Genomic DNA, 69,516 nt, shown 5'->3' with positions numbered 1-69,516 from the left:
GGTCCTCGACTAGACGCTCGGCCGACTGTCAGGCAGATACAGAGATCTCCATATATGGGCATAACTTGGACGCAGTCAGACAGATATCTCCATATATGGGCATACATGGACACAGTCAAACAGATGGTCAACACGGGTCCTATGACAACAGGTATAATGGGGATTGCATTAAAGGGCGGGGCATTCATTCTCTATTTACATCGTTCCCGAGTTGGCCAGGTCGCCGACTAGACGCTCGGCCGCCCGAAATCATAATTTGTGTAAAACATGGGTTAAACAACACATATATAAATGGAGGTATAATATAAGAGTAGACACTAGAGGGTGTCTCTGTACTGTACATCATCACTGTTGTGTTTTGGTCTGTTATTTTGGTTGCCATTGTTAAGACTCTTAATAATTTCTATTTCATAATTTCAATATTATTACTTATTGCGACCGTAGGTCGCACCTTACTATCAAAACCACCACAAAGTGTAAGTCAGTCCCTCCGTCTGTCTGTCACACCTCACACGTCACACTTTTTCCCTGCTTATATCTCCGCAACCGTTGCCCCGATCCATGACAAATTTTGCACACACGTTCCTTGGCTGCCAAACTACAACCTCCAAGGACCCCCGGAGCTCCAGGGACCCCCAGGTCCCTGGGGGACCCCCAGATGTAAAAAATGACCAAATGCGCAAACATGACCAAATGACCACCCCAACGGGGCTGCTCATGGGGAATTCCCGGGGACCACCGACTCCTGGTGCTCCAGAACGGATGCAAAAGTGGTGGCGCCCCTAGTGGAGGACCCCCTACACTGCAGCTCACATAAAATGCCGTAACTCCGGCTAGGAGCGACCGGGACAGCCGGGGCCGGTACCTATTCGTCCGCCTTGACGGCGCGGAGACCCCACCCCTCATTTCTCACATGGCCCTCTTCTAGCGCCACCATGAGGCCGATTCTTGCAAAACACATTTTTGGACACTGCTCCTACAATTTTCGCCCTAAAATCACGCAAATCGGTACACAGTATGTCTACACTCATCCCATCAACATGAATCTGTCCCATATAGCGCCACCTCCAGGCCGATTTTTAAAAACACATTTTTGGACACTGCTCCTACAGATTTTGCCCTAAAATCACGAAAATCACTACACAGTATGTCTACACTCATGTCATCAACATGGATCAGGAAGATTTTGGCAAAACACATTTTTGCCCTATTTGTGGAGATAAGTGACCTACGGTCGCTTATCTCCCGATTAGGGAGCCTTACTGGTCTTAAGAGTGAAGTATGATTATTGGCATGATACATGTACAGCAAGGTGAAAACATGGATAAAGATCACATAAAACAACTACCACATTGATTCAACTTAACCAATTTACTGCTTTTAAACTTTGTACATACACAATATTTCTTCATTTAAATGGTTCTAATAACAGTTCAATAGAGCAACTAGTAATAATAGTGATATATACTCACGGAGAACACAGAGACAGATGTGACCCATCCTGTCCAGTGATGAACGACTTCTGAAGAACCTTTCTACTTCCTACTTGTACTGAACTGATACTGCAGAGAGAGAGAGAGAGAGAGAGAGAGAGAGAGAGTGGTCACAGTGTTGTGGTTATCTAGGCCTATAGGCTGTTGTCAAGGAAGTTATTGGGCAAAACAATGTTGTTTTAGGGCGGATTCACACTGCAATCCGTTTGATTAGAACTGATTCTGAAAACGGTTGCTGGTTCACGCTGGCCAGCATTCACATTGGCAGACCTTCTGGCCTCCCTGGAGATCACTAGCACTATACAGCCCGGTCCTATAGGTGGCGGTATGCACATAGTGTCATCAACTATGCGACATTGCTGATGGTGGTCGCCAATAAATTCAGGCACGAAAGCTGGTGTAACAATTCAATGACAGCGACAACAACCACAGCGCAGTGTGGTTACCAGTGTTGCGGTCTTGGGTCGAGCGACGTTCCCTGATCTACAAGCTCACAATGCCTCGCATCCGCGACGCTTTGTGAGCTTGTAGATCTGCTATTTTCCAGGGGCAGAAACGTGCAGAATGATGAGCCAGTAATAAACGTGCAGAATGATGAGCGAGTATCTGTGTCAGACCTCAGACGTCCAGCGTAGCACACGTTATTATTTTTATTATTTAATATATATAATCAACGTAGCCTACAATTGAAACGCTTTCACAAGCCACAGTGTGGCTTAATATTCACATTAATGGCACGTCAAGCAGGCATAGCAGTGCCAAGGAATCTATAACATCGAAACAAAAGTCAGGGATATAGGTTATTTTCGGTTTGTTTTCATGGTTTAACTTGTAGGCTAGTGCTTTCTCTTTCTGCTTTTCTTTCCCGACGGGCGACAGCAGGAGTATAGCTGCTACGCATCATGCACACGCATGCATGCACGCACGCACCAATCTCTTTCCCCCCCGCTGTAAATCTGATCCTAGAGCAGCATTATCATCTCACAGTTACAGCCATACTTCATGTCGCTGCCTCGCGGCTAATAACGGACCTGAATCTGATCCTAGGTCAGCCTAAACAGCACAGCAGTGACAGCACACAACTACACGCATTGATTGATTGATTGCTTGCTTTACGGTTTGCATAAAAAGCAAAAAGTACACACACGTCTCACACACACAGTACGGGTCCTCTCGGGTTAAACACATGATGATTACAGACCCGTGTTCCGAATGTTTTAACGGAGCGGTGGTTCTGGCCGTTCCGTCTCACTTTCACCCTGCCCTGCGCTCAGTGCGCTGGTGCGAGACAATAAATAACTGTTCGCCAATTGTTACTTCTCTCAATTGGAAGTACATGACACCAGTCCAGCGCACCGCAGTAGTAGGCTAACTGGTGATATAAAAAAATAATTTTAGAAGACAGCCCTACAAGCAAGCAATCTCTCTGTGAGACGAAGTCGCTGATCCCATGGCCATGTCGACAACTGTTACCCAGTGTTTATTTGTGCCGACGCCTGACTCGTCGACATTATATGAGGTCACGTTCAACATCAATACCGGTTTTGAGGACGGTTGCTTCACACTGCTGCTCACCGGTCTCGAGGTCGCACAATGCAGTCTCGAGACTACCTCTTGAGGTGGTTTCGAGGCTATCCGTTTCTAAGGAAAACCGCAAGCTTCACACTGTCAAAACCGGTCTAAACATCTGCCAAGTAGCCTCGAGACCGGTCCCAAGACCGCAGTGTGAATCCGCCCTTAGGTGATTAGGTGATGGAGGTTGGCTGTGTCTTTCAATGCAGTGACAGCAGTGTAGATGTGTACAAAGTTCCTCTTGCATACAGCAGGGGTAGGCAACCTTAGGCAGGGTGCCAACATTGGCAAAGAGGAGGGTAATCACTGGCACACTGATTAGATAGGGGAATTTTGATTTAAAATGAAATATAAATCCACACCTATAGTTTAAAACTATGTTTTCAATATTCAGTAAGTTGTTCCATAGAGCAGTGGTTCTTAAACGTTTTCATATCAAGGACCCCCATTAGGCCCTGCATGAATCCCCATCCGAATGGGGTCCTTCCATTAGATAACAAACCTATTAGTAATAAAAATAGCGAATCAACAAGCTCAAAACTCATCGCACTGTGACGTGGTGTGTAACTGTAAATCGGCTATTTTCAAATGTTCAATGTATAAACGGTTAAAGTGGTTGAACAGACTTTTATGCAATATTAACACATTTAGCTGGGGACTCCCTGGAACCCTCTGAAGGACCCCTGGGGGTCCCCGAACCCCACTTTGAGAAACACTGACAGAGTATATTGAGGCATGCCGTGTCCCCGTGTGTGTGACAAGCCCTGCCCACCAGTAAAAATCACACCCGTGTGAACTGAGCGGTGGTCCCCCCCCCCCCTCCCCCCTGTGTGTGTGTGTGTGTGTGTGTGTGTGCGTGTGTGTGTGTGTGTGTGCCTGGTCTGGCCTGGCCTGAACAACAGCGCCCCTCCCTTAACATGTGTGGTCAGAAAAGGTTACTGCAGGCTACAGACAGACAGACAGACAGACAGACAGACAGACACGGAGACAGACATACCCACACACACGGCCACGTATAGGAGCGTTGTGACCACCGCTCAAAAAGTAACTGGTGGTTCTGCTTCTTCTTTTTTCTTTCTTCATTTTCATCAGAACAGCCTGGGAGGACGTGTGGTTGGATGTGCTTCCTGTTGTGGTTTGTTCTGACAGGCCTTGTGTTGCTACACTGTTGTGTAGAAGACACGTCTAAAATATTAATAAGATTTATATCTGATACATTATTGCATTGTAATATTTTTGCTGTGATCAATATTAGAATGTAGTCAAAATGTTTGTAAAGTCAAATCCAGAGTAATATTGTACACAGTACACACACACACACACACACACACACACACACACACACACACACACACACACACACACACACACACACACACACACACACACACACACACACACACACACACACACACACACACACACTTACAGTATGTAAGTTACAATGTGTTTGAAGTGTGTATGTAAGTTACAATGTGTATGAAGTGTGTATGTGTGTTACAATGTGTATGAAGTGTGTATGTGTGTTACAATGTGTATGAAGTGTGTATGTGTGTTACAATGTGTATGAAGTACAGTATGTATCATTAAGCTTGAAGCTCTACTTTGGTCAAGGTTTCATCCTGATTCCACTACCATTCACTTCCTCTTAGAGATGATGAGGCTCTGAAAGAGAGGCTGATGATGATGTCATCGTCTAGCTTCCATTATAAAAAGGAAAGCTAAAGTTGTCATAAAGTATAGAACATGTGAACATAATGTGTATCATTCTATGTTAGCCAGTAGCAAATGTGACAGTCTGTACCCTGTCCAGTGGTTTGGAGACAGACAGTTAGACAGACTTGCGTGCGTGTGTGTGTGTGTGTGTGTGTGTGTGCCTGTGCGTGTGTCAAGTCAACTACAGAAATGAATAGAATTCAGTCTTGGAGTCATCTTTTATTTAGATGTTTTTATTAATAGTAAAAGGCAGAATAAAACTGAATCATTTCCATTAAAAAAAATTGATAAAGATGCTCATAAATAGCTGAATAAATGTAAATGCTACAAGGCAATATTCAAAATGGAATGTGAAAAAGTAAGCATAAAAAAATCCCCCCCCCCCCCTCTCTCTCTCTACTCTATGTGCTTATCAAACATAGATTATAATGTATTTACAACTATACAAAGAAAAGTAATAAAAATATATATACTGAATATAGAATGGAATCAAATGCATCGCCTACAGAAAGGCAATTGTACATAACCAGTCTTACGCTGAGTGAGTTATAGGCTACTATTATTATTTCTTTGCCAACAACAATATCAGAAATGTTTGAGAGATAAACTGCCGCTACATATACAATATCCTCCTCTACAGCATCAATCTGGCATTTCTCCTGTTAACAACCCTGACAAATACTGTTCAAATACTGTTGACGTCTCATGGGCCAATATCCATTATACCACCAGTTCTCTCTGTCATATTAGGTAGGCCTACCAAGACAATATATACATTGCATTTACACTGACAAGAACAGAATAGCCTAAAATACAGCTGTCATTTCTCCTCTACATTCAAGAGTTGTGTGTGACCAGTTTATGCCGGTACAGTGAGTGTAACTAATATCAGTGTGTTTAACCAATGGAAATAGGACAAACAATATACGTAGATGCTGGTTCTATGTTGTGATTGGTCAGGGCATTATCCATATTGCAATGTGAGTTATTGTTCTATAATGAAGGGCTGACATTCCCAATCCAAAATATTCAAATGCATGTGTGGGAAAGACAAAATGTCAGAGCCTTTAACACTGTTACATTGATTTAAATGAGATCCAGTGTGTAGGACTCATAATATCAGTGTGGATAAAAACACAACTCTGCTTCTTCCATGTTGTCTTGTCTTCACCATGTTCTACTGACATCTTCATCATCATCCTGGAACAAAACAACATCACCAAAACGTAAACCCAGATACACTGACTGTCATTCAATAAGAAAGAAAGAAAGAAAGAAAGAAAGAAAGAAAGAAAGAAAGAAAGAAAGAAAGAGCTCTCTGGAGCTGCTGATTCAGTGAATGGAAAACAGTTACACAGAAAATGTTAACAGACATTATAAGTAGTGTATTAGAATTCACAGTATGTTGGGTCCTTATCTTATAACATGAACCATAGAAATCTGTCTGCCTGCCGGTCACATCTGGTTCTACAACACAACACACAAGTCAGAGCAATATTTATGTAAGACCAGTCTACAACTTTTAGTTGATTACAAATACAAAAAGAGGCTTATACAGTAAATAGCCTACAAATGTACGAATGTTGCATCATACAAAGTGTGAAGGATGACCAATCGACCAAGCTAAACAGAGCAGTGATGGGGCCCACTGTGAGCTGTGTTGAAATCAACCACAGGACTACATAACATCCACCTAGAATGCAGCTTGTTTGCTCACCATTCTTTTCCTTGCCCATATATTTGAGTTCAAGCCGTGAATATGTGGCATCATTGGACTCAGCTGCAGGCTCATCTGAAAAACAGAACCACAGACATCCATACATTAAAATCATCTGCACCTGATTAATCTACCGGTATATCATTCTGCACAATCTATAAGCTCTCTTTTAAAATAAACATTTTAAATAAGCATAGCCTACTATCAAGTGCATTTTCAAATGCTTTAAAGACTTTGATTGCTTAAAGGAGGACTTCACCACTTTTCAACCTATCTTCATATAATTGGTCCTCACTAAAAAATAGCTTTTTTTTTTTTTTCTCAGAGGAGGGCTGTAGGCAGGTCAGAAACCCATCGTCTTGTGACATCATCGATTGGGAATCCAAGCTAATAGAAACTGCAGGCTTTCTATTCCTGAAAAGTTGCAATGTTAAAGTGGAAGCCATTGTTCTCACGATAATAAAAATCTAAACATTTTTTTCAAAAATATTGATTAATTCATTTTTTGGGAAAAATGATGATGTCACAAGACGATGGATTCTGAACTTCCCGCAGCTCTCCTAGGAGACTTGGACCGAGTAGAAAAAAATTGCACTATTTTATTATGAACATTAGTGAGGACCTATTATATGAAGATAGGTTGAAAAGTGGTGAAGTCCTCCTTTAAAGATGGATTGGAATGGCACGCAAAAAAAGCTAAATATGGCTGTATGTTTGGCTAATGTTGTTGATGATCTCACGGCGCGTCTCCACTGTACTTCACCATACTTTACTGTACAGTACTGTCTGTCGGTCGGCCTGTCTCCCCTTGCCCCTTGAAAACCAGGAAGTCACCTGACATGAAAATGTCTTTTATTACTAAATATGTGTAAAATTATATTACCTCTAAAATATCTTAGTTTTAGTAACAATGTTCATGTCAAGTAGTTAGTTTGGCTTATTTGTTGAAAAGATAAAAATCACTAAGGTGGTGGGTGGATAAGCACCCCCGCTGCTGGGCGGTTGAAGGCTGGATCAAGCCAGGGAGGAGGGAGCTAAAGACGGATACATTTGGTGGTGGTGCTCGCTGACCGTGGCAAATGCGGCGCGGTGCTCTCATAGCGATTTAGATAATTATACTGAATAAGCATAAAAAATTAAAAAAAAGTTCACGTGAACGATATAACTAAGATACTCAATAGGGTACATATATTTTATATGCGCAGAATTACAATTAACCCTTAAGTTCTGTTCAGATTCACTACACCTTTGTTCTGTTCGGGTCATTTTGACCCGGGGGATATTTGGTTTAAAAAAAACAACACTAATTTAAATTTTAACTTAACAAATCATCATGATACATTGACTTTGACTCAATACCAAACAATTCATATGATATATATGGTAAATGTTTGCATTTCTGCTTTGCTATATCACATTAAACACTGAAAGAGCTAGGCGTTTTTTACTGATTTAGCTCAAATTCATGTAAAAAAACTACTTTATTTAATACCTGGCAATATTGCTCATGCTTATAGGAAAAAAATTAAATCAGACAATGTTTTTATGAACTTTTTTTTTTTTTTTTCCAACATGCCCATTAATTGAATACTTGTGGTTCAAGAACAGGAATGGGGCTTCGGAAGGGGGGTGTTAGAAGTGGGGGTGACTGTGTGTCTGTGTTTTGGATTAATACTGTGTATTTCTGTGCATCTGTGCTTCCGGGTCAAAATGACCCGAACAGCACTTAAGGTTCAAAAAATATGAGAGGGGTGTAGCATGGGTGTAGTGCAAAAATATTTTTTTTACATGTTCATCTCAGAAGAATCTTTAAGGCCAGTGAGTTTCAGGTGGAAATATTTAACTTCTACCTTTTTTTTCCAAATGAAAATGTAAACCGGGTCAAAATGACCCGAACAGAACTTAAGGGTTAAAATACATTTTATGTTGAGGCTATTTCCTCAATTTCCTGGTCAGTGCAAGTCAGTGAGAGGTGCTGCTCTCTCTCTCTCTCTCTGTTCTCTGCCTGTTTCAGAGCTGTTACAGAGAGACCACATGACCTACCAGGCCTGGAATTTTGTCATTTTAGGGGCAAGGCCACTGAAATAGATAAATGATGGAATTTACAATCTGATCCATGCTCCGCCCTGCAGCAATCATAGTCACTGGATTTCACTCCATGAAATTCCTGCCCTGTGACCTACTGTATCTTAATTTTCGGGGCGTGACATGACACCTTTAATAGATGATAGTTCCACCTTCTGGTAGACTTGATCAATTCACTTCATGTGGATTTATGTTTATCTAGTTACCTTTACACACATACTCTGTTAGGGAGGCACAGCTGTTCTACTGTATGCTTCATATAATGGACAGTGTGATTTACTATCAAAACCTCCACAAAGTGTAAGTAGTGTAAGTAGTGTAAGTAGTGTCAGTCCCTCTGTCTGTCACACCTCACACGTCACACTCTTGCCCTGCTCATATCTCCGCAACCGTTGCCCCGATCCATGCCAAATTTTGCACACACGTTCCTTGCCTGCCAAACTACAACCTCCAAGGACCCCCGGAGCTCCAGGGACCCCCAGGTCCCTGGGGGACCCCCAGATGTAAAAAATGACCAAATGTGCAAAAATGACCAAATGACCACGCCAACGGGGCTGCTCACGGGGAATTCCCGGGGACCACCGACTCCTGCTGCTCCAGAACGGATGCAAAAGTGGTGGCGCCCCCAGTGGAGGACCCCCTCCACTGCAGCTCACATAAAATGCCGTAACTCCTACAGATTTTGCCCTAAAATCACGAAAATCACTACACAGCATGTCTACTCTCATGTCATCAACATGGATCAGGAAGATTTAGGAAAAACACATTTTTGCCCTATTTGTGGAGATAAGCGACCTACGGTCGCTTATCTCCCGATTAGGGAGTCTTACTGGTAGTTAATAGACCTATCATGTTCATAGACTGACACTCTGCAGACTCTCACTCATGTGTATGAATGACAACATTAAATCCCATTCATACACAGCCAGTTTGAACTGTGTTTATTTGCTCACCCTTCTTTTCCTTGCCCATATATTTGAGTTCAAGACATGAATATGTTGCATCACTGGACTCAGCTGCAGGCTCATCTGAAAGAATGAATCACATAATCCATACAGTACACCAGTAAAATCATCTCCACCTAATTAATCTATACTGTACTTCTGCAGAATCTATTAGCTCTCTCTTTTAAAATCCACAATACATAAGAATAAGTATCATGAAGTGCATTATTGCGACCGTAGGTCGCACTTACTATCAAACCCTGCACAAACTGTGAGTGAGTCCGTCAGTCCGTCAGTCTGTCTGTCACACCTCACACGTCACACTTTTTCCCTGCTTATATCTCCGCAACCGTTGCCCCGATCCATGCCAAATTTTGCACACACGTTCCTTGGCTGCCAAACTACAACCTCCAAGGACCCCCGGAGCTCCAGGGACCCCCAGGTCCCTGGGGGACCCCCAGATGTAAAAAATGACCAAATGCGCAAACATGACCAAATGACCACCCCAACGGGGCTGCTCACGGGGAATTCCCGGGGACCACCGACTCCTGGTGCTCCAGAACGGATGCAAAAGTGGTGGCGCCCCCAGTGGAGGACCCCCTACACTGCAGCTCACATAAAATGCTGTAACTCCGGCTAGGAGCGACCGGGACAGCCGGGGCCGGTACCTATTCGTCCGCCTTGCCGGCGCGGAGACCCCACCCCTCATTTCTCACATGGCCCTCTTCTAGCGCCACCATGAGGCCGATTCTTGCAAAACACATTTTTGGACACTGCTCCTACAATTTTCGCCCTAAAATCACGCAAATCGGTACACAGTATGTCTACGCTCATCCCATCAACATGAATCTGTCCCATATAGCGCCACCTCCAGGCCGATTTTTAAAAACACATTTTTGGACACTGCTCCTACAGATTTTGCCCTAAAATCACGAAAATCACTACACAGTATGTCTACACTCATGTCATCAACATGGATCAGGAAGATTTTGGCAAAACACATTTTTGCCCTATTTGTGGAGATAAGTGACCTACGGTCGCTTATCTCCCGATTAGGGAGCCTTACTGGTGCTACTGTAACATTTCCAGGAGCTTGAAAGCCTTTGCTTGTTTCATAGATTATGACTGTTAGGATGACTATGCTTCATGTGATGAACAGTGTGATAATAGAACTACATTATGAAGTCCATAGACTGACACTCTGCAGACTCTCACCCACAATGCATTGTGTTATTTCCTCATGTGTATGAGTGACAACATTACACACACATGAACCCATTCATACACAGACAGTGTGAGCTGTGTGTGTGTGTGTGTGCGTGTGTGTGTGTGTTTGCTCACCCTTCTTTTGCTTGTCCATATATTTGAGTTCAATCTGTGAATATGTTGCATCACTGGACTCAGCTGCAGGTTCATCTGAAAGACATGCAGAACCATAGACGACCACAAATTACTGATTCACATCAATATCCACCTAATTCATCTCTATAATTCTGTAAAATTCTATCAGCACCCTCCTTGAACATCCACATTTATGTGGCCTAATGTAGCCTATTATCACCATAAAGTACAGTATGATGTATGCTAGTGTAGCATTTTTTTACATTTTCTTTTAGAGAGTAATATTACATATTTTCAAATGGCTCGAGTTGTGTGATTGATTGATTGATTGATTGATTGATTGATTGATTGATTGATTGATTGAAGTACCATTCTCAAAGCAGATATATGAAAATATAGGGATAATGTGATTGTGATTGTTGTGATTGGTTGAAAGGCTGACCATGCTGAAGTGGGGTGTGTCCATCATCTGGACTTGCTCTCTGGTTGGTCCTCTGGTCTGCTGCTGGGTTCTGATTGGTTCCCTGGGACTTGGTGGATCTATTTCAAGATAAATATTTAGGAGGCTCGCTCAGCACATCACGTGCACTAATGTCTAATGCAGATGCTTAAAGGAGTAGTTCACCCCCAAATGACTTTTTTTCTATTGATTAGTTATGCCATGGAGAGTAGAGTTCAATAATATTTTTTGTTTTTTGTCACATTCCTAAGACAAACATTTGATTTGAGTAAATTTACCCCCATTGATTCCGGATGGTGACCCGTTTCGAAACGGGTCACCATCCGGAATGAATGGGGGTAAATTTATTGTTATCACATTTTTGTCTTAGGAATACGACAAAAACCAAAAAATATTATTGAACTCTACTCTCCTAACTAATCAATAGAAGAAAAGTCATTTTGGGGGTGAACTACTCCTTTAAGATGACAAGTGCACAGAGCCTTCACAACACGTTTAGAATAAAACATTATTATTATTATTATTTACATACATAGACCTGTATAATAAAAGTCATATGCTGCACATTTTAAAACAGCTCAAGTCTAAGTCTTAAGCATTTAACACATTCATCCAAGTCCAGTGCTTTTGCTTGCTGAAAATTGTTAATTTGCCATTGCTGAAGTGATATTTTAACCAGACAGTTATTTTAAACAGACGGTTATTTTAACCAGACAGTTATTTTAACCAGACAGTTATTTTAACCAGACAGTTATTTTAACCAGGAGGATGAAACACATTCAGAGGAACTCTATCCTTCCCTGCTGAACAGATACCCTGAACAACCTGTAGGAGGCGCTAGTGGAAGCACAGATGACACAAAGCAGGAGAGTCATCAGCAGACAGTGGAAACAGAGCTGTACATACCTGACACAACATGGACCTGGAATAAAAAGAGTAAAACATGTTAAATAGTGTTTTACACTGTAAGACAGTCCTCTGCTGTTCAGTGGCACCACCTACTGTTGGACGACCCTTTCTCTCTACATGATTAATATATTTTTTCTTCCTAATCTCTATTTAAGTGTTTCTCACCTTTAGATGTTTTGTATCGCCACAGCAGGATCAGCAGGATGGTCAGTAGAATCACAACAACAAGTCCTACAATCAACCCCACTGGAGAACTCTGTTCCACAGGTACACTCACTGAAGGTGGAGCAGATCCACTCACTGAAGGTGGAGCAGATCCACTCACTGAAGGTGGAGCAGGTTCAGTCACTGAGGGTTGAACTTGAGACACTTTGATGACAATGCAAATGAAAATAGCATTGAGATAAACAGATTAGTATTATAACAACTCATTACTGTATGCAAACATTGCAATTCATCTACAGTTGTAAAACTGCGAGATTGTGTCTGTTACAGTGTTATATATTTTTTTTAATAGTAGTACATATATGTAACATAGAGTTATGACAGTTATGTAAATGCATGTGCTTACATATGCATACTGCTTAAAAATACATGAAAATTTAAAACGGTAAATTGTTATCAGTATACTCAACTCACAAGTCACTGCCATCCAGCTCTGTGGTGATTCTATTAATAAATATTTACACTTGTAGAATCCCTCATCAGACTTAGATACAGCAGCTATGATCATCTCTCCATTGGGTTTACTTGGGATCAGTTCTTCATTTCTATAGAATTCTACGTTGAGGATAGACGAGACTACCGGTATTCTGTGTTTGCAGTGAAGAGTGACTCTTCACTGCAGTGAAGAATGACCCTCAGTCACAGGGTGGACAGGACTCACCAGGATGACAGGCCTAACTGTAAAATTGTAAAGAAGTTAAAAACAGTCCACTTCTTTTGTTACACACAACAAATATAAACACATAGTTGTTTGGTAGAGAATGAAGTACAGTAGCTGCACTCACGGTGTACTGTGATGTTGACAGCATTGCTGTACTCTCCCAATCCAGACTCACACCAGTACACTCCACTGATGGATTTATCCATGACAACAGGGCGTGTATATCTGGTCATTGGCTCGCTGCTAGATGAAAACTCTTTCAGTTGATCATTGTAACTCTTCACGCTCCAGTTAGTATATTCTCCCTCACAGCTCAGTGAGACAGACTCAGAGGTGAAATGTTGAATTCTGTTAGAACTCACTTTGAGAGAAGCTGAAGAATGAAGATCTAAAACACAACACAGGGTCAGAGGTCAAACAGAGAGTAGTGTAAAGTACCATTCAAAATGAGCACTATAACTATAACTATAAAGGTATAGTTTTAACTATAAAGGTATATTTATTAATCGTTCTAAGTCAAGTGGATGGCAGTGAACACACTGACTATTAAAAAATACAATGGTGAACGCTATAGTTATAGTTATATTTATAGTTATTGTGACTGGTGGGAAGACAGACAGATTGACACTCCTGTAGACTATGTAGAAAACAACCTAGAATAATTATGAATAATGAATTATGATTCACACTCACCACCAGACCACACAAACTGAGGTTCACTGTCCTCAGTGTAATAAAGTGGGTCTCCTCTCCCAGCTTTACACACATATCCTCCTGTGCCTGTAGGACCATGAATGATGTAGGAACCTTCTACAGTCCCATGGAGGCTACCAGGTAAGAGCTCATAAGTGTAGGAGATGGGTGATGGTGTAGGAACAGCTCTGTACCAGTAGAACCTCCAGCCTGCAGATGATTCTTTAACTTCACAGCTCAGAGTCACTGAGGCTCCAGGACTCAACCATGGAGGAGACACACTCAGGACAGGCTTGGGTTTGGCTGTTGGAAAGAACATTTATCTGCATTAAACTGTCTGTTGTAGTCAATTACTTTTATGAACACATTGTACACATATGTTCCACCAGGAGAAACTCTACATACTTTGGTACAGCGTTATTAAAAAGCTGTGTGGGAAAGGACAATTTATTTTCATACATGTGTTATGAAGGGACGTGCACAGAATGTTAGAGAGGCAGGGGCTGGAGAGGGCACTTTTTACAGAAGGATAAAAGGGCAGGAGTTCAAGCCCCCTTTGGTGTCTATGTGTGCATTTGCCTGGTGTTATGTGTGTAGAGATGATTGAATACATGCATCAAACAACCTGACTCTAACAAGTTCCTTTTACAGAATCCTTGTTGTTCTTCACATGTTGACATTGTATGAAGGTACTGATTTAAAATGTTTGCTCTGCTACTCCCCCTAAAAAACACATGGCACTCAGTAGCCCCATTATATAACCTCACCCTACGCTGAAGATCTGCCATGGCGCTAACAACAGATCGCCAGCGGAGGGTGAGGTTCTATATGGGGCTAGACATTCAGTTTACGTACACACGCACACACTATATAATAACAGATATGTAAATATATGTGTTATATAGGGCTGTCAATCGATTAAAATATTTAATCCGATTTATCACATGATTTTCCATAGTTAATCATAGTTCCAAATCTGCCATAAACAGATATTTTTCAAAGTTCTAAATTATTTTATCAACATATGGGTCATGGGAGTGGACACATGCTTGCTTTATGCAAATGTTTATTATTATTGGAACAATGACAAATTCTGTCCAGAATCTTCTTCAAGTAAGAAAAGGTGTGCATGGGATGAAATCATGAACTCAAGCCCAACAAATAACAGATGGGCATATTGATTTACAAACTAAGTTAACATAAATTGAGCTCAAATTGATATTGTAGCCTCCGTGTTACATTCCAATCGACTAGTAGCATTTAGCTCCCTATTGAAAGTAGCTGAAGAATACATGTAATGCCTAATGAGCTGTACAACAGTAAACGTACTGTAACATCTACAATGACAATGGAAATCCACACATAACAGCAAAACATAGGGACATGCTCACTGACATAGAGAGCTGTGCCCTAAACTACAAATAGGCCAAATGGCTAAAATAAGTAAACATGCGATTAATTGTGATTAAAATAATTAATTGCGATTAACATAAAGTTGAGTTAATTATGATTAATGAAGTTAACTCTGACAGCTCTAGTTTTATCATTAGATTTGATTTATGGTGACTTACCAGACACAGTCAGTGTAACAGCATCACTCCACCCTGTTGAAGACTGCAGGTCATTTTCAGGATGGCCTTTACACCTGTAGTCTCCACTGTGAGCCTTAAGTACATTGGCAATGCTGAATTCAGCTTGGTTTTCTGGTTTGGAGTCAGATGATCTGGGTGTTTCCCATTCATAATTCCATTCGGTGTCACCTCCCCCCTGTATCTCACACTTGAGAGTGATGTTCTCTCCAACAAATATGTGAGACCAGTTGGGCTGCAGGACCACAACAGACCTGGTGGCCTCTGTTGTTTCTAAACAGAACAAAACAAGACAAGATATGAGACATCCTGGCCTCCGTCCTGTCCAATTGTGGTCTCTCTCTACACAAACACTAAGGACGATGCATACTCTACTTTTAGAGACAAATGTATTTCTGTTCGGTACGGGTAGCCACAAAATCTCGGCAGCACCGAACAGCCGATTTAATGACGGTACCCGCTCCCCGAACCTCTGAATCATATTGTAGTTTGGACAGAACCAAACATAAACTAATTTGGCTCTAAAAGTGGAGCATACATCGGCCCTAACATGAGTAGAATCAAACCAAATGATACCTTGTTGTTGAATACTTCTTATTGTCATTAAATCACATTATCTTTTACAGGTGTAAATATGATGTTGACTGAGTGTATAAAGAGAATAGATAATAAATCAATATTCACCTTGACTCTGTCCATAGGAGAGGAAGTTACTCAGCACTGAAACACATTTGATGAAACAATATAATGTTTTATTATTATCAATGGCTAATGATGCCCAAACTAGACAGAATTGGATTTAAAGCAAAAAAAAAAAAAGCAAAACTGTGGTTTGAATAAAACATAGAAACGTTTTTCATAATGTATGAGGACATTTATAAGGTTACAATCTGAACCTACACATTGACTTTAGTTTTAGGCTTGATAATGTAGAATATATAATAAGAAGAAATATTGTGTACTATGAACAGACACTAGAGGGTGTCTCTGTACTGTAAGCTACAGTTGCATCATAATTTTACTGTATTCAAACTCAGTAACATAACATGAACACAAAGTAATTTAAGTACAGCCACATATTCCTTCATTAAAATGTTTCAAATACTAGTTCAATACTAGTAATAATAGAGATATACTGTAGTACGGATACTCGTCGTACTCGTACTCGTACTCGTCTTCTTCCGCTTTTCCGGTCAGGGTCCGGGTCGCGGGGGCAGTATCCTCAGCAGGGAAGCCCAGACAGTCCTCTCCCCAGCCACTTCCACCAGCTCCTCCGGGGGGATCCCGAGGCGTTCCCAGGCCAGCTGAGAGATATAATCTCTCCAGCGTGTTCTGGGTCGACCCCGAGGTCTCCTCCCGGTTGGACGTGCCCGAAACACTTCCCCAGGGAAGCGTCCGGGAGGCATCCTAACCAGATGCCCGACCCACCTCAACTGGCTCCTCTCGACGTGTAGGAGCAGCGGCTCTACTCCGAGTCCCTCCCGGATGTCTGAGTTCCTCACCCTATCTCTAAGGCTTAGCCCAGACACCCTGCGGAGGAAACTCATTTCGGCCGCTTGTACTCGCGACCTCATTCTTTCGGTCATTACCCAAAGCTCATGACCATAGGTGAGGATTGGGACGTAGACTGACCGGTAAATCGAGAGCTTTGCCTTGCGGCTCAGCTCTCTTTTCACCACAACGGACCGGTGCAGCGTCCGCATTACTGCGGACGCTGCCCCGATCCGCCTGTCAATCTCCCGCTCCCTCCTTCCATCACTCGTGAACAAGATCCCGAGGTACTTGAACTCCTCCACTTGAAGCAGGGCCACCTCCCCGACCTGGCGTGGGCACTCCACCCTTTTCCGGCTGAGAACCATAGCCTCGGACTTGGAGGTGCTGATCCTCATCCCGGCCGCTTCACACTCGGCGGCGAACCGCCCCAGGGAGAGCTGGAGGTCGTTGCTCGAAGCAGCAAAGAGGATCACATCATCCGCAAAAAGCAGGGATGAGATCCTCCCGCCACCGAACTCGACACCCTCCGCCCCCCGGCTGCGCCTAGAAATTCTGTCCATAAAAATTATGAACAGAACCGGTGACAAAGGGCAGCCTTGGCGGAGTCCAACTCCCACCGGAAACAGGTCCGACTTACTGCCGGCTACACGGACCAGACTCACACTCCTTCGGTACAGGGATTGAATGGCCCTTAACAACGCGCCATCAACCCCATACTCCTGGAGCACCCCCCACAGGATACCTCGGGGGACACGGTCGTAAGCCTTTTCCAAATCCACAAAACACATGTGGACTGGTTGGGCAAACTCCCATGCCCCCTCTAGCACCCCAGAGAGGGTAAAGAGGTGGTCCATGGTTCCACGGCCAGGACGAAAACCACATTGCTCCTCCTCGATCCGAGGTTCAACTATCGACCGGACCCTCCTCTCCAGTACCTTCGCGAAGACCTTACCGGGGAGGCTGAGGAGTGTGATCCCCCTGTAGTTGGAACACACCCTCTGGTCCCCCTTCTTAAAGATGGGTACCACCACCCCGGTTTGCCACTCCAAAGGCACTGCCCCCGATGTCCACGCAATGTTGCAGAGACGTGTCAACCAAGACAGCCCTACAACATCCAGAGCCTTGAGATACCCAGGGCGGATCTCATCCACCCCCGGGGCTCCGCCTCCGCGGAGCTGCTTCAGCACCTCTGAAACTTCCACCCCGGAGATTGGACAACCCAGCCCCAAGCCCCTCGGCTCTGTTTCCTCCACAGAATGCGTGCTGGTGGGATTGAGGAGCTCCTCAAAGTATTCCTTCCACCGCCCGACTATCTCCTCAGTTGAGGTCAGCAGCTCCCCGCCCCCACTGTACACAGTGTGGGCAAGTTGCCGCCTCCCCCCCCTGAGGCGCCGGATGGTACTCCAGAACCTTTTCGGAGCCGTTCGATAGTCTTCCTCCATGGCCTCACCGAACTCCTCCCACGCCCGAGTTTTTGCTTTTGCGACTGCCGCGGCTGCACACCGCTTGGCCCGTCGGTACCAATCAGCTGAATCTAGAGACCCACACGACAGCCACGCCCTGTAGGCCTCCTTTTTCAGCCTGACAGCATCCCTTACCGCTGGTGTCCACCAGCGGGTTCGGGGATTGCCGCCACGACTGGCACCGGCAACCTTGCGGCCACAGCTCGCGACAGCCGCCTCAGCAATAGCGGAGCGGAACACGGCCCACTCGGCCTCAATGTCCCCCTCCACCCCCTGGACGCGGTCGAAGCTCTGCCGGAGGTGTGAGTTGAAGACCGTCCGGACAGGTTCTTCCACCAGGCGTTCCCAGCAGACCCTCACTACTCGTTTGGGTCTGCCAGGTCTGCGCGGCGTCCTCCCCTGCCATCTGATCCAGCTCACCACCAGGTGGTGATCAGTTGACAGCTCTGCTCCTCTCTTCACCCGAGTGTCCAGAACATACGGCCGTAGGTCAGATGATACGACTACAAAGTCGATCATTGACTTCCGGCCTCGGCTGTCCTGGTGCCACGTGCACAAGTGGACAGCCTTATGTTTGAACAAGGTGTTAGTTATGGACAAACTGCGACTAGCACAGAAGTCCAATAGCTGAACACCACTCGGGTTCAGATCGGGCAGGCCGTTCCTCCCAATCACGCCCCTCCAGGTCACGCTGTCGTTGCCCACGTGAGCGTTGAAATCCCCCAGTAGGACAATGGAGTCCCCAGTCGGGGCACTATCAAGTACCCGTCCCAAGGACTCCAAAAAGGGTGGGTACTCTGTACTGCCGTTTGGCGCATACGCGCAAACAACAGTCAGGACCCGTTCCCCAACCCGAAGGCGCAGGGAAGCAACCCTTTCGTCCACTGGGGTAAACCCCAACGTACAGGCAGAGAGCCTAGGGGCTATAAGAAAGCCCACCCCAGCCCTCCGCCTCTCACCTGGAGCAACTCCAGCAAAGGAGAGGGTCCAACCACTCTCAAGGACTTGGGTTCCGGAGCCGGAGCTATGTGTCGAGGTGAGGCCGACTATATCTAGCCGGAAACGCTCAACCTCTTCCACCAGCTCCAGCTCCTTCCCCGCCAGAGAGGTGACATTCCACGTTCCTAAAGCCAGTTTCCGTAACTGGGGATCGGACCGCCAAGGCCCCCGCCTTGGTCCACCCGATCCGTTTAACACCGGACCCCTCTGGTTCCTCCTGCGGGTGGTGGGTCCACTGGGGGATGTGCCCATGTAGTCGGTTCGGGCTGGGCCCGGCCGGACCCCATGGGCTAAGGCCCGGCCACCAGGCGCTCGCCCACGGGCCCCAACCCCGGGCCTGGCTCCAGGGCGGAGCCCCGGTAACCCTCCGGGCCGGGTACACGGACTCATGTTGTTGCTCATCATAAGGGGTCTTCTGAACCGTTCTTTGTCTGGCCCCAGTCAACTAGAACCAATCTGCCATGGGTGACCCTTCTGGGGGCAAAATGCCCCCGACAGCATAGCTCCTAGCATCATTAGGGCACTCAAACTCCTCCACCACGATAAGGTGCCGGTTCAAGGAGGAGAGTACGGATAATAATAATAATAATAATATTATTATTATTATTATTATTAGTACGGGTAATAATAATAATAATAATAATAATAATAATAATAATACAGATATACTTACAGAGGAGAACACAGAGCCACCCAACGTGACCCATCCTCTCTTGTGATGAACGGCTCTGAAGAAACTCTATTTCCTATTCACTCTGAACTGATAGATAAATAAAAAATAAAAACAAGAAAGTGTGTTCCTGTGCGCACACACGAGAGAGAGAGATGTTACACTTCATGATACAGTATGAGATCAGCATTTATTTTTCAACTTCTTCTTTTAGTAAATTCAGATCTTATCTCCTCCTTTTCGGAACACAGAAGGTCTAAATACATGTTGTCTTATGATGCTGGGGATTAGAAGTAAATGGTGCATTTATATAGCGCTTTTAACGAAGGCGCTTTATATCGATTGTGCATCACACACCGGTGCTGGAGGAAACCATGCAAGGCACCAACCTACTCACCGGGAGCAATTCAAGGTTCAGAGTCTTGCTCAAGGACTTTTTTACTTTAACTCAGGGGGAGCCCAGATTCGAACTGGGAACCCTTCGGGAACCCTTCGTGCTCTAATAACAGTTTCTCTACCCCTGAGCTATGCCGCCCCATAGTAGACGTAGACGTATATGATGAGACACAGGTCACTCATGGTCACTCACAAATACAACATTGAAGCATACACAAAGATATGGGCACCCGCTGGCCAAGCGGTCCAGGTGCATACCACATATAGGCTCTAATACCTGACAACCGTTGCTGTGTGTCACTCCCCATCTCTCCCTGTTTCCTGTCAGTTTCCGCTATGTACTAATAAAGGCATGAAGCCCAAAGCTAGAACTACCATCCACTCCCAGTACTTACTGGCATGACTTGCCACACCCAAGCCATGCTGCTGATACACTGAGTTGGTGATGCCTGCATCGAACCCAAGACCTGGTGGTCCAAAGGCGAGAGCTCTACCCACTGAGCTATCCAGACACAATGCATCAGTCTGTATGTACATGTGTCTTCATGCTCTTAGTGTGTATGAACATGTGAATTCATGCATGTTGTTGTGTACACTACTAGCATACAGACAGTATATCAGAGAGGGACAACACAGTTAAAACACTAACAACCATACAGGCCTCTTAGTGGAGGTGTGGCTTCAGATCACACTTTGTATCACTTCCTTTGTGTTGTACTATTTAGGACAAAAGAGACAAATAAATAATCAATATGCAATTGTTCTTATGATTAATACAATGTATTATGTTTCATGTATGAATGTGCTATACTTTAAACATCATATGTGACTCAGTTCTCTCTAAATGCATGCCAGTAACCACCTGCATTTGTGGTTGGAAACGTATCTATCTGTTCTAAAGATGATTACATGACGTATGTGTGCTTATGTGCTTTACTTGAGAACCGTTGCCTTCACAAAGTGTTAACCACAGTGCATTCAGTAAATGAGGTAAGAGGGTAGATATGTTCATTTCCAGGTAACTTGAATGCCTATTATTTCCTGCTCTACTTTAATAAGACAACTTATTTATTTATCCACTTAATAGTCTAGTAATACTGTATCTCTGTCCAATATTTAGTTATATATACTGCTCAAAGAAATGAAGGGAACAAAGTGTTCCCTTAATTTATTTGAATTTATTTGAGTATAGTATACTGTAGTAGGCCTACTGCTCAAAGAAAGCTCCCTTCATTTCTTTGAGCAGTATAGTTAAAGTGCACTTCATGTCAAGAGTGTGTGATTTGGTTGTGAGGGGAAAACAATCGAGCGCACAGTAATAATAAATCAAATGCCAATCAAACACAACCTTTCCAAGCAGGGCTGTTTTGCTGTAGGCCTAATCTATTTCCTGCTCAGTGATCTGATCCACTGTAGAGCCCGCCTACTGTATCTGGTCATTTGCACACACACACATAAGCGCACACACACACATAAGCACGCACAAAGACTGTTTCCTTATCCGTTCTAGACAGGATCTGCAACCTTCAAAGGGAACTGAGTCCAGTCTAGAAGTGCAGCATGTGCACCTGAAACATTGACATCCCAGCTCACAAGTGAACAAAACCTATGACGAAACCTCTATCCATGGAGTAAATAAACACCAAAAACACGCTGACCCAAACACACTGGAGCGATGTCTAGTACTTTATAAGAAAACAAACGTATGTTGATTGCATGTTAGTACATGTGTCTTCTTAATGGACATGCATTGGTGGCAGGTTATAATGGGCTGTGCAAGTAGGTAGAAGTAGATGACAATACACAGTGAGAGGACGTGTGTTGGATGTGCATCCTGTTGTGGTTTGATCAGCTCTCCTCTGACAGGCTCTAGTAACTCTCATAAGCACACACTTGTATCCCATATAACAGGGGTCTTCAACGTTTTTCAGACAGTGGAGAGAGATATGAAACAGGGATCCCCACAACTTTTATTGTTTGACAGCATGATCATCAGTGTATTTTGGATTCCTGTTTTCTCAGACATTCAACCACATAAAACGTCATTACCTAGTAAACTTGACCTTTCACTCTGTACTTTTCTGCTCTTTTCTCTCTACACCAAACCTCTTTGCTGAAAATAGCCGATCTACAATCTCACAACAGCTTGCAGTGTGAGGCATTGTGGACTTGTAGATTGGCTATTTTTGGCCAAAGTTCACCTCAGAGAGAGAGAGAGAGATAGAATAAACACAGGGTGGGTGGTACTATCCTGCTGACTGCCTTGTTTCAAGTTATGTGAGTGGAGCCCCCTATGGGCCATTCCCTGTAACTACAGCCCCATAACACGTCATCACACGGGCCTTGGTGTCATCCTGATTGTCCATATTTAGTCATAAATGTCCAACTGTATACTTCTAGATACTAGATACTGTTCTGACATTGAGACAGTGTTGGCGGTAAGCGTCTGTCTAGTTGACAGCAATACATTTGTCATTTCACCAATAAGTGCAAGGCTACATAATTATTCTTTGATATAATAATACACTTTATTAATATGCACTTTTTAAAACAGGGTTACACAGTGCTATATAAAAAAACAGATGTACAGCCGAATGGCCCGAATCGCATGGATGAGCCCTGACAGCACATGGTTGGTGCTACAGACTCCAAATTTCGCACACAGACAGCTCAGACGTTTGCCAACGTTCTTAGCTAGGCCTCGACCCGACCCGATACACAGTTTTTTGGATCCGGCACGAAAGATTTGGAATCTCCGTATGCGGAGATGACTGACATCGGGCTGTTCCGGAGCAAGCACTGACTCATTGTGACATCACTTCATAAAAGGCTCTGACATCACATACGCAAGATGAGTCAACTAAAAACCTCTCTGAGTGTGGCATAAACTAAAGTCTTTCTTCCTCTCACTTCGAGGTAAGCAAAGTTCAGGGTGCTCTTCAGAGCGGTTGGGTTCAGGGGAATTAGCGGGCTGTGCCTTTAAGAGAACCAGGTGAATAATGTGGATAAGCCCAGGCAGTTCCCTCTCACGCTAAACTTAAATAATAAAGTGGAATAAGGAGCCCAGGGGCTAGGGAACTCCGGGGCGCTCTGTAAGTAAAGTAAGGGGTGAGTTACGAAGGCTCTCACTTGCTCTCACGTCATACGGGCAGTTGACAGGTTGCGTATGGTTACGTATTGAATGTTGAAACCCATATATGGAGACACCCAACACATCTCATTAAGTCTTCGGAATCTCCTTATGCGGAGCTGATTGTTGACATCAGGCTGTTCCGGAGGAAATCGGCGCAAGCGCTGACTCATTGTGACATCACTTCATAAAAGGCTCTGACATCACGTACACCACATGAGTCAATGGGCATAAATGGACACAGGCAAACAGATGGTCAAAACGGGTCCTATGACAACAGGTATAATGGGGTTTGCATTAAAGGGGGAACCGGCACTGTCTGCAACACGGAGGCACAGACAGATACAGAGATCTCCATAATGGGCATAAAGGGACACAGACAAACAGATACAGAGATCTCCATATGGGCATACAATGGATGCAGACAGACAGATACAGATATCTCCATATACGAGTATAAATGGACACAGGCAAACAGATGGTCAATACGGGTCCTACAGATAACTCCATATATGGGCATAAATGGACACAGGCAAACAGATGGTCAAAACGGGTCCTATGACAACAGGTATAATGGGGTTTGCATTAAAGGGGGAACCGGCACTGTCTGCAACACGGAGGCACAGACAGATACAGAGATCTCCATAATGGGCATAAAGGGACACAGACAAACAGATACAGAGATCTCCATATGGGCATACAATGGATGCAGACAGACAGATACAGATATCTCCATATACGAGTATAAATGGACACAGGCAAACAGATGGTCAATACGGGTCCTACAGATAACTCCATAAATGGACACAGGCAAACAGATGGTCAAAACGGGTCCTACAGAGATCTCCATATATGGGCATAAAATGGATGTAGACAGACAGATATCTCCATATATGGGCATAAATGGACACACGCAAACAGATGGTCAAAATGGATCCTATGACAACAGGTATAATGGGGTTTGCATTAAAGGGCGGGGCATTCATTCCCTATTTACATTGTTCCCGAGTTGGCCAGGGCGCCGACTAGACACTCGGCCGCCCATCTCCATATATGGGCATAAAATGGACGTGGACAGACAGATATCTCCATATGGGCATAAATGGACACACGCTAACAGATGATCAAAACAGATCCTATGACAACAGGTATAATGGGGTTTGCTTTAAAGGGCGGGGCATTCATTCCCTATTTACACTAGACGCTCGGCCGCCCATCTCCATATATGGGCATAAAATGGACGTAGACAAACAGATATCTCCATATATGGGCATAAATGGACACACGCAAACAGATTGTCAAAACAGATCCTATGACAACAGGTATAATGGGATTTGCATTAAAGGGCGGGGCATTCATTCCCTATTTACATTGTTCCCGAGTTGGCCAGGGCGCCGACTAGACGCTCGGGCGGCCGAGCTTCTAGTACAGTATAATACCAGTGGTGTTGTGGTTATCTGAACAGCTACACAACAAGGAGACCAGCTTCCCTCTATAGGGACCAGGCTTAGGACACACACTGAACAATACATGATCTAAACATCATTTGAAAACAAGCTTTTTACAATAAAACTAAAACAACACATTACGATCTAGAAAAAAAAAAAAAAAAAAAAAAACGGAAAGGAAGGGGGAAAAAAAGGAAAAAGTTAACAACAAAGCAAAATAATTGTCATAATTATCTAAAAGCATTTGATCACATATTTACCGTCAAATAAAAAGGGTGAAACCATCAAGCCTCTTGATGATTACCTCTCATCATAGTCAGGGAATATCAGAAAAAATCTGTCATGGGTTCCAATCGGGGAGTTGAATGTCAACTTTTTAGAAATGTGTAAGTTAACCATATTTTGGTAAGGAATTTGATCCCAGATGTGTATAATATTGCCTGACTACCACTTATTAATAGATTTAAGCACATATCTATTCAGGTTGCAATTTACATTAGTAATTACCATCATGATCTTGTGGGCCAGCAACCTGTGTGTGCTTGTTTGAAAGTTTAAACATGTTTACGCATTATAAGTACAAGTGAAAACAAAAATCAATAAATACATCTGAATAATAAGAGAATCTGTCTTCTCTGACTGTTACTGCAAATGTAAATCCTAATTATTTTCTTCTTTTTAGTTCAAAACTAAAATGATCAGACTAAAAATGGTCCATGTGGTTACTGTCCAGATGTTAAGCTGCTTGTTTCATAGATACCAAATGTAAATATTCTTTAATCCAGTTGTATTGAAAAGTAATTTCCTGACATTTGAATGAAGAGGATCAACTGCAGATTCAGGAACTGATGATTCTGTAGTGAAACATGAGTTAAAGACAATTAGAAGCTTTGTAGAATGTTTGTAATATTTTAACAGTGTGATGAATGTTGGTTTATTCACCTCTCATGGTTGCCAGTCTTGTCATTCACTGAGTTCAACTCCCATTCCATCTTAATAAATCACATAGATATCTCTGATTAGTGGACATTTACTCAACAACATACCCTCAAAATATGAATAACTCTGAACAAATATATGATGTGAGGACATTTTAAACAGTATACTCTACCATTTTCATAGTCATCATCAGATCGCTTCAGATCTTCATAAACACTGTTGTCGCCTAAAGTTATTCAAATAAATATTAAAAAAGTACATTAGTTGACATTTTTTATATTTTAAACATGGTTGCATTTGTGTTAATTATTCTGATATTTAGTAAGAACAACACACAAGACTGATGTGATGGACTTTAATTAACTTATTTTCAGGTATTAAATTAGCATCAGAAGTGTCCTTAACCAACATGATTGTTTCATATTGTATAAAATGTACTGTATATATACAGTATTATGTAAAGTCAAAAACACCAAGTGCAGATGGCTAGGGTCAGAAGACTGTACATTATCTTTTTGTCCTGTTTTTGTTAGAGGTTTGTTATTCTAATCTCTCTACCAGGGGCATAGTTCCGCCGATTTAAAACAAATCCAATACGGAACTAAAACTTTCCTATGTTTGGCCGCTAGTTGCGCTGTTTTCCCCCCGTGAGGTACCAAAAAGAATTTGTCTACATTGGACCCCATTCGTTTCCCCCTTTGATTTTCTAACCTTAATAAACGTTGTCATAAATACTTTATGGTTCCTGTCGCTAGTGAAAAACTCCCTTTCAATCTCCATGATATGCGTTTTGAGCAAATATGGTCCCATTTATGTCAAACTTGATGATAAATTTGCGGGGGGAGGGGTCAACTAAGCTGATACCAGCCGGCTGTGTTCTTCTTCGTGTGCTGTATTTTGGGAGGCTCCGACCACATTCTCCCATGTATCCCTGCAGTTCCACGTGACCGTTGGCAGCCAATAGCATTCCTTATGATTCCTGGGGTACCTTTCAAACAATGATGGCGACACCCAAACAAGGGACAAAAAAAAAACTAATTTTCGCTGCATAGAAAGCAATGGCTTCGCACCGTCCATATTTTTCTACAGTCTATGCTCTCTACACTTACCTGCACCATTTAAAGGGCCAGTTCACCTCTGGGACAACCAGATCTTATTTTATTGTTGTTTGGGACACGGTCAACACAATCCTGTGTTGCATGAATGATGATGCATTTTTCATTATGCTGCATCATGCTGCATCATATGATGCAAAATGCATCATCATTCATGCTGAAACACTAAAATATCTCAAAACACAGATTGAACACAAAAAATAACTCAGGATTGTGTTGATCATGTCCCAAACAACTATAATATAAGATCTGGTTGTCCCAGAGGTGAACTGGCCATTTAATGCTACTAGTACCCACAGGGATAACTGTCTGTCTGTCTGTCTGTCTGTCTGTCTGTCTGTCTGTCTGTCTGTCTGTCTGTCTGTCTGTCTGTCTGTCTGTCTGTCTCTAAAACACTGACCGTGCTGCAGTGGGCAGTACAAGTCATCAGCAGCTCCAGTTTGATTGGTCCCGTGGTCTGCTGCTGAGTCCTGATTGGTTTCCGGGTACGGAATGGGTCTGTAATTAAAATATACAATATTTAGTAGAAATGAAGTACAGGTATTAAAACAAGATGGAATCTATTGCTGTCATATTGATGAATAGACAGAGATAAAGTGTACTTACATGACATAATCTGGAACTGTAAATAAAAACAATGAGTTGTACTGTAAATATGTGTACCAAATAAAAACATACAGGCCTAGTTAGTTTCACCTTCATTAGAAAGCTTGTGAATGACACTGTCACACAGTAGAGTAACTCTAAAAGGAGCGCAGATATCACTCTATTCCAAGATCAACACAATTGAAATAAAATCAGATCAAAATCATCTGATTAGATGTTTAAAAAGTATATACTGTACCATTTTCATAGTCACCAGGGTGCTGGATTACACCATAGACACTTGTGTTGGCTAAAGATAAACACATAAGCATTTATCTCAGTCATGGATTCTATGTAATTAATCATTATGCAATTTAAAGTCATACCAACCATCCAAAAGTGTAGAACTAGGCGCATTGTTCATACACGTTATGTCACCTACCAGCCACCGTACTACTACTTGGGTCTGTATGTGCGCATGCGTGCCACTCAGTGTAGTTGTTATTCTGTTGTTGTTGTTGCCAACTTGAGTTCAACTTTATACTCTTTGCCAAGAAGTACTAATAAACTCATGAATGAAACCGGAGACTATTATTGATCACCACATGAAACATGGTGTCAGAAGTTTCGGACCTGTCGCATCCACGGACGGAGGAGTGCTCAGAAGAGTGAACGGACCGGGACACTTTAACGTTGCGTGCTAAGCTACAGTGAGTGCTAACGTTAGCAGCAGAATGGCAGAGGGATTCCGTAAACCAGACCCGCTGGTCTTTGACGGCAACGTCGCGGAAAACTGGAGGATATTTGAGCAGGAATATGACATATTCATTGCGGCAGCATGTTCAGACAAACCTCCACGTACACAAGCCTTTATCCTGCTGAATCTGGCGGGCTCAGAAGCCATAGAACGTGAACGCTCGTTCGTGTATGCACCAGCTATTGCCGACGATGACGGCAATGAGGTGGTCCCGGCCGAAGCGAGAGAAGACCCCGAGTGCTTGAAAAAGAAGTTCCGTGAGCTTTGCAATCCACAAACAAATATCACCATGGAAAGATACATGTTTTTCACCAGGAACCAGAAGCAAGGTGAGACTGTGGAAGCATATGTGAGTGATCTGAAAAATAAAGTGAAGACATGCAAATTTGGAAATCTACAGGACGAGCTGGTTAAAGACAGACTTGTCACAGGCATACATAATGATACTGTAAGGAAGATTCTACTGCGCAACAGTGACCTAACCCTGGCAAAAGCAATTGAAACTTGTCAGATTCACGAATTAACCGAACAGCACACTAAGACTCTGGCTACACCAAGACAAAACACAACAAATGTGGACACTGTACGCTTCAAGACAAGGCAATCACAACCACGGCCATTCAAACAGAAGACATACACTGAAAGTGAAAGCCAGCAGTCAAATTCCACCTGTGGCAACTGTGGACACAAACATGACCCAGACAGAAAAATGTGCCCTGCTTTTGGTCAGCAGTGCCACAAGTGCAACAAATGGAATCACTTCAAACAATGTTGCAGGTCGACACAGAGCACCTACAAACACAGACAAGGGAGAGCAATAAATGCGGTTGACACTGCCCAAGGCTCAAGCAGCGGTGACGAGTCATACTGTATTGATGGTGTTTCCATAGCCACTGATGTGATTGACACAGAGGGCGCACTGGAAGATGATGAAAAGGAGGAAATATTCTGCACTGTCCAGGTCAATGGAAAGCCCTTAGAACTCAAAGTGGATACTGGGGCAAAATGCAACGTGCTCTCAAGTGATGCCCTGACACAAGTGAGACGCAAAGAAAGACTAGACACTTCAAGGAGGACAAGGCTTGTCGCATATGGAGGCGACGAAATCCCCTCGGCAGGCTCAGTGTATCTGTCTTGCCAGTCAGCACACCAGCCATACAACCTACGATTCCAGGTAGTGGAGCGAGATGTACAGCCACTGCTTGGTCTACGGGACAGCCTTCGTATGGGTCTAGTCAGCCTAAGTAAGGAAGTACATCAGCTCTGTGTGAAGGAAGAGCCTAGTTTTTCACGTCAGATGTTCAAAGACTATGCTGATCTCTTCACAGATGATCTGGGCACACTCCCGATCACCTACAAAATGACACTCGACCCCAAGGCACAACCTGTTGTCAGGCCGGCGCGCCGCATACCAGTCGCGATGCGTGACAAGGTCAAAGCAGAATTGGACAGGATGACAAGCCTGAGCGTCATAGCCCCAGTTTCGGAACCTACAGAATGGGTCTCAGCCATGGTGGCGACCCACAAGAAGAATTCTGATGAGATAAGACTTTGCATCGACCCACGAGACTTAAACATTGTGCTTAAACGCCCACACCACCCCATGCGCACCGTGGAGGATGTGGCTGCACAAATGCCACACTCCACAGTGTTCTCTACCCTGGATGCAAAGAGCTCCTTCTGGCAGATTCCCCTACACAAAGAGTCTTCCAAACTGACGACATTTAGCACACCATTTGGGAGATTCAGGTTCCTAAGAATGCCATTTGGAATCAGTTCTGCCAGCGAGGTGTTCCAACACACGATGGAGCAAATCTTTGCCGGCTACCCGTGTGCGGTGATAGTTGATGACATCATCGTTGGAGGAAATGGGGAGAAGGAACATGATGAGAACTTAAAGAAAGTCTTGGACCGAGCACGTGAGGTCAACCTACGACTCAACCCCCTGAAGTGCAAATTCAGGCAGAGTGAAATCGCCTACGTCGGCCACCTCTTCACAAGCGACGGACTCAAGCCAGACCCGTCCAAAACAAGGGCGATTGAGAAAATGCCAGCACCAGACAACGTTGCAGCTGTAAGGCGCTTCCTTGGCGTCATTAACTACATGGCCCGCTTCATTCCGAACATCAGCGAGGTCTCCGCCCCCCTACATCAGCTGACACACAAGGACTGCGAGTGGTGCTGGTACGAACAACACCAAAATGCTTTTGACACACTCAAGAGAGCCCTCGTCAGCCCACCAACGCTGAAGTACTATGACGTGCACAAGCCAGTAACAATTACCTGCGACGCTTCCCAGCATGGCCTTGGGGCGGCGTGTTTGCAGGACGGAGCTCCCATCGCCTATGCGTCTCGCACCCTGACACCAACCGAGACACGCTACGCGCAAATTGAAAAGGAACTTTTGGCTGTTGTATTTGCTTGCTCCAAATTCAACGACTACATCTACGGCAAGCGCATCCAGATTGAGACTGACCACCAGCCGTTGGTTACCATCCTGTCTAAACCCCTGCACACGGCCCCAGCCAGGTTACAACGCATGATGCTGCGCCTGCAAAAGTACACTTTCCAGCTGATCTACAAGAAAGGCAAGCACATGTACCTGGCAGACACGTTGTCTCGTGCTCCACTGAAGACGACAGAACAGCACAGGAACGAGGAGGCCAATTTTGAGGTGATGTCCATCCAACACATCTCCTCCTCACGGCTTGAAGAGCTCAGAGATCACACAGCGAAGGACAAAGACCTGCAGGCACTCTGCAAAATCATCCATAATGGATGGCCTAAGCGTAAAGTCAACCTGCCAGTGAGCGTGCGCCAATACTTCACGTTTGGAGATGAGCTGGCCATCGAAGACGGCGTCGTCATGAAGGGACCCAGGCCAATCATTCCACAATCACTACAACGTGAGTACATCACAGTTCTGCACAGAGGTCACCCTGGCACAGAAGCCACGAAACGCAGGGCCAGAGACATTGTGTTTTGGCCCTCCATGTCCCAGGACATTGAAAGAGAGACTTTATCGTGCTCCGTCTGCAACAGCACAAAGCCCCATCAACAAAAGGAACCACTCAAGCTCCACCCCGTCCCGGATCTGCCATGGTCAACTGTGGCCACTGACATTTTTGAGTGGAATGGCCAACATTACTTGGTGCTGGTCGATTCATACTCAGGATGGTTTGAGATAGACCTGCTACGTGACATGACCTCCACCACCGTGATAACCAAGTTGAAGCGACACTTCTCAGTTCACGGCAGCCCCCATCAGCTGCTTTCGGACAACGGGGCCCAGTACACTAGCCAGCGGTTCAAAGACTTTGCCTCCACATGGGACTTCGTCCATGTCACCAGCAGTCCAGAGTTCCCGCAGGCTAATGGACTGGCCGAGAAGGCTGTCAGCAGCGCAAAGAAGCTGTTGGAGAGGTCTAAACGTGATCGAACTGACGTTTTCCTGAACATTCTCAATATCAGGAACATTCCACGTGATGCAACGCTTGGCTCGCCAGCCGAGAGATTGATGTCCAGACAGACACGCACCACGCTCCCGATCAGCAAGACGCTCCTGACTCCCGCTGCCAAAAGTAACGAAACTGTCAAGGCGCAACTCATCAAAAAGCGACAGTATCAGAAGTCGTGGTACGACAAGACGAGCAAGCCTCTGCGCCCACTTGCTGAGGGTCAAGTTGTACGGATGCAGACTCAGCGCGGTTATGACCGCCTGGCGACGGTGAAGCGGATCTGCAAGGAACCACGGTCCTACGTCGTCGAATCGGATGGACACGACTACAGGAGGAACCGGAGGCACCTCCTACCTGTGCTGGAAGCACCACCGGCGGCGGCGTCGCGGGTGGACGACGACGACCAGACAGCGGCTGCCCCACCGAGCAGTGACCAGCAGCAGGATGGAGCTCCGGCATCTCCAGCCAGGTCCCAGGCCGTCTTCGACGAGGGGGGAGCGGTGCAAGGGCCTGCGCCACCCCTCCCGCAGCCTTCCGGAGATCTATACGTGTCCCGTGCCGGGCGCGTCTGCAGGCCCAACCGTAAGTACCAGCAGTAGTTACTGCATGGTCAATGGACTGTCACAGAGACTTTCCACTGAACTGTTTTTTTCACTGAACTGTTATTGTAGGGCAGGATATGTTGGACTGGTGATTTTTTTGCTGTTTTCAGTTGTAAAAAAAAAAAAAAGAGACTGGAACACTTGTTAAATGCCATTGTTTTGTTATAATGAAAAGAATATTATGTTTGCTTTTCTGATGCCAAACAAGTATTGCACTACTGCTAACCTAGATAACAGGCAGGGTTCCTTGTCCTCACCAAATGTGCCTGCTAAGATGTGAGTACACTAACTTTTTACATTTCATCATTTCAAGTTGTTTATGGGCATATAAACTAAAGAGGAAGGATGTAGAACTAGGCGCATTGTTCATACACGTTATGTCACCTACCAGCCACCGTACTACTACTTGGGTCTGTATGTGCGCATGCGTGCCACTCAGTGTAGTTGTTATTCTGTTGTTGTTGTTGCCAACTTGAGTTCAACTTTATACTCTTTGCCAAGAAGTACTAATAAACTCATGAATGAAACCGGAGACTATTATTGATCACCACATTTACTTTTCAGGATTTTTTTAAAGAACCATAAATGTGTTCTAATGGATCCAATGTAGTTATGATTTAATCACAAGTTATTGTTAATACTTTTAATTAGTAAATATGACTATAAAACCCAGACACACTTAACCACTTTCACTTTCAAAATGTTTTCAGTAAAAATAGCTCAAATTACATTGTGATGTGACGTGTTGTGAGCTTGTAGATTGGCTATTTTCGCTTTTGCTATTGTGTGAAGAAGTAGGGTATTAGAAAAAAATAACTTTTGTTTAGTTGAAAAAGTTACACAGTATGACTTTATGAAAAACAACTAACTAACTAACTGACAAACTTTAACGTAGGGCCTACTTAAAAAAAAACACTGACCGTGTTGCAGTGGGAGGTACAAGTCATCAGGAGCTCCACTTTGATTGGTCCTCTGATTTGCAGCAGAGCCCTGATTGGTTCCCTGAGGCTGAGCAACTCTGTAATTAAAAACATTAAATCTAGCAGAAATGAAGTATAAAACAAGATGGAATCTACTGTTGTCATGGTGATGAATAGACAGAGATTATGTACTTACCTGACACAGCATGGATCTGTAAATTAAACACAAGTTGTACCATAAATAATCTCCTATTGTTTTATCTAGAGTTGCACAGTTATTGTAATTGTTACCAATATATTTATTATAATGGTTCTCACTTTTAGATGTTGTGTATCGACACAGCAGGATCAGCGGGATGGTCAGTAGAATCACAACAACAAGTCCTACAATCAACCCTACAATCAACCCCAGCTTGATTGTACTTGTTGTAGGACTTGTTGTTGAAGGTGGAGCAGATTGAGTCACTGAAGGTGGAGCAGGTTCAGACACTGAAGGTGGAGCAGGTTGAGACACTGAAGGTGGAGCAGGTTCAGACACTGAAGGTGGAGCAGGTTCAGACACTGAAGGTGGAGCAGGTTCAGTCACTGAAGGTGGAGACACTATGAAGACAAGGACAGTAAAAATAGCATTAGATTATTATTAGAACAACTCAGAAGCATTTAGTCTAAGCCTTGTGATTCAAAACCTGGGAGACCACTGTCATTTCAGTAATTGTGTAATATAATCAAAGCTGTAACTTCATTACAGAGACTTAGTAATATAGAATATAGAAAAGTAATATACACCTGGACTAGCACAGATGTACTGGGAGCTGATGGTGTTGTGCATATTTGTGGTTTATCACATGTAGGTAAATGTAAAGGCAACTGAGGCTCCAGGACTCAACCATGGAGGAGAAACACTCAGAACAGGCTTATTTTACTTGTCTAACATGTCGACATTGTATGGATGTATTTATTTCTGATTCAAAATGTTTGCATGTCTCTGCTACTCCCTAAATCGCATGGCACGCACGCACGCACGCACGCACGCACGCACGCACGCACGCACGCACGCACGCACACACACACACACACACACACACACCCTCGGAAGACCACAATAGAAATGCATTATGCATTTTGTCAATCAATCAATCAATCAATCAATCAATCAATCAATCAATCAATCAATCAATCAATCAATCAATCAATCAGTCTGTTGAAGATGTTGATGTGTCATGAACTGTGACACATCATGTGTCATGAAAAATCCATGCAGATGACATTGTCCTCAAATTCACTTTCGGTGATGACAGTCTCATAGCCTATATGGCCTAAATCTACTTACAAAACTGTTACACAACAACAATTTAAGTAAGAGAATTGCCGATTTTGACAAAAGTAAAGATATATATATTTTTTTTTCTTACATACGAAGTAGGCTACTGTATTGCCTACAATTTCAAATACCGTTTATAAATAAATACTGTAGTTAAGGTGTTGGGTATATGGGTGGATATGATTCATTAAACCAAGCAGCCTTCAGAGGCTTAGTGAGAAGAGAGGCTGTTCTAGTAATCAGAGGACACCGGTAAACAACCCTGCCCAACCATGTGGAAGAGTCCCTGAGCAAGATAACAGCATCCATACACTGCATGCATTCATTATATTAATAAAATAATGAGAATGAATTATGATCATTTCAAAAAGTTCCTATACTTTTGGGTGTGATGTAGGCCTGCATGAGCTTTATTATGGACTCAAAACAGACTTCACTCCTCGCACACCCACCTAATATGAGTGCTACAGTAAAAATGATCTTAATCATAATGCCAGTGAAGAGAAAGTATAATGATATGACTTACCTGACACGCTCAAAGTGACTTTATTACTGTGTTTTCTAACCCGGTCATCCGTTTTAAGAACACCAGCACACTGGTATTCACCACTGTAAATTGGCGATGCATCGAATGGATATGTATTCTTATGGAATTTGAGGACAAAGTCCTTGCCATCTTGGTATATGTAATACCACCAATCAGTCTCCTCTCCTTCTCTCATGTCACATGTGAATGTAACAAGTCCTCCATCAAAGATGGGGGATGTGTTGGGTTCCATGGTCAGAACAGCTTGTGGTCTCTCTACACAAACACACAGAACACACACACACACACACACACACACACACACACACACACACACACACACACACACACACACACACACACACACACACACAGTAGGATCAAACCAAATTATACAAACTATTGCCTCTAAATAAATCACATGATCAAGCCAGTTGAGTAGATGAATAAAACATTAATAATAAACGGAGAGAAATACATATCTGAGGGCATTAATTACGGTACAGGTGTAAATATGATCTTGACTGAGTGTTTAAAAAGAATAGATATTAAATCAATCTTCACCTTCACTGTGTCCATAGGAGAGGAAGTTACTCAGCACTGAAAAACATTTGATAAAATATTGTTATCAATGGCTTGACCAAAATAGTCAGGATTGCTGAGCAATATTATGTTGATTTAAAGCAAAACACTGGTTTGAATAAAACATATAAACACTTTTTATAAGGTACTACGTCTAGTCGGCGACCTGGCCAACTCGGGAACGATGTAAATAGGGAATGAATCCCCCGCCCTTTAATGCAAACCCCATTATACCTGTTGTCATAGAACCCGTTTTGACCATCTGTTTGCCTGTGTCCATTTATGCCCATATATGGAGATATCTGTATCTGTCTGTCTGTCGGTGTCCATTTTATGTCCATATATGGAGATCACTGCAGATATAGTTCTGGGTCCATTTTATGCCCATATGCCCATATATGGAGATATCTGTCTATGCCCATATATGAGATCTCTGTCGCTTTTTGTTTGTTTCTTCTTTAAGCAGAATACACAGCCTGCTTAAATCTGCATCATTCAAGTCATCCTCCCAGTCCCACGCTTTGTCGCTTGTCTTATGTTTGTTTTTGTCTCTTTTATTTTCTTTTTTGGAGCGGACCCCATGAATGCCCCATCCTTTAACCCTTAAGTTCTGTTCAGATTCACTACACCTTCGTTCTGTTCGGGTCATTTTGACCCGGTGGATATTTGGTTTAAAAAAAACAACACTAATATAAATTTTAACTTAACAAATCATCATGATACATTGACTTTGACTCAATACCAAACAATTCATATGATATATTTGGTAAATGTTTGCATTTCTGCTTTGCTATATCACATTAAACACTGAAAGAGCTAGGCGTTTTTACTGATTTAGCTGAAATCCATGTAAAAAAAAATACTTCATTTAATACTGGGCAATATTGCTCATGCTTATAGGAAGGGGGGGAGGGTTCGGAATGGGGCTTCGGAAGGGGGGTGTTAGAAGTGGGGGTGACTGTGTGTCTGTGTTTTGGCAAAATACTGTGTATTTCTGTGCTTCCGGGTCAAAATGACCCGAACAGCACTTAAGGTTCAACAAATATGAGGGGGGTGTAGCATGGGTGTAGTGCAAAAATGTTTTTTTTACATGTTCATCTCAGAAGAATCTTTAAGGCAAGTGAGTTTCAGGTGGAAACATTTTTTACTTCTACCTTTTTTTTCCAAATGAAAATGTAAAACGGGTCAAAATGACCCGAACAGCACTTAAGGGTTAATGCAAACCCCAATATACCTGTTGTCATAGGACCCGTTTTGACCATCTGTTAGCCTTTGTCCCCACCCTTTAATGCAAACCCCAATATACCTGTTGTCATAGGACCCGTTTTGACCATCTGTTTGCCTTTGTACCCTTATGCCCATATATGGAGATCTCTGCACACACAGTACCGGTTGCGGAAAACTCTGATGTCAGACATCAGCTCCGCATTCGGGGATTCATTTTATGCCTATATCTGGAGAAAGCGTGTGCCGGTGGGAAGAACGGTTCTCGAGATTCACATACATACATACACATTCACAGAGATTTTTTGTTGACTCATGTGGCGTACGTGATGTCACAGCCTTTTATGAAGTGATGTCACAATGAGTCAGCGCTTGCGCCGATTTCCTCCGGAACAGCCTGATGTCAACAATCAGCTCCGCATAAGGAGATTCCGAACGTTTTGCGCCGGTTTCGGAAAACCGCGAGTCGGGTCGGGTCGAGGCCCTGCACTGCACTCCGCGCGGCGGCGGGGAACGCGCGTGCCGAATCTGAAGCCGGTGGGACGAACGGTTCTCGAGATACGCGGATTACAAACAAACAAACAGACAGAGATTTGTCGCATTTATAGATAGATGAGGACTTATATAAGGTTACAATCTGAACCTACACATTGACTTTAGTCTTAGGCTTGATATTTATACAGTAGTAAGAAAACATATGGTTTATTATGAGCAGACACTAGAGGGTGTCCCTGAACTGTATAGTTGCATCATCATTTTACCGTATTCAAACTCAGTAGCTTATTGATTAACACAAAGTCATTTAAGTACAGCCAAATATTCCTTCATTAAAATGGTTCAAATACTAGTTCAATACTAATAATAATAATTATATACTTACAGGAGGAGAACACAGAGCCACTCAACGTGACCCATCCTCTCTTGTGATGAACGACTCTGAAGAAACTCTACTTCCTACTCACTCTGAACTGATCGATGACTGCTGAGAGACAAAAAGAAAGAGTGTGCATGTGCGCACGCATGGGAGAGAGAGAGATGTCACTTCATGAGATAGAGATCATTATTTTTATTTGTTTTCTTTTTTACTTCTTTAGTAAATTCACATCGTATCTCCTACTTGTTGGACTATGTTTGTTTGTTATGGATTAGAAGTAGAAATAAATATCTTGTATCTTATATGATGAGACACAGCCACAGGTACGATCCATCCATGATCACTTAAATAAACAACATGGAAGCAATAACTTATAACTTACAAAGTTTCATGGCAATCGGATGTTGCGTTCATGATTTGTGTCGTTTTGTGCAAAACAGCCACTCCCTCGACCTTTTGGAAGCCAATTGTTTGGAATGGAATATGAAAAATCTCAGTAGTGTCCCAAAAATGTTGTTGCATACATTCTGTAAGTGACCAATTAAAAAGAAAGAAAAAAGGGGGTCAGAGGCTCTGACTTGGCCTCCCAGGAAAAGTTTCAACGATCGGTTCAGCGGTGCCCGATATTAGCTGTACGGACAGGCGGACGGACTCCTTCATTCTCTTAGTCAGACAGACAGACAGTCAGACAGACAGACAGACAGACAGACAGACAGACAGACAGACAGACAGACAGACAGACAGACAGACAGACAGACAGACAGACAGACAGACAGACAGACAGACAGACAGACAGACACTCACTCACTCACTCACTCACTCACTCACTCACTCACTCAAAAAAATTGCACAGATGTTCTGTATGGAGATCTGTGCTCATATACACAAAGTATTTGACACATGTACATATCCACTAACGCATGAACAAACACATGTACAACCACACTAAGTAAATACTGTAGGTTAAGGGGCTTACAATACTGTCGGTATATTGTGGAGGGCCATGCCAAAAGGCAGTGCTAGATGTGCTCCCCGCAAACTAAACGCACAGCTTTACCTCCGACTATAGTACATACATACTTAGCAGTCCAATTTTTGTTGAAAACCCGACATTCGGCATTGCCCTTTTTTTAGCCACTTTAGCCATTTTGGGTGGGTATGGTAAGGCAGGTCGTTTTGACTTGTGAACAGTCTGACCACCTGCTTGTTATTGAGACAACATCCAATGACCATGCACATGTGCTGATGTACATATACTTACAACATAAACAATGTACAATACTTCAAAATAAAATAAATAAAAGAGGTAAAATTAGAAAATGTGTTTATTTTGTAATTTGCCATTAACCCTACAAGGGCTGGTCAGAGTGAACCAAAGGGCCGCATACGGCCCAAGGGCAGCACAATGCCCAGGTCTGCACTAGAGTCTAGGCTCTGGGAGATCAGATGGATTACTGAGGTGCAACACTGTACAATCAGCCATGCCAGGGACGTGCTGGCCATTGGGAAAAGCGGGACAACTCCCGAACGGACGTTTCATTCCCGGCCGGTCCAAGCCGGCCATAAGGAAAAAATTAAAAATAAAATGTCAGCCTTTGTTCCATTTTGGGGGCTGTGCGGCCAACAAAGTAAATCGTCACTGTCGGGCAGAAACCTTGTATCTCCAAGTTTCAAATTTGTACATTTTTTTCGCAAAGCAAAGCCCTGCTTCATTATACAAGGCCGTTGCACAAAAGTAGTGAAAACAGCAGATCTACAAGCACACAACGCCTCGCGGTGCGAGGCGTCGTGTGCTTGTAGACCGGCTGTTTTCACTAGTTTAAATCATTTTTAAAATGATAAATACAAAACAAACAGTTTTGGACCTGACAACGACGAAATATAACTTGTGTAATTGGCCCACTGGCTTGTCACTTTGTCACAAATCTTTGAGTAGCAGCAGTGCTAGCGCGCAATGAGGGCCTCTCCAACTCTTTTTCCCGGGCTGAATCAGGGGCCCAGCATGTCCCTGAGCCATGCTACTCATACACAGAGTTGGTGATGCCCGAGATCGAACCCTCCTTGTGTCCAAGGTGAGAGCTCTGCTGACTGAGCTACCCGGACTACAAATATCCACACTAATGCATGTGTAGTGATGCGTGGGAGTGGGAAATTGAACACCACTCTCCCACTCGCCAGTCCAACACGCAAACCACTGTTCCAAAAGGGCTGAGTTCGATTGGCAGGGCTGTTGCGGGTCGGTTTATTGGCTGGGGCTAAACATGCATGGACACACATGCACATTCAAACCAATACATGCACACACATGCACACCTACAGAAATGTGCGCATGCACACACATCTCAAGTTCAAAATGGACAAATGAACATTTTAGGATTTTAGTATATCAGAGAGGGACAACACAGATAATAGACAACCACATAGATCTCTGAATGAAGGTGTGGCTTCAGATCACACTTTGTATCACTTCCTTTGTGTTGTACTATTTAGGACAAGAGAGACAAATAAATAATCAATATGCAATTGTTCATATATTAATACAAATGTTTCATGTATGAATGTGCTATACTTTAAACATTATATGTGACTCAGTTCTCTCTAAATGCATGCCAGTAAACGCCTGCATTTGTGGTTGGAAACGTATCTATCTGTTCTAAACATGATGACATGACGTATGTGTGAAAGGCCTGTGCTTTACTTGAGAACCGTTGTCTTCACAAAGCGTTAACCACAGTGCATTCAGTAAATGAGATAAGAGTATACTATATATACTGTATGTTCATTTGAATGCCTACTTATTTCCTGATCTACTTTAATAAGAGCACTCTTTTCCTTCTCCACGTTAGCAATACAGAGTCTAGTAACATCATGGCTTCAATGCCCAATAATTAGTTCTATAGTTAACACCTCATGTCAAGAGTGTGTGGTTTGGTTGTGAGGGGAAAACAATCGAGCGTACAGGAAGAATAAGTCAAACTCACCCTTTCCAAGCAGGGCTGTTTTGCTCTAATCTATTTCCTGCTCAGTGATCTGATCCATTGTAGAGCCCGCCTACTGTATCTGGTCATTTGCACACACACACATAACCACGCACAAATACTGTTTCCTTATCCGTTCTAGACAGGATCTGCAACCTTCAAAGTGAACTGAGTCCCAAATGAGTCCAGTCTAGAATTGCAGCATGTGCATCGGAAGCACTGACATTGCAGCTCGCAAGTGAACAAAATGAGGAAACTTCTATCCTTGCGGTAAATAAACACAGAAAACAGCACAGATTATGATACAGGCGATTTATAAGCGCTTTATAAGAAAACAAACACTTTGTTGATCTAATATGTGTTTCTTATCTTTTGGTTATAATATAGAGTATTGTTTTTTATTTAGTTTTGATGCACCACATATTTGGAACAAACTCACAGAAAACTGCAGCTCTGATGCCACTCTTATTTATTCTCTTTGATTGACTGACTGACTGACTTTCTTTCTCTTCTGCACTGTAATTGCATTTGTTATTTCTTACGTCTTTTGTTTTTATAATTGTTTTTCTTTGCTTCTTTTTGTGAAAAGCACTTTGAATTGCCTTTAAATTGCCTTGCCTTCTTGCCTTGCCTAATAGGCCTACAGTATATCATTCATTGTCATGTCTATGTGCATCAATCAGGACATTACATTGTAGTTGTGTCCAGGACTGCTTCAAGTTGTCAGTGTGTTTGTACCGTGTTGTATTCTTAACAGCAGCTGTGACCTCCAATAAACAGTGCAGTTGTGTGGGCTGACAATACACAGTGAGAGGACGTGTGGTTGGATGTGCATCCTGTCAGGGGCTGAGCATCACGATCACACAGACCTGAACTCGACCACACTTTGCAAGACCTAACTCTTGGCATGTTAGAGCAGCAGCAGCAGCGGGCCTATTTAAAGCTAGCCCCATATCTCTATAACCTCACCCTCCGCTGTCAGCTCTGAGATGAGGTCCTTTAGTCCTCTATATATCGGCTGGGGTGGAATTTGTCGACATCTGTGTAGAATATATCACCCTTTTTTCCACAACATATCTACTTAAGTAAAGGTAGTTCAAGACACCTAAAGATGTTTAAACTAACAGCGGCACATAAAAGGTTTATGTCGGGTTTGGGAAAACTGTTTAAATAGCGTATTTAGTCAGCCTGTGCCATGTTTTTTCCGTTGTAGCAGAATCGGGAACAGTACTGGCACCTGCCATCGGGGAGTTTTCCGGGTTGAATGCGAAAACATGGCACAGGCTGACTAAATGAGCGATTTAGACAGTTTTCCCAACCCTGAAGTAAACCTTTTATGTGCCGGTGTTCGCTTCAAACATCTTTAGGTGTCTTGAACAACTTTTACTTTTTGATACTGAAGCCCCCATAATATAGTACAGTCATGAACCAGCCCACAGTCGGGCTCAGCCCTATTGGCACGACGGTTTGTCTGTTGGTCTGGCGAGTGGAAGTCTGGTGTTCAATTCCCACTTCCACACATCAATACAATACGATGTGGCGAGAAGGGTGATCTACACGGCTGTGGATGAAATCATTATCATTAAATCATTATCATCATCAGAACCCCTCAACTATCAACAGTATGGTGGAAGGCCTTATTTACAAATAAAACCTCCATTGTCTCCACATTTACTTTGCGTAATATTGTCAATAACAGCTGTCAAAATAAAGTCTATTATGTCATCATCAATCATTTGTGAACAGTGTGTGAATGGGCTCAGCTGGATGCACGGTGCAGCATGTCAGACTAATTATGAACAGAATCACTCAGTGGCTCTTAGAAATGTGATAAAAACCTGAAGACAAAAAAAAACAAGCATGTTTGATCCAAATTAGGTGCATGTATGGTTTTCACTCTCATCCTCCACCTGTTGTAACTCCACAGTCTGCTTGACTGCCGTGCTGCAAATGTGGTGACACAGAGCCCCCTATTGGCTATGTCCTGAAACTACAGCTCCTTCACACTTCAAAACACTACACCTTGTATTGCTTTCTAAGACAAACTTTGTAGCTGTGTGATAAATTATAGCATTGTAATATTTGCTATGATCACTATTCTAATGCAATGAAATAGTAAAGTCAAACCTACAGTGATATTTTACAATGGTTGGATGGAAGTGTTGTCAGGTGATGTGATGGTAGTTTGCTGGCTCTTTTAGTGTAGTGTCTATAGTAGCAGGATAGTGTTATTGCTTTCCAGATTGTTTTCTTCTCTACCTACTGTATGTAACCATTTACTCAGATATTTGTTGACTAGAGTTCAATGTAATTTACTGATATCGCATGTGTAAGTTGTTCTGGATAAATAGTAAATAGTTAGCAGCTTTGGAAGTGGAGTTCAGGACACCTGTAAGCCCGGATCAGAGTCTACGGTGGAGAGCTATCCACCGCAAATTTGAGGTGGAAAGCTTTCCACCTCAAGTCAGAAAATAAGTGCAGGCCATCATAGTCACGGCCCACGGTGAAGTCCTTTACCCTGTCTAGACCGGTTCAGGTCGACCAATCAGTGAACGGGGTGTAGAGCCTGTCTGTCTGATAGTAAAAACAGAGAGATGTGTTGGGACTCGCGGTGGAAAGCTCTCCACCGCGAGGAATAATGTAACGTTGTAGTTTCATGACTCAAAAAGACTCGAAAAGACTACACCGCGGTGGATAGCCTTCCACCGCGGACCCGACTATGATCCGGGATTTAGCTGACATCATCATTGAAACTCCTCTGGACAGGGACATGTTTTGTCTATTTTTTTTTTTTTTGTATTATTATTTTTGCTATTATGTGCCAAACCCCACACCTCCAGTGTGGTTTAACTTCACCTCCAGTAGAGGAGGAGGTTGATGGAGTTTAGACTCATGTGAACTGATCTACAGTAGTAATGATGTGTGCTGGAACCTCTGCTCTTGTTTCTATTAAACATGAACTATTACTCTAGTGGAGAGTAAGTTATACAGAGAACAGCTTTATGGAAACAGCAGGTTGATCATTTAAATATTCTCTACCTTTGAGATCTATTATGTTGTTCTTCCACTAGCTTTAACAATAACCAAGGCTAGTTAAAATTACACCATAATCGATTATAATAATAACATGGACATTCCCTTTAACATCAATCCAGATGTGTGTGAAAAAACTCTATGTGTGTTTACTGTACGTATAGATGGCTCATTACTACAATAAGGGTAACAATAATAATCTTTATTTTTACACGCTTTTTAAAACAGGGATACCATTTTTCATAAAACAATAAAGCAGATAAAACCACATAAACAGTAATACAAGTAAGTAAACATTGATAGAATACAGTTAAAATAAACACCAGGAGACCAGCTTCCCTCTTTACTGTAGGGACCAGGCTCAGGACAGACAGCCAACAATACTGTACATCATCTTTACAATAAAACACAAACAATTTATACCTAATAAAGATCATAAAACATTTGATAACGTCTTGTAACAAAACTAAAACATGAGAAACAAATTATAATTTGAACACTTAATGTAAAAACACGATGAAACAAAAAACGCGTTCATGTCTGTGAGAGTGAAACCATCAAGCATTGTGATTTGATGATCATCTCTCGCCATAGTCAGAGAATAATACTCTGTCATGGGTTCCAATAGGGGAGTTAATTTTTATTTTGAACTTTGCAAACATATTGGTGAAGACATTTCTTGGAATTTGTTCCCAGTTTCTTTGCAATGTTGCCTGATATCACAAAATACATAATTATTTACACACAAATCTATTCACGTGTAGGAACATCATGGTCTTGTAGATGAACATCCTGCATCATGTGTGCTCAATTAAAATACCACATGCATGTGGACAAAAATACGATAATTCTCATTTGGCTGTTATTGTTCATGTACAACCTAATTTAATATGTTTTGGTTCAAAACCAACACTATTAAACTCAACAATAGCCTAGGCTATGGTCACTGTCCAGTTCTTGAAAAACTGATGCTGCTTGATTGTATCCAATATTTTGCACACAAAACATTCACATATTTTACCTGCGGCCAAGGTAACCGTTATTTTAAAGGTTCAGGCTGAATCAGTCATCACACCATCATGCAGCACATATCATAAACATTATTCTAATCTACACATTGATTTCTATGGTGATTTGACATTGAATCCATCTATCATGTTGGGATGTCCTACATGTCTCTATATAAATCCCAAACCTCACCAATGATTCACCTTGCAACATGCAACTACTTACAACTACCACTATCCTCAATGGCAGTCGCTACTAGTCAGGGGCGTCAATTGGGTATGGCAGGGGTATGCAGCTGCCATACCCTGGGTCCAGGGGGGAGTAAATGTAGCTTTTAAATATATATCCAAGAATGTCTCTTTGTCTATCTGTGCTGGTTATTATGTTGTTAAATTACAGTAAAATAACTACAAATGCAAAATGTAACAAAATTGTCACTTTAACAAGGTATTATAATTATATTCTCCACACTTGTATTCTCCCCATTTTGACAAAATGGTATATTCCCAAGTTCAGCTGCACAGGTGCAATGCATTATTGTTAATTGTGGCACGTTTACTAACATGCCAAGTTTAGCTGCACTTGAACAACCATTCCAGGCTGCCATATCCAGCCCAAGAAACTGTATAAACGGGGGGAAAAAATAAAATGTACTTCTTAAAATGAATGTATCATGCCTGTTGCTAAGGTATGGCAACATGACTGGTGAACGCGCGCAAGACACCAGTCATGTTGCCATACCTTAGCTTTTTCTGAACTGACGCCACTGCTACTAGTTGCATTGGTGTGACATGTCCTAAAACCATTTTGTTGCAAGGAGTTGCATGAGAATCATTGGTGTGGTTTGGGCCTTAGGATCTGAAACAAAGTTACAGTATAAATGTACAGGATAGACTTTAACATGCAGTGTAATGTAGTCGGGTATTTGATCTACTGTGGAGACACTTTATATTCACTGAGTCATAGATGGATCAGAACAAAGGAAAAACATATTGTTGGTGTCAGGAGGAAACCTCATGTCTCCAAAACTGTTACTTTTCAGGAAATGGACAAAAAGAACCATGTGTTCTAATGGATACACTGTAGTTATTATTTAGTCAGAAGCTCTTGTTTGCATTGGTATTCAATATTTATAAAACCCACAGGCACTTAACCATATTCACTTACTTATTACCAAGTTATTAGGCCATTTCACAAAGAGCAACAATTAAATAGCAGATCTACAAGGTCACATTGTGCCGGAACGCGACCTGTTGTGAGTTTGTAGATTGCATATTTTTTGCAAAGTTTATGGGACACTGTAATGATGAAGCAGGCCATTCATTTATGGTAAAACTAAAAAGAAAACTTGGAACCACTTTAACCACTTTAATCAATCTTATGCTTTAACAATTACAAAAATAGCAGAAATACAAGCTCACAGCGCAGCCACTTGTAGATCTGCTATTTTTTGAATACCATATATATTTTTAAAAGCGCACATTTGTAACTCAAATATTCACTGGGGGGTCCCTGGAACAATATCTTGAGATGGGGGTCTGCGGCCAAATACATGACATTTTGGGGGTCCTTGACATGAAAAAGTTTGAGAACCACTGATTTAGAAGAAGGATTTAGAAGACATTTAAAGACTTGGGTCAAAATATTCAAAGACCTTCACACATTTTTATGATTTTTCAAAAATAGCAGATCTACAAGCTCATAGCACGGCACTGTGAGCTTGTATATCTGCTATTTTTTTATAGTTAAAGCATAAAATAAGGATTAAAGTGCTTCAGATCTAGAGATACCATGTTCCATGTCTTAAAACGTTTAATTCGAATATGGATATACAATGTTTCTGCCAGACATCAACATACCTCCACATTCTTTTATAAAGAGTTTCAAAGATCCTGACATTTGAATGAAGAGGATCAACTGCAGATTCAGGAACTGATGATTCTGTGAGTGAAACATGAGTTAAAGACAATTAGAAGCTTTGTAGAATGTTTGTAATATTTTAACAGTGTGATGAATATGTTGGTGTTTTCACCTCTCATGGTTGCCAGTCCTGTCATTCACTGAGTTCAGCTCCCATTCCATCTTAATAAATAGAGAGATAGAAACATGGATATCTCTGATTAGTGGACATTTACTGAACAACATGAATAATATGAATAACTCTGAACAACAATATGACATGAGGACATTTAAACAGTCTATACTGTACCATTTTCATAGTCATCATCAGATCGCTTCAGATCTTCATAGACGCTGTTGTCTCCTAAAGGTAAATACATAAATATAAAAATACGTTAGGATGAAATTAGTTGTTTATATTTTAAACATGGTTTCAGTTGTGTTAATTATTCTGATAATTAGTAAGAACAACAAACAAGACTGAAGTGATGGACTTTAATTAACTTATTTTCAGGTATTAAATTATAATTCATTCAGATTAAAATTACACAGTTGTCCTCATCAGAAGTGTCCTTAACCAACATGATTGGTTCATGTTGTATAGAATATACTGTATTATGTAAACTCAGTCAGAAGTGCAGATGGCTATGGTCAGACTGTACATCATATTTGCACTCTGTTTTTAGATGTGTATTATTCTAATTTCTCTACTCTTACCTTCACCGTTTCACGCTACTACAACCAGGGATAACTGACTGACTGACTGACTGTCTGTCTGTCTGTCTGTCTGTCTGTCTGTCTGTCTGTCTGTCTGTCTGTCTGTCTCTAAAACACTGACCGTGCTGCAGTGGGCAGTACAAGTCATCAGCAGCTCCAGTTTGATTGGTCCCGTGGTCTGCTGCTGAGTCCTGATTGGTTTCCGGGTTCGGAATGGGTCTGTAATTAAAAAAGATACAATATTTAGTAGAAATGAAGTATAAAACAAGATGGAATCTATAGTTGTCATGGTGATGAATACAGAGATCAATTGTGTACTTACCTGACATAATCTGGATCTGTAAATAAAAACAATAACAATAAGCATAAATACTAAAGATATGACGATGAGAAAGCCTGTGAATGAGTTCTAGTTTACTGTCACAGAGACAGAGGGCCACGCCCCCTCAACCCACTGAGAAGATACTAAAACAATAAGGCACTCCTAACATTAATATTCCACTTCCAAACAAATGAAATCAAATCAGATGAAAATCATTGGATTGGATGTTTAAAAAGTATATACTGTACCATTTTCATAGTCATCATCATGCTGGATTACACCGTAGACACTTGTGTTTGCTAAAGGTAAGCACATAAGCATGTTTTTATTGTTGTTGTTTCAATAATAGGGTAATTTTAATTAATCATTATGTCAAGTCACTGTCTAACAGTATTTTAGTTTTCTGTTTTAGCAACATTCCTTGAATCAACATTGTCATTACAGTGTTTTTTTTCTTTTTTTCTGGAACGGGCACTGAAACATGTTTACTGCAGCATCTTGAGGCCCAAGAAAACCTTACTTTTCAGGCCATTTTTAAAAAGAATCCGTGTTCCAATGGATCCACTGTATTACAATTTTAGTCACAACATAGATCCCTTTATTATTATAAGAGGGAAAATCACAAGCTCTTGTTAATAGGCCTACTTTTCAACGGTTCAATATGCCTATAAAACCCAGACACACTTAACCACTTTCAGTTAAACTTTCAAATTATTTTTAAAATAGAAAATAAATAGCAGATCTACAAGCTCACAAATTGCGATGTGATGAGGTGTTCATGAAAAAAAAAAAAATTAAAAAGATGAAATATGTCAAGACAAGTTTTCTGCCTGACAGCAACGATATTAAAAAATATATATATTGAAAAAGTTACACCGTATTACTTAACTAACTACTAACTGACAAACTTTAAAGTACTTCTAACAATAACAAAAAACACTGACCGTGTTGCAGTGGGAGGTACAAGTCATCAGGAGCTCCACTTTGATTGGTGCTCTGATTTACAGCAGAGCCCTGATTGGTTCCCTGAGGCTGAGCAGGTCTGTAATAAAAAAAAACATGAAATCTATCAGAAATGTAAACAAGATGGAATCTACTGTTGTCATGGTGATGAATAGACAGAGTACACTGTACTTACCTGACACAGCATGGATCTGTAAATTATAAACACAAGTTGTACCATAAATAATCTCCTAATGTGTAGAGATGCACACTTATTGTAATCTAGATGTAATATATTTATTATAATAGTTCTCACTTTTAGATGTTGTGTATCGACACAGCAGGATCAGCAGGATGGTCAGTAGAATCACAACAAGTCCTACAATCAACCCCCGTGTGATTGAACTTGTTGTAGGAGTTGTTGAAGGTGGAACAGATTCAGACACTGGAGGTTGAAACACCATGATGACAAAGACAGTAAAAATAGCATTTGAAATGAATAGATTAGTATTAAAACAACAAATTTTACCATTTAGTCTAAACACTGTGCACACACACAACGTTCACATGCACGGACAATAGCCAATCTACGAGCTCCACGACACGTTGTGAGCTTGTAGATCAGCTATTTTTATATTTACTCGAGTACACTTTGAATTCCAGACGTTTACTTGTAAAGGAGTGGTTCTACATTGCAGTATTGATACTTTTACTCAAGTAGAAAATGTGAGTACTTTTTCTACCATTGAGTCAGACGAACAGTCCCACGTAACCACTGAACCATATCATTGCTCCCTATCACAAGTGACTCATTTATATAATATGTATTTATAGAAAAAGTGATTTTGGGTTTCACAGACATCCCAAGTCTCCCGGATGTTGCTGGAGTCTCCCGGAAATCAGCGTCTCCTCCCGCACACCCGCGAGTGGCACTGAACCTCCCGGAAATCCCGGCCGCTCCCGCAAATGCCTGCCATATTCGGCTGGATCCGGTCTAGAACCGGATCTGCGACCCGCGATGCAAATAAATAAATAATTCGTCCTCGAACTGTCAATCTTCGCTGAACATGCAACTGGACATATAGCTGCAGTGCGTCAGCCTGTGCGACGCAGGGCAGCCTCCAGGCAGGCTGCTGTGTGTGTCTCACTGTGAGATAGTCAGAACTTTCTCCCAAATAGGTAAGAAAGACATCATGCTATGAATTAACCCGATTAAAATGGTTCCGCCGCCGTGCAGAACCGTTTTTAACAGTTAAAAAAAAAAAAATTAGAAAAAATTGTAAAATCTGAGAAAAAAACGACCGAGGGCGGCTGTACGCTGCACGCACGTGCACAGAGGACCTCCCGGAAATGCTGATCTCAAAGTTGGGATGTCTGGTTTCATGTACCTTTAACAGTAATAGTTTGGGCATGCTTTGATGTTTGTGTAGCTATTTACGATAGTATTTACACCAGTAAGGGCAAAAAGCAACAAGGTCGCGCCATGTCTTTGCCATCTGGCAAGTGATGTATACGGACTACTTACCCATACTGTATATGGAGATCCATGTATATGGAGATATGCTGTGAGACATGCTTACTTATGCGTTATGTGAAAGTCCTGTGACGTCTATGACATCTGATATCATACATACAATCCCTTTTATGCCCATATATGGAGATCTCGGTCTGTAGAACCAGCCATCTGTCTTGGTCATATTATATGGATTATGTTAGTGTGGTATGTGGCTGATGTGGCCTCCATATAATGAGCATTCCCATATGAAGTGAGGAAGTCGTTAGAAATGGGCATAATATTGATGACATCAGGGATCTCCATAATATGGTATCAAGTTGTAACGGTTCTGATATTAATAAACTATTAATTGCGACCTATGGTCTCAATTAATAGTTTGTTATTATCTTTAATTGCTGTAAAATGCTGTGACTACATAAGAGATACAGTCAAGTGGATCAGAAGGTGCAGTTTACTAATTCGGACACTATATGGCAGTGTAGCACCGTTTTAAGGCAGACTTTCTTTCATACATCACAGTGGATTACCTTGGGCTGCACTGTGTGTTAAGCCCTTTGCACACAGGACAGTTGCGTTTTTTTTCGTTTGCGGCATGAATAAAATGCATTGGATTTGGTGTGCAAGGCTGTGCGGAATCGGCGCTGCGGATCCAAAAAGGAGTCATAAAAGGAGTGATGAGTTTTTTACCGCATGCAACAAGACGCACGAATCGAACTGGGTTCGATCGAGAAAAAAACGCACGGCGGCAGCCACTCGTCGCACGGCTAATTCGGAGTCGGTGTGCATGAGGTCATAGAGAATCATTGTTTTCTTTTCAAAAAATGATATTGTCCGTTTTATCCGTGCGGTTAAATGCGCCTGTGTGCAAAGGGCTTAACTTATGAATAGTAAAATAGGTAGGCTACAGTATATATTACAACATACAAATATAAAATGTCATAAATTAAGTATACTTGACGTGAAGTGATGTGATGTGATGCAAAAGGAGTATAAATTAGGGAAATGCCACCACAGCGTTGTTCAGGTTAACTCATTTACCGCCCCTCCCGATAGTCCCGAGAAAATTCCAATGTCCTTCTCTGCCAGGCCCGATAATTAGCTTTTATATAATGTAATGTTAATTAACCCCCTCCCCCTGCCCATGACAAAGTTTGAGCCTTCTGTCATAAAGGGAACCAAAAATATCACACATCAGAGTAAGTGTGTTTGAAAAAAAGACTGTAATAATGTATAAATTGCAATACAAATGTATAAATCTCCACATAACCCACAGTGAACTGGCAAAGTGACTCATTTGCGCACACAAGGCTGGCAGCCGGAAAAAAAAGAGAAGAAAAAAAAGTGTGAGAACAGCTGTGTTTGTGTGTGTGTGCGTGTGCGTGTGCGTGTGCGTGTGCGTGTGTGTGTGTGTGTGTGTGTGTGTGTGTGTGTGCACATCCCTTAGCTGGCTGGTCCACGGACCACTGTATGTCTGTTTCAGTGGTCCCTGTTGGACCCCCTGATCAGCACATATAGGCTACGTTCAGTCCCATAAAAAAAACAGTGCTATAGAGATCTGTCTTTCTCTCTCAAGACACAAAACACACAATTATCGCCATATAAATGCTTCTAACACATACCTGAGAATGAGATGGTCGATTAGAATCCACACCATGGTTTATATTCCATATATCCCCTTGGTAGATAGTCTATAATATTAGTTTTGTAATTGTATGTTAGTCCACATGCTGGCCGCGCGCCAGGGGGTCCTTTGCGAAGGGAATCCATTCCCTGGTCGCCTTTCTAACGGAACTACTAGGGGGTCCGCCGGCCCACTGCTTCGCGGACCCCCGCAGAGCGGTGGGAACACGATAATCGACTGTTACATAAAGTTGAAATCAATCAATAAACACCGATTACATAAAGTTCACACGACATGATCCAGTTGTCAGAGACACGTGAAGTGGTCCCTGGCGATGCGATCTCACGAAGGGGGTCCGTCCTCTCACTACCCTGGTCTCCAGCCAACACTTCTCAGGGAACCAGGAGGGGGTCCGTGGACCACCGCTCCCCCAAAAAAACAAGTGATCAACTACTGTCGATGAAGCCTCGTTAGCAAACACCGCACCAGAGGCTGTTGAGCAGGGCGTGCAGAGGATGTTTTAGGGGCAGGGGGAAACATTTTTCTAACATGTCCTAGAATGTGAAAATAGCAGATCTACAAGCTCTACAAGCTCTCAATGTGTCACAGAGCGACGTGTTGAGAGATTGTAGAGCAGCTTGTAGAACAAATGTTATAGCAGCCCATTCCAGATGAAGGATTATTCTAAAGACTCATGCCCCCTTTGATGTCTATCTGTGTGTGTGCACCTGTACAGAACGAAACCAGCCGAGCAGCTGCAAACCAGCAGACACACAGAGACAGAGAGAAAGCGCCCCCAAGTGGGGGCTCACATATTGAAATACTGCAATACAGTATGTGAAATTGCTGTGAGTTTTCTGGTCAGACATAGCCTATAAAAATATTTTCTCTGCATTTTTCTAAACAGAAAATTCTAAAAAAAAATCCTATTACATAATTACATTAGTACACTTATCTGATAATGCCTGAAGCCATAAAGACAAATATCAAGTGAGTTATCCACTTGAAAACATGATCATTCACAAAAAGGTCAATAACTCCAATTATTTTGAATTTCCACCTGGATTTTGAAAAAACAAGGGGTTTGACATGGCTAAAACTCTAGATTGCTACATCGTACATACAAAAAAATATTTTTTGGAGAGACTAGAGGATGTCCTCTTTTATTCCAGGCACTGTATGACATTTTCGTGCAAACAGGGAATTTAGGAAAAATGTATATATATGAAGAAAATGCTTAAACAAAATGGCAGGAGAGCCTACAGTGAATGTTAAGATGGCGGTCTGACCTTTTTAAAGGCCATTTTTTTCATAGGATAGTAGCCTACAACAAACCAATCCCATTCAAACCAACAAGGCTGCAGGCTAGTCTTACTGAGTTTACACAGTACATCATATGACAATAAAGACCAAGGTTTGTTAATCTCTTGTTATTGCTTGCTTTTGTCACAGAGCCCTTTCCCAATTTTATTGTTGATCATTTAGGCCAAATGTTTTATTTATTGTAGGACACTGCACTTGTATACGTCTAATAGACGTATATAAATAGACCGCGTCTATAGCTGTTGAAATAACGTCTAATCAACGTCTAGTCTAAGCTTAGACATCTAAAAAACTTTCAAATCTATACCTCTATTAGATCAATTTTAGACCAACGTCTAATAGACGTCTATTGCTCAGTGTTGCACACGTTTGTTTTTTGTCTGTTATTGTTGTTGTTGTATACCTGGGTGAGGAGCAGCTTTGGCAGATCCACAAACTTTTTTAACATCGCTGTTCTCTACATCCTGGCCCCTGTGGTGAGGAAAGGGGGGAAAAGAATAAACAACTGCTGACATGAAGGAACTGTTTCTTGTTTGTGGCAACGCACGCTGCTCACTCAGCTGCATTGACAATATGTCTGTTTAGAAAAAAACAAAATGTCATTATGTGTGTCTTAACATGCTCACACACACACACACACACACACACACACACACACACACACACACACACACACACACACACACACACACACACACTTGTGTGCGCACGCACGCACGCACGCACGCACGCACGCACACACACACACACACACGGTCACTGGGAACTGACCAGTACAACCACAGTCTGCTACTGTTGACTGTGAGAGCATCATTAGCACATCTATCTATCTATAAATGCGAGAAGTCTCTGCGTGCGTGCGTGTCTGCGTGTCTGTCTGTCTGTAATCCGCATATCTCGAGAACCGTTCGTCCCACCGGCCTCAGATTCGGCGCACGCGTTCCCCGCCACGGCGCGGAGTGCAGTGCCGGGCCTCGACCCGACCTGACTCGCGGTTTTCCCGAACCGGCGCAAAACATTCAGAATCTCCTTATGCAGAGCTGATTGTTGACATCAGTCTGTTCTGGAGGAAATCGGCGCAATCGCTGACTCATTGTGACATCACTTCATAAAAGGCTCTGACATCACGTACGCCACATGAGTCAATGGGCATAAATGGACACACGCAAACAGATGGTCAAAACGGGTCCTATGACAACAGGTATAATGGGGTTTGCATTAAAGGGCGGGGCATTCATTCCCTATTTACATTGTTCCCGAGTTGGCCAGGGCGTCAACTAGACGCTCGGCCGCCCATCTCCATATATGGGCATAAAATGGACATGTACAGACAGATATCTCCATATATGGGCATAAATGGACACACGCAAACAGATGGTCAAAACAGATCCTATGACAACAGGTATAATGGGGTTTGCATTAAAGGGCGGGGCATTCATTCCCTATTTACACTAGACGCTCGGCTGCCCATCTCCATATATGGGCATAAAATGGACGTAGACAGACAGATATCTCCATATATGGGCATAAATGGACACACGCAAACAGATGGTCAAAACAGATATGACAACAGGTATAATGGGGTTTGCATTAAAGGGCGGGGCATTCATTCCCTATTTACATTGTTCCCCAGTTGGCCTACTATACTTTTAATTATACTTACATGTTGGAGTTCCCAGCAGTGACCTTGGTGCAGACATCCATGTCATGGTCCCATCCACAGAAAGGATCCCTGGCCAGAACACACTGTGCACAGCTCTTGTACGAGAGACAGTGGCTCAGCGGCACCTGTGTCACCCCTTCAGATGTCCCCACGTAAAGCATGCCCTATAGCACCATGACACACTGTTATTTACATTGCATTCATATAAACCACACCCTACCATAACAAGCAGTTATTGTTGCATTACATTCCCTGGTTGATCATTTAGCTGATGCAGATTTACTGCTGTCGTACAACGATGTACCGGTATTAATGTATTAGTGATGGGTTGGACCTTATCTGTGAGCAGTGGAACTCACAGCAGGCGGGGGAGGGGGGCTTAAATGTCTTGCACAGGGACAATTTAATGCATATTTATAAGTGTTTTAATCCATATTTCCTTTTTGTTGCCTCGTTTTAGCTCTATGTAACAATCTATACAGGCCTTGTCGTGATTCAATAAAGATTATTATTGTTCGCTCCATCGCACGTTTTACCTTGGAGGAGGAGAGGAGGAGGTTCTTCATCAGCTGAGGATGTTGGAATACCTGGACCTCCTCTATGACCCGGGGACCCTGATCCAAAACCACTTTGTGGAGAAAACCTTTCTCTGGAAGAGAAAGAGTAAACTGGAAGGTTGGGTTTCTGAGACGCACGCACGCACGCATGCACGCACGCACGCACGCACGCACAGACACACGGTGCGTCCAGTGCCTGTCGCCTTGAAAACAACGGGAAGTGTTGATACAATAGAATAAATATTTTGGTTGCTGCATTGTCCAATTCTCGATTCAAAAGTTTTCAAAAATATACTTGTTTGTCTAGTTGTAAATCCTGTGTTTGTTTACATTTTTTGCCATGTTGGATACGGCACAAAATCAGCATCGCAGATTGATATGAGCCAGGTGCTCTGAGTATTTGATTAGACAGTGGTCTGTCATTGAGTTCAGCGGTCATCAGGCACGTGCATACATATACATCAAAGGGGGCTTGAGCCCCTGTCCTTTTATCCGTCTGCAAAAAGTGCCCTCTCCAGACCATGAATGCAGTTTTCACTATGGTGAAAGAAATGCAAATGCCCTCTTCCTATGCCATACCTGAAGGCAGCATTCAAAAGAATGTTGAATGTTTGGACAAGTTTGCCTTGTCCAAACTCTCCTGAAACTCACCGAAAATACAGTAGCTGCTATTTTCACCAAAAGGCCCTTTTAGAAATGTCTCTCTGGGGACTGCCCATAAGTCCTACATCTCATTAGTCCTACATCTCATCTATCGTGGACACAGCGGTTTTCGAAACCGGTGCAAAACGTTTGGAATCTCCTTATGCAGAGCTGATTGTTGACATCAGGCTGTTCCGGAGGAAATCGGCCAAGCGCTGACTCATTGTGACATCACTTCATAAAAGTCTCTGACATCACGTACACCACATGAGTCAATGGGCATAAATGGACACAGGCAAACAGATGGTCAAAACGGGTCCTATGACAATAGGTATAATGGGGTTTGCATTAAAGGGTGGGGCATTCATTCCCTATTTCAAATTCGGCACGCGCGTTCCCCGCTGCAGCAGGTAGTGCAGTGCCCGGCCTCGACCCGACCCGATACACGATTTTCCGGAACCGGCACGAAAGGTCGGATTCTGATGTCTTACATCAGGGTTTTCCGGAACCGGCACTGTGTCTGCAGAGATCTCCATATATGGGCATACAATGGATGCAGACAGACAGATACAGATATCTCCATATATGAGCATAAATGGACACAGGCAAACAGATGGTCAATACGGGTCCTACAGAGCTTTCCATATATGGGCATAAAATGGACGCAGACAGACAGATAACTCCATATATGGGCATAAATGGACACAGGCAAACAGATGGTCAAAACGGGTCCTACAGAGATCTCCATATATATGGGCATAAAATGGACAGACAGATATCTCCATATATGGGCATAAAGGGACACACGCAAACAGATGGTCAAAATGGATCCTATGACAACAGGTATAATGGGGTTTGCATTAAAGGGTGGGGCATTCATTCCCTATTTACATTGTTTCCGAGTTGGCCAGGTTGCCGACTAGACGTTCGGGCGGCCGAGCTTCTAGTTAGTCCTAATTTGGTTAGGGTTAGGTTTCAGGGTTAGGTTTAGGCATAGAGGTTTGGGTTAGGGTTTGGGTTAGGTTTAGGCAAAGCTTTACTGAAGTAAGGCAAGGGTTAGGGTTAGGTTTAGGTTTAGGGATAGTATTTTCACCAGGTTAACTCTTTTAGTGCCACCCGTTCACCACTAGAGGGCGCCCCAGGTGCCATAGAAAATCCCATAGAGATATGCTGGTATATGCAGAAGCCCTGCAGCCATGACTTGCCTGAACACTTTCCTTTGTGCATGTACAGGAAGAGGATGAAGTTAGCTTGAAGTTAGCTATTGGCTACCAAGCATTTTAGAAGCCTTATTTTCGTGAACTTAGCCATGATTAATAGTCCAGTCATTTTAGGCCAAAATTAGGCCAAACCTAGAACAAATTGCAATAGTAGCAAACTCAACTGATTTTGTATCCTCAATATGTCCTTAGTGAGGGAAAAAAAGTCCCAAGAAATCCCACCGGGGCAAAGTTTTGAAAACGACCTATCTACCTTCACTTACTATACACTACAATATAAAGGAAAAAATGACTGAAAAAAAATCTGCTTTAAGTGGGATGTGAGGGGTCAAACTAGGGGTTTTTAATTATTCTGAATCCATTGCAATCATTTGTTTTGCACGAAAAACATTCCCTGGGCCAGAAATGGCCACTCAAAACGTCAATTTTCATCAATTTTCATCAATTTTCAGTCTTTTGGGGTCCGTTTTTAGCCCAAGGAATGTTTTTCATGCAAAACAAATGCTTGCAATGGATTCAGAATAATTAAAAACACCTAGTTTGACCCCTCATATCCCACTTAAAGCAGATTTTTTTTCAGTCATTTTTTCCGTTATATTGTAGTGTATAGTAATTGAAGGTAGGTAGGTCGTTTTCAAAACTTTGCCCCGGTGGGATTCCTTGGGACTTTTTTTCCCTCACTAAGGACATAATGAGGATACAAAATCAGTTGAGTTTGCTACTATTGCAATTTGTTCTAGGTCTAACCCTAAAATGACTGGACTATAAACCTTGCACACCTCATGCATGGGAAAAAAACAGAGAAGAATGAGCTCTAAAAAATCCAATGCAATCCTGGATTGCATTGGAGTGGATTTGTGCAGTTTGTTCACAGCTTTCAAACAAAAAATCCGATTGGAAATCCGTTCAGGCATTCTTGAGATAATCGCCATTATGTTTTACATGTTATGTAAACAAACATGGCTGCCCTGTATGTTAGATGGGGTTGTATGGGGGTGGAACATGCAAAATCGTGATTGAAATCATGTTCACTAGATTTGATGGGGTCCAAAAAAAAAAAAATTTAAAAAAAAATTCATTTTTTTTTTTTTTTTTTTTTTTTTTTCTTTTTTCAAAAACCGAACATGTTCGGTTTTGGCATATGTAATACGTTTTAAAAAACCGAACATGTTCGGTTTTGGCACTGGATAACATTCACCAGATTCGGACTAATGGGATGCAGGAACAATGAAATGTCGGACCAATGCCATGGCACCACCTCTCAAACATTCTCTGCACGTCCCTGGAGGTCATCATATATATATATATATATATAGCATTCTGCTGAACTCAGCGATTGACCAATCAGAATCAAGCATTGGAACAAGCGGTGTAATAAATAGCTCTATGACTGTAACACATCGTACCGGTGAGCAGTAGCAGGATGGTGTATTTCTTGCCGTTGGCAGCCTGAGTCCTCTCAACCACCAGGCGACTGTATCGCTGGCTGGAAGAAATGAGCAGCGGGGCGCCCCCTTCTGGTTTCACACTGTCACTGGTCAGAAAAGTCTTCCTCACCTCTAGCAGAACAGTATCGGAGGCGTTTCCCAGTCCGCACTGAAAACAAAACAGATAGGGACTGTCACGATCATGAGACTTTACCAAACCCGAGGGAAGTAGGGGTGCTGGGGGGGCAGCCGCACCACTGAAGACCATGGTGAGATTATTGGTTAAATAGTCACTTTATATCACAGTACTGTTTGACTACAAGTTAATGTTAATTTCCAACCTTTCCCAGGTCATGTCTTCTGCTTGGAGTCCATTGGTTAGTGTTTATGTCATATTTCTTGTAGCTGCCATCAAACACATCCCTGATGTCACTTATCTTAAAGACACACACAGCAGAAGACCCTGGATCCATGGACCTGCAACACATTTAAAAACAACACGTGTAACAACGGCAGACAATATTGGGTTGTGCAGGTGAGATTTACAAAACTCATTTTGAATACAAAATGACATAAGATACCATCCGGTCTAGACCGAATCAAACAACCTATTAGGAAAACGAAGGCCGCGAGGTTAGTATTTACCACTTGGAGGTGAAGACACCATAGAACAGCGTGTCTGTGGTGCTGTCGCCCTCTACTGGGTGGAGGGTGAAAATGTCCTCAAGGACATTGAAGGGCAGCTCTTCGGCCAGCTGGCAGAGGAGAGGAGACTTGGCGAAGGATGTCCACTGTCTCTGTAGAATCCTACTGCCTCCTACGTCACTCTGAGAACAAAAATTAATGTAACATTAACTGTCTGTCTGTCTGTCTGTCTGTCTGTCTGTCTGTCTGTCTGTCTGTTTGGGGATGTTTGAATAGGTGCTCCACCATGCTGTATTTTCTGGTGGTTGCATGGTCCTTATTTGCACGTTCAGTTACCAAGAATATATGTATATGACTTAGATCTTTATCACTCAATGAGGTTCTTTTCTGCACTTCTTCAACAGGAAACTACCCTTGTATGTCCTCTTAATATGACACACAGGCAGTGGTGGAAAAAGTACTCACATATACAAGTAGAAGTCTGGAATTCAAAATGTAAAAGTACAAAAGTGTTGGCATCAAAATGTACTTAAAGGACAACTTTAGTTTTTTTACAACAAAGGTTCATATTTTAGATTGTAATTAAAGAATATAAAAGATGAGTGTTACAATGATTTCATTTACTTCTTTCTATTGTTTTAGAGATTCTTATTTCAGTGGTTGGGGCATGCGTACAAGTGGCTAAATATGTAATTTTACACAGAATAAGCCAATTCCCAAGATACAAGGCAACCTTTCATGGCTGGATGTGACTTATGGGGGCTAGAAGTGTTACTGTAAATAGCAATAAGGAAACTGCTGGCTTATTGTGTCTAAAAAGACATATTTAGCCACTTGTACACATGCCCCCATGCGTACGCATGCCCCACATTTTAGCACGGTAAACACCATAAAACAGTAGAACGAAGCAAATGAAAACATTTTAACCCTCACTTTTTCTTTTCTCTAATTACAATCTAAAATATGAACCCTTGTTGTAAAAAAACAAAGTTGTCCTTTTAAGTACCAAAAATTAAAGTACAAAATGTTTGAAAATAGCAGATCTACAAGCTCACAACGCATCTCGATGTGACACATTGTGAGCTTGTAGATCGGCTATTTTCAAATAGCCAAGGTATAAAATAGGGCTAAAGTGGTTAGTGTATGTTTTAAAAGTAACTAGTAACTAAAGTTTTTAAATAAATGTAGTGGAGTAAAAGTACAATATTTGGATCTGAGATGTAGCGGCGTAGAAGTAAAAGTTCTGGAAATTGGAAATACTCAAGTAAAGTACAAATACCTCATACAGTACTTAAATAAATGTACTTAGTTACTTTACACCATTGCTCACAGGGGAAATGTGGTTTGCAGCGAGGCATGCAACACCATGCTACTCACAATGCCAAGAACTTAGGAGGAAACAGAGTGTCTATAACTTAAAGGTGATACACCATGCATTTAAAAAGTATTTATGTCATATTGTTTATGTCCCAAAAACGTTTTTCAAAAGGTTTGAGGCTAAATTACCACTCCTGAATAGAGAGCCTTTTGAATGGCTCTCAGAGCATTTTCAGCTGCAGTACCACCTTTGGCCTGAACTGCGCCACCCCCCCAAAATCATTTTGAAAACTATTTTTTTTTACTTTTTGAAAAAAAAAAAAAAAAAATCTTCAAAAACGGCCGTCGATGACGTCAGCGACGGCAGCAAATCTAGACAGCCTGTTTTGAGAACCCGTGGGATGCTTTTAACCTCCGCCTTCCCAAAACCAGAGAAAGACACAACGGTCAGAAATGGGACTTTGTGAGGATAGAAGGTGCTAATGGGACCCCAAAAAAAGGTTTTAAAATAGGAAAAGTGAAATTTCATGGTGTATCACCTTTAAAGTCATATTTGATGTCAAGGACCCCCATAACACTGATAGTGTAAATGGAACCAAAATAGTTCCATCTGAACACTGTCAGAATTAAAAACTTGCAAGGTGCCGTTTGGGCTTTTCTTTCTTTCTCCTGACATCAGATTGTAAGGAGACACTGAGCGACAAACCCATAGACCTGTGATGTCAGAGTGATGTGTCAGGGGAACCACAGTGTCAGGCGTGACCTACAGACAGAGATACGCAGACAAGATGTGCCGGTTTTCATAGTTAACTGCAACCTACGGTCCCAATGACAGAGGATCTTAGTGTAGTATAAACCGGAATTACATTGTTGTAGGTGGGGAGGCTAGTCATGGAGATAATTGGAGGTTCATGTTTTGGTCCTAGCCCATTAGAATGAGGCCTAGGGCACTCGGTGGAACTAACGGGCAAGGGGCTAGAACCAGAGGGACATCATTTGCTGCCGGACTTGTTGTCAACATAGTTGCGTATGCCAACAACAAAGTTAGCCGCCAGAGCTTGGCTTCCCCGTCTATTTGGGTGAAGCCTATCACGATTGAGGAAAGAGGGAAGGTTCCAAAACAGGATAAAATTGTCGATGAACCTAAGATTATCTGTGCGACAAAGTCGCTTGAGCCATTAGTTTATAGGCTTGTGACTGTGCTGAAAACTATCATCACGATCGTACGGTGGGATTGGACTGGAGAGGAAGAAATCAATATCCCTGCTGTGTAAGAGATGGATAAGTTGCATAAAATCCAAATGTAAAGGCTCACAGCGGAAAAGAGCCGTGTCATTGCTACCAATGTGTGGAGCACAGTCCTTTCAATGGACGTGGGGAGTGAATAGAATCGAGGAGACCTGGAAGTTTATCCAATAATACAGGAATGGTGGCACCTGGGAAGCAATGCATAATTGTCTTCGGGATTCTAATATGTTTGATTATGGAGTCACCCACGATCAACAGTCTTGGAGGAATGGGCGAAGGATTTATTGGAACCGTGTTGTTAACAACTGTTATGTATAATTTTTTTTACCGGGTTGTTAATAATTATTGCGGGACGCTGGGCATCGAGAGAGGCAGACGGCTGAGGCTGCCGCGTCGTGGATGGTTGCATTTTTGACTAAAGCATTCCCATTTCAATCAATCAATCAATCAATCAATCAATCAATCAATCAATCAATCTATCAATCTATCAATCAATCAGTCCCCTACTAGGGAGGCCCATCCCCTTGCATATCTTGTACAGTACAGTACCTTGCAGACTTGTGCCACACGGGGCATCGTGAGATCCTTCACGAAGGTGTATTCTTTGGCCACCTCACTGAAGAAGAAGAACACCTTCCCTCTGGCAGAATCAAATGAGGAGCTGACAAATGTGGGTTCTGAAATATGGGAAATGATCAAACCACAGGAAGTAGCGTTAAGAGCAGAATAAGAGTATATAGGTCATGCTTCTCGATTCTGATGCAAGAAAAAAAAAGATGGTGTTGAAACTTGAATGAGGATCTGGTATGTTTAGCTGGTTGACATCTTACCGTGACTCAACATACATCTTCGTGTTATCCTCCCTTGGGATGGGTCTGTTATCACCCCTGTCATGCCTTGGCCAAGGCTCAGTAGTCGGACTACTAACTACCAGGAGCTGGTAGCTCCATTATCGCCCATAGACTTGTCATTGCAATGCGCATGCGCCAACGCACATTCACAGGAATAATGTACTGTTCGCTCCCTCAGTGAGAATCGAACCTGGGCCGTCGGATTACCAGTCCCCGTCGCTACTGACTGAGCTAACCAGGCAGCTGGCGGACTTTTTTATTTGTTTTGCTTGGTTTTACGCATAACTCGGTAACGGAACGCGACGCCCTAACCCTTAACCTCAGTAAAACTATGCCTAACCCTAACCCAAACCCTAACCTTAACCTCAGTAAAACTATGCCTAAACCTAATGCTAAAGAAATGTTAGCGTGGCACATCCATCTCTGTAGCGTCCTCAGTAAGAACGCATGGCTAGAATTCCCAACCCTCTAGTCTCGAATCCCAGCGTGACTTCTTTTTTTCCCCTCGTGTGTTGGCGCATGCGCATTGCAATGACAAGACCAAGGCTGATATTAAGGCTGATATTGGGTCTACCCAGCTCCTGGTAGCTGGTAGTCTCACTACTGAGCCTTGGCTAAGGCATGACAATATTGATAACAGTCCCATCCCAAGGATATGATAACTCAGGTGCAGCAATCAACATGACTAAACGACTAGGATTTTTATATTTAGTCGACTAAGACTAGACTAAACCATTTCTGATTACTAAAATAGGACTAAAACGTAATGATAATAATACAAAAGCCGATCAGGAACTGCTTTTGTGGAAGTATGGCTTTAATTTACAAAAGAACGACAACAGAAAAAGTTGAAATATGAAGATAGGAGGTTTCTATCTGACTGCAGCAATATCTTGTATGGTGATGTTAAGTACACTGCTTTTACGCGACAGAGAGGGTGGGGGGTGGACAGACAGACAGAAATTGCCTACAGACAGCTTAAATACACCAGACACCCTTATTTTTATTACATCCGGCATGAATGCATTGTTGACACAAATAACTTGCAGTGCTGTAGAAGCAGTTACAGGACGCCACACGCCACAGAATGAAGCCTAGGATCACGTTTTACTACTGTAATTTGGCCTTCATCCATCTGCAATTTCTATTTATGTACATCTGTTAATAGTTCATGCAACACGCAAATCCCAGGCAGTGCAGGCCTAAACCTAACCCTAAAACCTAACCCTAGGACTAATGAGATGTAGGACTAATGACATGTACAGTAGGACTTATGGGCAGTCCCCGCAGTGCAAGTACCTGGGATTGATCGATCCCAGGTATCTATCTATCTATCTATCTATCTATCTATCTATCTATCTATCTATCTATCTATCTATCTATCTATTGATCGATCGATCGATATCTGTCTGTCTGTCTGTCTGTCTGTCTGTCTGTCTGTCTGTCTGTCTGTCTGTGTGTCTGTCTGTCTGTCTGTCTGTCTGTCTGTCTGTCTGTCTGTCTCTCGCTAAGCAGAAACAATTGTTCTGACCTTAGCTCACTCTAATTAAACCTGAGAATGCTATATACAGTGTGTGTGTATATATATATATATATATATATATATATATATATATATATATATATATATATAGTCCTATACACACACACAGTGTAAGTATGGCAGGACTCACCGTTCAGTAGGCTAACAAAGGACGTGTCCTGGGTTACATCTGGGCGGCCATCGTGGCTGAAGTGGCGAGTGATGGCCGGTCTGTTGCCCATGAAGTTTGTGGTGGTGCCAGAGAATAGCTCGCCATCTACACACACACGCACGCACGCACGCACGCACGCACGCACACACGCACGCACACACACACACACACACACACACACACACACACACACACACACACAGAAGAAGTATTCTGTAAGGTCTTTGTGAGGGGTAGGGTTATTGGCAGTGGTGTAAAGTAAGTATTTATATGTACAGTATGTAAGTAATCAATACTAAGTACAATTTTGAGGTACTTTTACTTAACTGGAGTACTTGTACTTCCACTACATCTAAAAGGCAAATATTGTACTTTTTACTCCACAGTTGTTTGAAAACTTTAGTTATTTTGTAGATTATTATTACAAAACATACAGTATCTAGGGGCGGCATATCTCAGGGGTAGAGAAACCGTTATTAGAGCACGAAGGGTTCCCGAAGGGTTCCCAGTTCGAATCCGGGCTCCCCCTGAGCTAATGTCGAAGAGTCCTTGGGCAAGTCTCTGAACCCCTAATTGCTCCCGGTGAGTAGGTTGGTGCCTTGCACGGTTTCCTCCGCCACCGGTGTATGAATGTGTGCGTGAATGGGTGAATGTAATGCACAATCTCTGTAAAGTGCTTTGGATAAAAGCGCTATGTAAATGCACCATTTACCATTAACTTCAGCCTTATCCATTTTGGCCATTTGAAAATAGCCATAATGGAGAACGTCAAAAAAAAAGAAAAAAAAAGCACAATAAAGATGATCACTATGGTTATCAAAGCCAAATGTCAGGTAAAGAAATGTTACTCAGGTCAAGGTTAATGTTTGGATTGCACAATGTTTTATTTTTTTATTTTTCTCAAATGCTTTACAAAAATACTGTTGTATTTTGAACATACTTATAGTGATAGCTGTGTTCCTCTGGAAGGGGTTGAAGGGACAGCGTACAGAATGCAGTTTTGCTGATGTTCTCGCCATCGAGAGAGTGTCTGTATCCTGAAGGAAAACAAGCTGTGGTTCATATAGCACAGGTTTCCATTCACATTTGGTTCATTTTAGACATAAATGGGCTAAACGTTTCAACAATGTTGAAAATTATTCAAAAATAGCCGATGTTCAAGCTCACAACGTGACACATTCGTAGACATATTGTAGATCTGCATTTTTCAAATAGCTTGAGTATAACATAGGCCTTAAGTGGTAACACTGGTTAGCTACATATAGGACACACCATTCACTATAATGTAAAGGCTGTTGCTGTCTAACATTAGGTCTTGACTTCATGTAAAAGGTCAAGCGTGGAATCAGAAGTAGACTTACAATGAGTATGTCTTGTGGGTTGTAGGCGAAGCTTCCACAGGCATACAGGTGGGTGGAGTTGATAGGCTGTAGCACTTTAACAAAGTTACCACAGTCAACCTGGGGAGAAACAGACAGACAGTAATTGATGCTGTGGGCAGTTCTATGTTATATGTTTATGTCTCTTTGCATCATTCATTTCCAGGTGCCAATTCTTTTCTAATAACAACTACACACCTTTATATCTTTCCCTTTATAAGAACAGTCTCGCATTTGCTTGTCAGACGGTTTCCACTCCACCTAAAGAAGAAACATAAAAAAGGAAAAAGAATGCATCGTTTCTTATCCTGACCAGTGGTGTGATATGGATTTTGAAGTGGTGGCCCTCTAAATTCATGACGTCACATGCACGTCACGTGCACGGGCATGTGTGCACGCATGCCTGCCGCTCTGTGCTAACCCTTTTAATATAATTATATTTCTTATTATTTAGTTACATTGTTAATTTGTTGTTTTTATTTTAGTTTCAATGAATGTATTTTCCTTTAAGTTTTATATAAAATAACTTTAGTTTACATAGACTTTATAGATTCATCCACACAGTAAAGTCTGCTAACTCCTTTCGAAACCTCTCCCTCTGCAGCTCTGACAAAATGAGTGATTTAAACTCATGATATGAAGAGTGAGGAGCTGCATAGCGGAGGGAGACGTTCCAAAAGGAGCTAAAAGTCTGCAAAGAATGCTAGGCGAACGTATATGCTGGCCGCATATACAAGTGTAAATGAGCCTGCCCACCAAAGTATTGTTATGCAAAGCAGACAGGTTAGGTAGGGGATTGAAGTGTTGACCGAGCCGTCACCATCACACAACTTGATGACGTGCGTGCATGTGGGGCGCGTGTGCGTACAGTTTAATAAGTGTGGGCTCGCCGAGCCCAACCGAGCACACGGCATCTCATCCCTGATCATGACTTGAGTTATTTACATTTATGGATGTTACATACATACAATGTGTGTGTGTGTGTGTGTGTGTGTGTGTGTGTGTGTGTGTGTGTGTGTGTGTGTGTGTGTGTGCGTGCGTGCGTGCGTGCGTGCGTGCGTGTGTGTGTGTGTGTATATATGTTACAATTAGTTTGAGAAACCAGTTAGATTGGGAAAGGAGCGCTTGTTTTAGTTCATCTGGATGTGGAAGAAGCCCATGCATTAGTCCCACGCTGGTGAATGCTAACCTGGTGAATGCTACTATGCCTAAACTTAAACCCAACCCTTACCCTAACCCTAACCTCAGTAAAACTATGCCTAAACCTAACCCTAACCTCAGTAAAACTGTGCCTAAACCTAACCCTAATCCTAACCCTAACCCTAACCTCAGTAAAACTGTGCCTAAACCTAACCCTAAACCTAACCCTAACCCTAATCCTAACCTAACCCTAACCTCAGTCAAATTATTCCTAGTTCCCCGAAGGAGGCACTGCCTGCTCCACCTTGTGCCCAAATATATTGTGTATACCGATATAATATACTGAACGACACTTACAATGCGATGCGTTGTACCCTAGATCAGCTATTTTCCACTGTTTCTTAAAAGTAATTTCATGGAATTTCTTTTCTATTAAATTTGTTTTTAATTCATGACAATGTACAGATTTCTGGATGTGGATATGAGTAAGATTGAATCATGTGCAGTGAGTGTGTCCAACCTTGTTCTTCATGGTGATGACACCAGGTTGGCTGACGTCCAATGAGAGGACAGCGTCCCGTGCGCCTACGTACAGGGTGGAGCCGTCATCGCTTAGCAACAGGGTGGTCGTGTTTTGGGCGTCAGTGAAATGGACCAGTGGTCTCCCTGTGGAATCTGAACAAACACAGCAAGAAGAAAATGTTAAAATAGTTATTATTTGTCATGAATTAATTTTCAACATTGACTTGAATAGGAAAATGCTAAAATTAAGCTTTTCCCAAATATGGAGATGACTGACATCCTATTATGTCTGAGGTCATAGACCACATGAGACTGACACATTATGTCCATATATGGGCATTCCAAGATATGGGCTTAATATTGATGACCATTGATCTCCATATGGGTATAATAACATTTATATTATTGCGACCGTAGTGCGACCGTAGGTCGCAATAATATAAATAGAGCTGAAGATGTTTGGACTCTCACACCGGAGACTGGGGTTCAAATCCCGGCTAAGAAATCAAAGTTACAGATGGCAGCTTTAACCGGATAACAAACTGTATGACAAATTGACAATGACACTGTAATGCTACGAAGTCTGAAGTTGAAATCTGCAGTCACTAGGTGCAAAGTACCAAAATAATTGTGCCCCTGATGAAATCAACTGTGGTGCAGACAATACTGGTACGTGCATGAATGTGCTCGTGCATGATCGCACACGTGCGTGAAGTGTGTGTTCATAGCCCTATTTAAAAGCTATTGTGAGATTGTACATCTGATCTTGAAAAAAAATATATATATATATATATATATGGGATGTCCGATATAGTCACCTTACTGCAGCCTACGTACAATGTAAAAACTAAAGCATCATCGAAGCATGATCAAGCAAGGTCAGGCCAGACAAGACAAGTGTATTTGTATAGCACATTTCAACAAGGCAATTACATAAGGCATTAAGCAAGCATTAACAGATCAAGACACAGAGTGAAATAAACACAAGTCATTTACAGTAATCAATTATTTTGTATTTTTGAATGCTTAGGTTGATGTTGTTTTACCATATATAGATATATATGTTTTAAATTGTATTTATTCCGAGATCAGAGGTTCTCAAACCATTTCAACGACCCCCATAAGAGTGTACAAATGGAACCAAATGGACCCTAAATACGGGTCTCACAGTTACAGACCTGTAAAAGTCCCTGGACCCCACTTTGAGAACCACACTGTCCTATAGATCTTTCTTTTTCTTTTTTATTATTACACACTGTTACTGTATCGGAACTCGGTATCGGTAAGGAAACATTTTACATCTCTATTTGAATACAATAAACATGAAAAGAAGTAAAACATGCGGTGGACTTACTGAGGGGGTAGGAGGTCCGTGGGGGATCCAGAACCAGCGAGGACCCCAACACTCCTGGCAGGATGAAGAAGAGGAGTCCTACAACGTCACGCATGACGAAGGGCAGCACTGGGCGGATAGCTGGACCAGAGGATGAATGGAAGATGACATGAGTAAGGGATAATGAATGGCTCTGCGGTGAATGACGCTAGATAACAGACCGACGGCTTGAGTTATCAAACCGAAGGGATGTTATCTAGCGTCATTCACCAAGGAGCCATTCATTATCCCGCTTATTACCCGGCTACTAAATAAAATTAATAATTCGACTCAAAACTAAAAACAAAACAAAGTATTTCCTTGTTTACAGACGGCTGGAAGTGTTCCACAAGTGTCGCGCTGGGCGTCCCCCCAGCGCGACACGGTCGCCTTGGAAAACAAGGAAGTGCTGATTAGATAGAATCCATTTTCTGATACTACGTCGTCTATTTCTCGCTTAAAATATTCTGAAAAACATTCTTGAGAGCAACATTTAGTTCTAAATGTCGCTGTGTGTGTGTTTACATGGCTGACATTTTGGATACAGCTAAGATTCTCGCAGTGCAGCTGAA

The 69,516-nt window shown here is 42.4% G+C and overlaps 1 protein-coding gene and 1 long non-coding RNA gene across 3 annotated transcripts; both read right to left on the bottom strand.

The window, feature by feature from the left end:
- Positions 1 to 12,435: 12,435 nt before the first annotated feature.
- LOC308295262 lies at positions 12,436 to 37,976 on the bottom strand. 2 transcript variants are annotated; one of them, XR_013962569.1, is made up of 3 exons: positions 37,915 to 37,976; positions 35,234 to 35,500; positions 12,436 to 12,557 (listed from the first exon to the last, which is right to left on the bottom strand). It is a non-coding gene; the product is annotated as an uncharacterized lncRNA (long non-coding RNA). The 2 variants fall into 2 exon arrangements; XR_013962570.1 differs by lacking the exon at positions 12,436 to 12,557 and adding an exon at positions 33,950 to 33,981 and having other exon boundaries at positions 35,229 to 35,500.
- A 15,674-nt stretch (positions 37,977 to 53,650) lies between these two features.
- LOC308296275 (semaphorin-4D-like) lies at positions 53,651 to 69,020 on the bottom strand (the record flags this gene model as incomplete). The annotated part of the gene is made up of 11 exons (XM_080739489.1): positions 53,651 to 53,738; positions 54,931 to 55,094; positions 55,467 to 55,579; positions 58,756 to 58,945; positions 59,118 to 59,253; positions 59,422 to 59,603; positions 62,536 to 62,663; positions 65,472 to 65,493; positions 65,893 to 65,991; positions 67,571 to 67,725; positions 68,927 to 69,020. The coding sequence occupies 11 exons, from the start codon at positions 69,018 to 69,020 to the stop codon at positions 53,651 to 53,653; spliced, it is 1,371 nt and encodes a 456-aa protein (XP_080595615.1).
- Between the last annotated feature and the right edge of the window lie 496 nt (positions 69,021 to 69,516).

Source organism: Nannobrachium achirus (genome assembly GCF_963921795.1).
Source record: "Nannobrachium achirus genome assembly, chromosome: 2".
Classification (NCBI taxonomy): Eukaryota; Metazoa; Chordata; class Actinopteri; order Myctophiformes; family Myctophidae; genus Nannobrachium; species Nannobrachium achirus.
This window is presented reverse-complemented; position numbering and strand designations above follow the sequence as displayed.